Here is a 71472-nt window from a genome sequence, read left to right as displayed (position 1 = left end):
TAAGCATGGAACAACCAAATTATGAATTTAACTAGATGAGATAAATTGAACACGTTTTGTTATTGTTAGAATATACACATGCTTCATATGTTAACTTAAATGCAATTATTGTTCATAGAAATTAGTATTTAGGATGTAGCACACATTTATTCTTAGCCTAGGAAAAGTACTCACTCAGTCTTTATATGTGGATATACCGTATAAGAAACCAATGTTACTCAAGGATGTCCATCCTATGTCTCTCTTTCTCTCTCTCTTTCTCTCTCTCTCTCTCTCTCTCTAAATTCAATAGTTATATCGGAAACCATCTCATATTTCCATCTGAAAAAAAAAAATGCATTTCTCAAAGATTCAACTCAAGTGTAAAAAACATTGGACCTTAAAATACTCTGAAAGTGACATATAAGACTCGGAAAAGATACCTCATCCATTAAAGGAGAATCTTTAGCTAACTGTGATGATGATGTGGAATTTGCCATTTTAGATCCTGTTAGGGAACCATTACCCAAACTAGTGATGAAGTAAGAGGTGGGAGCAGAACCATTGCAAGCCTCAGCTTGAAGTGACATATTTTGTTGGCTTGGAGAATTTTTCTTGATGATTAACTTGGAGTTCAGCTCTTCAATACGATTTGTAAACTCATCCATTCTATCATTGAGAGCAGAAATTTGGTCTGATAACTGACTGATGGCTCCCTACCAAATTTTAGGTAAATGAAGACAAAAGGTAAAAGGTCAATAAAGGAATGGACCAATACAGAAGTGATGATTTGAATGCAATATCTTTACAGGAATTAAAAACTACTGCAATCAACTCATTTTACCTGATTTACTGCCATTGTGGTGGAATCTGAATTCCTATCACCAAAACCATGATTGTTGGCAACATATCCAGTAACCTTGGCTAGATTTTTGTCCCTATGATTGGTATATGACTGTGACATTCCACTGTTGAAAATACAAAATAGTCACATCATTAGGTAACTGCAAAGCAGTTTTCCAAGAAGTACACAAAAGTTTTCTTCAGAAACCTATTCTTGCCCTTCCTAGAATAAGATGATCTCACACACATTCCACACATGTTCCCTCTGTTTGCAAAATCTACTAAAACCTTTCTCAACATTGCAACAAGCATCCAAACGTAGAATAAAGCCATTAAATCTCGGTCAAATGATGTAACTACCCTTAACTCGCTAAAAATCATCTCAGACATCACTAAAATCATCCATGTTGGTTAACTAGTATTGATTTTCTCTCTCAATATAGCACTGATTAATTTCCCCAGTTTAAGTTTCCTTTGAGCTGATCTATCCACATGGGTTGTTATGATATTTTGCAATGACATCAACCAAGCCTTGTCCCAATAGGTAGGGTTGGCTTTGGATTAATCGTTATTGATAAATTTTATCAAAAATCAATTTTTAGTAAAACCTATTAGAGCAAAGTCTTTTAAGTGGCTTCTCCTGATTTATTTAGATGGAAAATGTTTACCTCCTCAGATGTTTATTTCTCATGGCAACTCTGTCAGCAGAGGCTCTAGAAAGTGCTTCTTTGGGGCTTGACACCAAATCCTCATCTAAGCTGAGCTTGGTCTTCAAATCATCTGGTAGGGCCTGTGGAACCATTAGACAGAATATAGGAATACATATTAGCAGATAGTAAGCTGTCATATGGTCATACCATAACCTCATTCACAAGCTTTTCAAGTTGAATTTGCTCAATGTAGGTACGAGGAATGTAGGAACCTTCTAGGCCCAGCTGCTGCCCTATATATTGTACAACTAAGCGATCTCTTCCTTGTACCTGTCTCAAGAAGTACCAAAGTCCAAACAAATCGGTGAAATAGCAATGTTTACTATCAAGATCAACCAAAAAATCACAAATAGAAAACCAATAGAAATATAATAGTACAAAATATTTAACCCGTTGTTCTTAAATGAAAAACAAAACTTTTACCAGAAGCAATCTAAGTCAACATCGAGCAATTTTATTTGAAGTTTGAAACCAAACAGCTTTGCTTTATTTTACAATTTTGTTATAAAAATGTGCCTTAAAAGTATTTATCATTGAGAAATAGATTGATATATGTACAAAAATGAAAAAAAATAAACAAGCAGAGATTGACGGACTCCCATAAGTTCCAAAAATCAAGCTAGTTTGACGTGTGCAATACTGCAATCAAAACATGTGATGGATGAATAGAAATGCATGTGTAAACAAGAAAGCTGAAATACCAAAGAAATTTCAACAAAAACGGAGAATTCCTTACATGCAGTTGACAGTAGTAAGATAGTAAGTATTTTATGCTTAATCTAGCATTACCTGAACATAATGTCGATTAAGTTGCTCAAGCCAATCTAGTTTAACACAAATCCTATCATCAGAAAGGACATGGCTGTTTCTCTTAAGGATAGTAGCTATTGTGTATCCCAAGGCCATTAGTCCACCCAGAAGGCGCACACTGACCTCAAAAGTAATTCTTGGTGATATGACGAATGGATTGTCTGTCACCCATTCCTAAAATGTGTCATGAGATCAATTAGTTAACACTCTAAAAGGTACATTCTCCATGAATCTATGGAGAATCGTAAAAATAGAAATAATAAGTAGAATGAAAAAGATATGAGATCTTAATAGCATATCAAACCAGTGAAATATCTATTATCATGGTCCAAAATAAAAGAAAAAGGAAGTCACTAACCAACATACTAAGAGCCTTTAAAATTCTAAACTAAAATGAAAAACCAATCTTCCATTAAAAGTCCATAAAAGTATTTCTACGACGAACTTGTAGCATAATAATACCAAAATTGGAGAAACAGAAGAATTGAAAATGTTCAAGCTTCATAGCCTAATTCCAAACAACTGTCATTCTTACCACTTGGGGTTTTCGAGAGACACTATTCTCTCCCAATGCCTAAACTCCAAAGGCTCTAATCCTTTCACAAATGGCAAGATATACCACTCTTAATCTCTCATCTTATTTATAGGCAACGTGCCGTATTCAAACCATATCTCCTAACTAACTAATCTATTTTAACTAATTACTAACAGGGATTACCTAACATTCTATCTGCTGGCCTGGGTAGCATTGTGACTATAAACAGAAAGTAGGACCAATTGATGGAAACCAGAGGAAAAATATGGAATATTATTGAATCACACAAGAAAACGGTGAATACAATCACTCCAGAGTTGACAGCTCCTACAGAAGTTCCAATGCAAAGAATTCTGTTCTCTAACAGAAAAACAAACTTCTACCCTCCCCACTACTACCTCTCCCTCTCATCCATCCTAACTTCAAACATGTGTGCCCAATTCCACTTCTGCCCCTGCACTCTATCTTCTCACATATACCCTCCACACTTTGGGCATATCACTTGGATCCAATAACTGATCCATTCCTGCAAGCTTATCACTTGAATCATTAGGACCCACAACCCCATCATATCTTACTAGGTTGGACTTGTATTAGTTGTACTACACTAGTACTTGACCTAATACATGTTATGCAGTTATGATTTCTATCTAAACACAGCATATCCATATCAATTCTCAATCAATTATTCAACGTCCTATTTATCTTTATCCCATATTTTGATTGGACTATGTCCTTATAAGTAAATCTAATATCACATATTGAATAGAAAACCAAGTCACTACAAAATATAACATATAGCAAGGCAGCAAACCTCAAACATGAGACTATATTTCCCATCCTTATTTCGCATCCGTAAATATGATTGGCAAGTTTCTGGATCTTCACCAGGTGGTAGAAGATATATGTCATAAGTTTGCTCTGTTGTTTCCTTAAAATCCTCAGAGAGAACAGCTTTAATTTGATCCGCTGTGACATTCCTTGCTGACTAGAACAGTTATACAATGGATTACATATTTTTATGAAGACATTATCGCATATAAGCATCAGAACAGCAGAACTGTCATTTGACATTTACACAAGTGTAGTCAAAATAATGAGTTATGTTGACACTAACCTTTAGAATGTAAGTAGGGCTCTGGAATCCAGTAAATGGATTAAATTTGTTGATGATTTTTATATGTGCTGTCTGGAGATCTGGCTCAATAAAGGCCTTATACATTGGATACACCTGAAAAAGTTTAAACTTTCTTTAACACTTGAAACAGTTATTTTCCAAATCTGTATACAAACATGAAGGGAACTATAAAAGTATCAACCGTCTCAGATATTTGATGAATAATTTCTTCAGGTTCTTGACCAGCACGCTGTATGTCACGTATAACTCGTTTTACAAGGTCAAGGTGAACTCCTCCCGTGACAGAGACTCGAAGGTCCAGTAAAGGTCGCAACTTCTCACTCAAGGCATAGATGCCTTCTATAATCACTATACGAGAACTTGGGGATTCTACTGTCCTGTAAGCAGGGATATTTATAATATGAAATTGAACGCATACTAACCAAATAAAGTAACAGAGTATTCTAAATAAATTGAACTAACTTTTAATTGATTTAGTTTCAAAGTTTAGATTTACAAGTTTACATTGTAATTGCTGAGATCAGAAGATCAAACAGAAATTGAAAGCCAACAATATGACACACCTGTATGCGGCTCCATCCCTACACCTATAGCTGCTGATTGCAAATTATTACCCAAATATACATATTTTACTGATTTTATCTCTTTTATTTTCTTCAAAATATTCTTCCCTAATCACTGCCCTGAGACAATAATTCGCCAACTCTTCAAAATATGCCAATTTCACAGTTACTCAAGATGGCATAAAACATAACCTGTATCCTGTACGTGAACTGGACTTGAAATCATATATAGGAACCTCAACCGGCTTTCCTTCCTTCAAATCATGTAGATTCTGGAGCAATGTGTCATAGTCTGTTAAGCGTGGATCTGTACAAAGGGATATCAGAGTTGACAAGAGATTGATGTTCTTACTTAAAACTGTTAGCCTATGTTTAAATTTCATCATAACCAAAGTATAAATCTGATACCCCAAACGTTTAATTTTGTGCATCTCTACACATGAGAAGTACAATTTTAGGCATGCATATTAGCTCACCTCCACCAAATGAAATTGCACAAATAATTGGATTTCAAATGAAGCCTTAAGAAATCTCCAGGTACACATACCTCACTGAGGCAGAAAACAGGATGAAGGGTAAAAAGACAAAAAATCAAATTTTCATATTTGGTCTGAACTCAATAACATGCATTATGCCATCTTAATAACACTTCATTTTCTGCTTATTGGGAGCTACTGCAAGAATTCGGTAATTTATTTTAATTTGATTTTCAGTTATCCACCATTGAGTCTTTTGTAAGAAAAAATTCCATCCTTAACATTCTCAGCACCTACTTAGCATAGGGATCTCTTTTACTCAGCGCCTTACCATTGTATAAGTGGAATTAACATCTCAGTAGAATATGACATGATTTAAATTGTGCCAGTATCACCATACAGCCGAGTCAGAGGTCCATAAGCATATATCACAAAATATACATATCATTATTCAGAGGCCATCCAAAATCATTTTATTCCATAACTAAAATGTTTATTAGGGAGAAGCACAGCAGAGATGAGCTATGCCACCCTGCCCTGCCCTCAGGAGAATTGTGTTTAATCATGCCATGCAGCCGACATCCTGATAATGCACCATAGAAAGAATGATAAAAGCATTGCTAAAAAAAGGCCAGATGATGATTTACCATCAAAGTTTCCATCAACAATTCGACTAGCATCATTGTAATTATCCATTGAAATGACTGCAACGCTGGGTATGAAGTTGAGTATCTTTTCAGTAAATACAGTCTTCCCTGCCCCTGAAGGTCCGGCCACCCCTACCAATATTATTCCATCATTCTTTTGGGCTAACAATTGGCATGCACGAATTACTATAAAAAAACCCTTCTCAAACGATAGTTGGTCAAGGATTGGAGCAATCTCATAGCGATTAGAGTCTCTCCTTTTAACCAAGTTAACTTGATCTTTTAAAAGACCAAGACGTCTATTGTGGGAATCGGAATCAGAATTATCTTTTGCCATTGAACAACTCCCGATTTCTGTTCAAGAGGGGTAAAAAAAGAAAATCACTGTCAAATAATACATAAGCAAATAAATGAACATGGCCTAACACCCATGTAAGACCCACAGTCATTTGTTTGTATGGGCACAAACATACAACATAGGATTATAGCTTCTTAAACAGTGTTAGTTTTTCTGACATAAATCAAGAAAGTAGCCTTAGTATTCTTACTATCTTTTTTTCAGTACACATAAATTTAAACACATCTGCAGTTCTCATTTAAGCCATCCTACTGTAAAGACTAAAGAGGTAGAAGTTATCTATGTAATGAATAATTAAAGAAATTATACTTTTGTTTCATTATGTACAACCTATAAACTAGTTATACCCTAGGCAGAACATCAAGTTTGTAAGAAACTGCATATGTAAAAACTTGGAATTAAAAGCACTAATAAGTTGTGTTGACAAATATCCCCAATACAGAATCATTGAAGCCCTTGCTGGTTAACTCACATTAGAGCTAACCAAGAAATCTCAGTTGTGCAGCCAAACACAAAGGAGTTGGCTCCTCTGAAGAAGGGAGGAGAGGGTGCACTTTAGAAAGAAAAGTGCAGTTTTAACTGTTGATTGAAATGAACAGTTATAATTCCACACACATTCTCTCTCTAGAGTGTAACTCTCACTTTAAAGGAGCTAAATTCAACCAGAAAATATCTTGTTTTTAATGGAAGATCTTATGGGCTCAGAGGGTGAAATTTAAATTTCATGTTTAGAACTTGTCACAGAAACAGTAGACACTAATGCACACACGTACATAAATTATTTTTTTTTTATGTGATTGTGAGCGGATAGCTTTCTGGTATCACTATTATCACGCTTCCAACATCACACACAACACTATTTATGTATCCACCTAAAACTGAAATTGTTCCTCAAAAACTAAAAAACAAAACCCTGAACTAAACTTTTAAGAGCGTGAAAGGGATCACCCAGATAACAAAATTAAGAGAGAGTGATATTAAAATGAAAAACAGAAAAAACACAACTCAGAAACAAACATTCCACAAAAGCAAAACCGACAAAAGGCCTTTAAAAACTGTGTTCCCACAAGCACCCCGGATCCAAAATCAACGACGAAATTTCCAAACTTTGACACACAAACAAGAATACCCAGAAGCAAATGCGCATCAAAATTGATCCAATGTGCACACTTGCGGTGATCAGAACACTCACCGAGGGTCCCTCAACGAGCAGTTACAGTGAGTTCAGCAATAAAAACAATCACAACCCGGAAGAGAAGCCATAATCTCAAGGTCGGTTCTGCAATATGAGTATATATAAATATTTGTTAATATTAATTAATATTATTTCTTTCTTGTTGCAACCCTTTTCCCCGAAATCAAAGGAATGTGATTTTTCGGGATATTTTGGGATGTGGGAATTCTAGAGAATCAGGAAACGCTCTAGACAGAACAAAAAAAAATCCAATATAGAGAGAAAGAACCTCTTCAAAACAATAGAGAAAAATAGAAACAGAATAAAAGAAATAAAATTTATGGTATATTATCATATCACATTAATAATATTCAAATGGGGTTTCGCTTTCCTTTCTCAGTCAACAATTCACAGGTGAAGTTTCGGTATCGCTTGCGAACTTTCACACATTTATATTAACATTGCCAAGTGAAGGGAGTGGATGGTACTCCATCCAATTCGAAATATGGATTTAGCCAAATTTGTTTCCCACTATCTTGTTTGTCAATTTTAGATTATTTATTTATTTATTTTGGATGCCCGAGCATTTGAAATAGTCATGCTTGCAATCTGTACTGTATGATTTAGAGGTATTATTTAATGAATTAAAAATAAAGTTTTGTTAAAAATATACTAATATTTTTAAATATATTTCTTAATAATTATTTTTTTAAGTAATTATAAAAGATTGATAATTGGTAATGTGTCATTTCATTATTCAATCATGATACGAGTAATTTTTCACTTTTTGTAATTTTATTCAACCAGTGTTATTAGAAATTAGATTATTTTTCTTGAAAAATCATATATAGCACTAGATGTATTTTCTTAATTTATTTATCGTACAAAATTTATATAGATAAATTGCATGAGACAAAAGTTGACACATGATTATTAAAATATAGAGTAAAATTATATTTAATAAAATTAGTTGTATAATTAGTTAAAAAGAGTTAAATGATTAAAAAATGGTAAGATTATTTTATGTATATGTAAATTGTTTAAAAAGTTAAGCGTGAAAATTAAAGTATATATATATATATATTAAAAATTAACTTTCAATAAGCTGGTATTTACTTGTTTGGTGAAAAATATTATATTACAATAAAACAAGTGTAAAATAAAATTTATGTGTTTGAACGTTTTGTTTTATATGAGTACAAAAATAATATTTTTTATGGGATTCACTAAAACATTTTTTCACATAAAATGGTACGATTGTGTGGAAAAGATTGTGACATATTTTATTAAAAATAATTTTTAAATAATATAAATTTTTTTAAGAATATATTATAATTTTAAAATGTTTTGTTAAAATAAAATTTTTATTTCTATTATAAAATGTTTTTATATAAATAATAATTATTTTTACTCATTTTTTTATTCATCTAAATAAGTAACATTTATTTTCTTTCTTCTTGAAGTAACTTTTCAAAAGTATAAGCTCTTTTTATTTTTATTTTTTATGAAATAAATGTATTAGTTTATTAATAAAAAATAAGCTATGAGATCCTAGATAAGATATAAATTTGTGCTACTAAATATACTCTAAATAAATAAACAAAAATAAAAGGAAAAAACTACAATCTCCAAATTTTTCTACCAAAAAATATATATGCTAAATATAAATTATTTTGAAAGAGAATAAAATTTGACTAATTGTAAGCCTTAATTTGTTCTAATGATCATTTTAAATATGTTTAATTTGTTCTAATAAAAAATTATATATATATATATATATATATATATATATAAAACAATGCATATTAAATATATTTTTATGTTAAATTTGGGTATTAATCATAATGGAACAAACATGTTCTCTTTTATCAATATTTTCTCATGTTCTAAATTTCTTTAGTTAAGGTAGGTGAATCTTTATTTAAATCTTATGTAATCTTCTTTATGCAATCTTAATTCAGTGTTTCAATTACATTTTTTAATTCATTTCTTAACGCTCCTTTGAATTGGTTGTTCAAATGGATGAATTTAAATGTCTCAAGTTATTCGTTGATTAAAGAGACTTGATTATAAATTCAGTGTGTATATATATATATATATATAGTACTCCTCTCCCCTTCTGGGCACATGAATCCATTCTTTTTGGCACCTTCATATTTTCCTTAGTCATGTTTCATGTTGTGAAGCTCTTTTAAGTTACAGATTGATTGTAACCTCAAAGTAATCATAAGATTATGCTGTATGTCCCATCATTTTTTAACTGAATTTCATACTATTCTATATGTTTTAACATATTCCCTAACAGGTAGGGTTTGATCTAAGTATCTTTTTCACCCCTATTCTTACATGAAAGTCATGCAAGGATCCATGGTCTAAGTTTATTTAGTTCTAAATATCTCTGTTTAGGGCCACTCATTATCATCTGAAATAGGTATAGACATCGCAAAGTGCTTTTATTGAACACTTATGTTTAATTGCGAAATTTTCCTATTAAGCTGAAGGTTCCACGTTGAAGCCAAACAAATATAATAGTCATTTACGAAAACACCATATCCCTTCCTTTTTATATTTCTATTGTATGTATATGTTTGTAGATTATTTTAGTTTTGAGTTTTATCTATTACATAGTTAGCTATTGTTTTTATTAGTTGTTTATCTTTCTCATGTTTCTCATTACAGGTGCATAAGCTTTTCAAGCAATTTGAATAAACCCTTTCAAGTCTTTTTTCTTTTTTATCAACATTTCCTTTAATTAGTTCCGGCTTTATCTAATGCTGAATTATAATTAGTATATATATATATATCATCCTTTAATAATCTAATCTTGTTTAACTTAATCTCCAAATTCTTAAGCTAACTATTCCCTTCAAATTTAATAAGACTTCACTATCTAAAAATTATCCTTTTAATTCCCAACTAAAATCTCACAAGTCTCTCTTAAATTGTCCTCTACATATAAAACACTAATTTTATAAATAAATATTTAAAATATTACATTATTACATGCATACAATCCCATAGAGAATTGATTATAAAATATTCAAAGTTTCATTTTTTCATATATCTATATAAAAACAGTAATAACACACTCTTTCTAACTTATAATTAAGTAAATTATATGTTTATTCTATACAATTACAAGTGTCCATTTTCTATGTTGTGATCACTTCATGAAGTCCATCTAATAATACGATACAAGCTGAAAAAAAGTATTTTTTTAAAAAAAGTTTTAATATTAATATTGCACAATGAGAAACTAAATCCATATTAAAGGTTAACCTTTGACTAGGTTTGCATCAATCTCTCTAACGATATTAATGATAAACTTTTGATATTTCTTTGGAGGAGGGATCTTGTTATTGGGCTTCTCGTATTCTAATCTCAATTTCAATGCTCCATTCTCAACCTTCAGGATGGCCTTGTAGCTTTTGTACAAGTCCAATGCACTCCCTCCCACAGCAACGTAAGTTATTGTCTTGTTGGCTTCATCTAGCTCAACCCTTTCCTTAAATATCTCTTCTTTTCCTTCTAAGATGAGTAAACAATGAAGAAAATTATAATCACTTTTAGAATGGAGTAAATATTGATGGGAGTTAAACTGACCTAACATCATGAGCCATTTTATTTTATCCCTATCTAGAAGCTAATGGCTTAAAGGTTTTCTTCATAACTATTTTTATATATAATACAGGAAAAATTCAAATAATTCTTAGTTTGACAAATTCAAATTCACTTGTGAACAAAATATCTAGACATGCATATCCTCTTATGCACAAAACTAAATTTCATGACTATACCAAAAAAAACCTAAATTTCATGAATATTCTTCAAGACATATGACAACATACATAAGTTTCAAATTAATTCATGTTATTTATTTCCTTTAAATTAAAATAAGAAATCTTTTCAATTTTTAAAAAAATGTAAAATAGACCAATTAAAAATAATCGTGTTTTATCAATAAAAAATTGTCATATTCTGAATGGTTTTGTTAATTTATCCACGGAAAAGATTTATTACAAGTTTTTGAAAGTTTTAGGATCCTTTTTATCTCAATTTGGAATTTCTTTTATAGGTTTAATTGTGATAAAAACGTTTTCGTACTTGTGCTTTTTTTTCTTTCACATGTTATCTAACATAAATAAAAGGAAAATGAAATACAGAAGATAAAAAATGCATACGTACGCAGTAATAATAATAATAATAATAATAATACCTATACTATACTTCCAAAGCTTTACAGACCCAGGAGTGTCCCAGTCACCTTGATGAATCTCAACACCATGCAAGTTTTCAGTGTGTACATTCTTTGGAATGTTTTGGTTTTGGCTCTTGAGGAAGCTATAGAACGTTTCAGGACATGATTTGAGTTGCACTCTATCCTCAAGGACACAAATTTGAGCCATGACTTCAAATAAAATTTTTAAAATTTGTGCACAGACTACTCACCAATTCCACTGAAAAATTCTACACGAGCTCAAGTTGTGGAATTCTTTCTAATCTGCCGCATATATATAGAGAAGTTGTTGAGAATATTACTGTTTCTTTTATTATTTATATTTGCGGATGAGCTCTTATACCAACACATGCACACAAGTTGATCTGGAATATATTCTAATATGCACCATGCACTTATAGAAATGACTTTACTAGAATTAAAATATCCCTATGTTAGCAGTTGTATAACCAATGATTATATTACTGCTAATAAAATTTAAGAATGTAAGTTAGCAGTTCCAAAATGAAAATAAATATGACACCTATGCAAGTTTGGGCAGGGTGTTATAATATTTATTCTGGTACTCATGCTAAAAAAAATTAAAGTACCCGTCCGTGGATTCATACCCATATATAGATAGTGACTACAGTGTCCATCCTCATATTCTATGCATATTTAGGTACACATACTCAGACTCATTACTTGCATTTTACTAAAACAAAGATGTTGTTTCATAATTTAATTATAAAGATGAAGCTATAAGATGGTTGATTAGCTATACTCCTGAATTAATGAACTTGAAAAATAACCTTAAAATGGAGGTGTTACATTGTTACAAAGACAAAGATGTTAGATAATGACAATAAGAAATAAAAAGTTTTCGATTTGAAATAAGAATATTATCATTATTACATGTAAAAATTTCTCTACTTTTACACGCGTGTAGTTTCAGTCAATCATATAACATGGATGTACATTGGGCCGTCCCTAGATACCGATTAGTAACACTTAAGAGTTAAATATTTAGTTAGGTAGTTCGGTATATAATGAAAGCACTGGCAAACTCTTGAAAAGGCAATGCAATTTTGCATTTTGATATAATTAGTTGTTAAAGTAGTATGTGCTTGGAGATGTTACATGCATTACCACCACCATCTCAAGCATTTTTCCTTTTCAGATTCGGGTTAGGATAAAGATGTTGCCAATAATATGGTTCTACGGATTCACATAGCAAAAAAGTGGGAATCATGATTTAAATTCTTAGAAAATGCACGGTAGAACCATATTAATGTCAAATCAATCTATAAGGCTGATTTTAAATAATTAAAAATAATAGTTTTTATTAAAAAAATATTTGTTACATCGAGAATACAAGTGTAATCAAATAATTACTAGTAAATGCTTAGAACAATTCTAAGAACTAACATTAACAATACCGTATTTTAAGTTATATAATATAGGATACGATCCCCATGCATCACAGGGAGAAAGAGAGAACAAAATGGAGCATAAAGGTGTAACTATGGTTCAACCTTTAACTTGATTCCAACAGCACAAGCAAGTGGGAAAATTTATGAATTGACAAAAAGTTTATATTTGACATATGCTTTCGCATACCATTTTTAGCTTGGAATCGCTCTTTATTTATTAGGAGTCTAACACATTTATGGGGTATAGAGGAGCTTTGTTCTTTTAATACAGTTTCTTACATACACTTAAAACTCCATCTAAACTTTTAACATTCAACGGGGTGAAACATCTTGACACACACTGATATTAGTCTAATTCTAATTTTTTAATCTTTGTTTTTCCTTTTAAGGAAACAGTAAATAGAGGACTTGAGTTTCCAAATGATCCCCTACAACATAATGATATCAAGTTTTCAGGATGAAGTCTTAAGATAAAACTCAATTTTCCACAATATTAGTACGTTTTACTCGTGTTTTGTCACCCTTGCAAATGTTTATTATACCACCAATTTTTCTCACTCAATTTGTCAATCATAAAATATCTTTACGTCTTTTGAATTTGGATCAAAATTTCATTCTAAATATTAATGTTGTGATGGTCACAGGTACTTTAAATGAGACTTGAACCTTTTTCTTGCTCCAATTAGAATAGTTATTATACTTCAGCATGTATTCTTTTTGGTAGAGATTGTATTTAGATGAATATGGGAATTAGCTTTAAGAGAAGGGATTTGGTTGTATGCCATCCGGAAAGGACCAAAATAAAACAAAATGTTAAAGAATTATGTAAAATTCAAAGACTGAAATACTATTTTTTTTTTATTTAATGACTTCTATATTTATAGAAGCTAACTTCTTTTATATATCTTAAGATTATTTTTTAATCAAGAGTCAAAAGACTAATTTCTTTTAAATGAATAAAGTAAATCAATAGAGATTGGTTGAGTAGCATACAGCTCGATAACCTTTAAATAAAGTCTCAAATTCAAGTATTTGTGTATGCAAAAAATTTCTAGTGATAGACTCAACTACTATATCTAGATACGCGACTTGAGTGGATTAAACTGAATTTTGTGAAACTTATATACAAAAATTATATAATTGACTCCAACCAAAAATACAACAAGAGTTTTGGCTTTAAACAAAGTATTCAACTAAAAACTACAACTGCCTTAAATGAAAGAATGTGGCAGACATTCACAACAAAACAAAAAAATAAGGGTCACGAAACTCTTGTTTTATTACATGCAATATTCGTTTTAGATTGGGTAATATATACATAAATAATGAGATTATATTTTATGAAAACAACTTATAATTTTTATGAAAACTCTTGCTGGTTCATTTTTAATGTCTAATTTAATGAAGGCTTAAATAAACTTTTGATCCTCCAAATCCAAAAATTCATAATTTTCTCAGTTTGCCCTTTTTTTTATAAAAAATTTGGCCCTCCAAAATTTGTTCATCATTCATATCTGATTCCTTTGTTATTAATCCCTTAACTTGCTCTATTATTTGCTTACCTAACAACCTAGTTAACTTTACAATATGACTGCGTGATATAAATCAATTTGTCACTAACATCATCTCCTTCGTATCTCTAAATGAAATCTTTAGGTTATAGGGCTAAGGTTCGTGAAATTGAAATTTAGAAATATGGAAGCGACAGAAATATAACTGTCACATCATTTACATCTATTTTAACTCATATTATGAGTTACGTCAGATGCCACGTAGACCAATAACAAAGAAAATTTACGAATCACTGCCAGAGTGACCATAAGGGAACCAAAAAAGATTTATGGAGGACTTGTTCAGAAAAAAATTAAAAAGGAAGGACCAAATAGGAAAGTTAAGAATTTTTTTAGGACCAGAACCTTAATTAAGCCTTTAACGGATATCTTAATTACCCAACCTGAGTATAATGCTCAAGTCACCGAATTAAAAGGAAGGAGCGAGTACAGGCAGAGAAAAAAATAATGCCTAGCAAGGCTCAAGGACTACAGCATTCTTCAACAAAAGATTGATTTTGAACTAAAACAATAAGAACACCTTATAAAAGTTAATAAGAAATATATACAGGAAGGTTATTAGTGACACAATTACTTGAAAAAGTCAGAAGCATCCTTTCTTGATCTAAGGATTACTGTGGATGTAGACAAATCATTCTTCTTGTCAGAAACCATAAGGTTGTCACCTTTATTACCTCGTAGTTGTTCTTTGTCAGAATCACTCGAGATACCAAATATCTGCACTGTTAAGCTCCCCCCTACAATAATATAATAATATTTAACATAAAACAAAATTAAAATGAAAAAATCAAAATTTGGCATGTTGGAAATTGCCATCCTATGACCATATAGATATAGTTGCAGCAAAAGCATTACAGATTCAATATGTTCTATAGCTTTCAGCATGTGTATTACTAATCTCTGAAGTGTTCGAGCTATATGAAGGTTCATGTGATGTGAGTATATGCAAAAAATGATCGTGAACAGAAGTAAGCATTTTGGCATGAACTTTTCGTACTATATAGTACTACTGCCAAGTCGCATGACAATTCATAATGAACTACGCTCATGTCAAATTTGTAGGCTCTAGAGAAGTGACATTGATCAGTTGAAAAGAAAAACCCAGAGTTGTGTTTGTGCCCACAGAATTGCAGCACTAATATTACTCATTCAAAAAGATGTGACCCAAGGCTCCCACCTGGTAGGGTCATCAGGGGAGGGTAGAAGTAAGCATTCAAAATATCTGGTCAAAGTGTAGGTCAGAATAAAAGGAGCAGAAAGTAGTAAATAATGTGACATGCATGTCTAAACTATCATACCTAGCACAAGGGCAGCACCAATCCATCCTGTGGGACCCCATCTTTCACCAAGAAGAAACCATGCAAAACCAGCACCCCAGACTGGCTCCAGACCATAAATTATAGCAGTTTCTGTGGCTGATATATCACACATTGCAGCCATCTGCATTGAATCCAAGAAATCTCTCAGAAAAATGAATCTTCTAAAATATAAATATGGTTTCAAGGAAACATGGAAAAAGAATTAAAAGCTAAAGGCTATTATGCTAATGTAAAATTTACAATTTTGGAAAAAAAGTTTTCTAAGAGAATGAAGCCAAATACATAGGACAATAAAATAATCTCAAAGAAGATTTCAAGCAACACGGTGAAAAATAATAAATATTAGAACACTTGAAAGCTGGATGATCCATTTGCAAATCCATAATGCTATGCGAAAATTTGAGTGATTAGTAATCAAGGGAAAGGGATGAAGGGGTGGTAAATTTCACCTGTTTAGACCTTTTTTATGTAAGAAAACGAGGGGAATTCTTTCCAATGCTATGTCTAGGAGTTAAAGTTATAGTAGAGGAGATGATGGTTAATTAATGACTACAGTCATCAATCTCAAGTATCTGAACACCTTACAACACTTTAAGACGAGTATAAAAAAAAAAATCAAATACAAACTTAGTTTCTGACTAGTGCAGCTTAAAACAAAGGGCTTTGAAACAAATATATAACCTACGTCTTCCTCTTTTTTCATGAAGTTGGATAATGTGAAACTTGTTCCGGGATGTTTTATTTCAACTAATTCCAACACTAATAAGTCTACTATGTCTGATTAATCTACCCATATTCCTATCTCTTACAGAATTTTTGATAATCCTATAATTACCTTGAAAATAGAAAGAATTATCTTGCCTAGTTAGCATCAATTGAACTTTGGTCTCTTACATGATAAATTTCAGATTATTTGAAAAAATTTGCTAAAAAATTCCCCGCAGAGAATTAATGTTAGTGGGAGAAACTTGATGTGTGATTTGTCATGTAATCAGTTGATTCAACCATTTTGGTAAATTTCAAAACTTTGAAAACATGTCATAAATTTTGGCAGATGTGGCTCTAAGTCTGTGTGGCATCAATATTTAGCCTCAAATATATCATGATATGACCTCTCTTATCACTAAAGGCTAGTGCTATTAAGTATGTTTTTCTTGAATATTCCACATTTCAAAGAAGGATACCAACATTACTCTCCCAATACTAGTTGTTACTATGTCTGCAAATGCCATTTTTTTTATCTTTGAGAAACTTCATTTTTTAATCCTTCAATTGAATCTTTGTTTCATAAGTTTTTCTTGATCCCAATTTTTGTCCTTCAACTTCATTAGAGGAACTTTCACCAGACACTTCAACTGTCTTTGCAGAAGAAATTCCTGATGTTCCTTCATCTAATCAATTTCAACCACCCCTCATTACCAATCAACAATGACCGCAAATTACCATACCTAAATTGGTGGAGAATGAATCTCATGAACCTACCATGGACCTGTCAATGATGATTTTCCCATTAATGGTATTAGGGAATCTAGGAACCCTCATCTGAGCTATTTCGTTAGTTTTCATAACTTATCTCATCATATGTTGCAATTGTTTCTTCACTGTCCTCTATTTTAATTCCCAAAAGTATTATTCAGGCACTTTCATGTGCAAGATAAATACAAGTTGTGACTAATGAGATGTTGGCACTTGAGCAAAGTGGCACATGGGTTGTGGTGGTCCGCCTTCCTCCAAGAAAGTGAATTGTTGGTTATCATTGGGTGTATGTGATCAAAATATGAAAAGAAGACTAAATGGGAAAATTGACATCCTTAAAACACATTTTGTTGCAGTTTTGATTATGGTGATGCTTTTTCTACTCTGACTAAAAACTAGTATAGTATGCATACAATTTATACAAACCACTAACACTAAGCTCGTGATTTTAATCATGAAAACATCTATAAGTCTAAGCTATTTCGAGATCTCCACACATACATAAATATTATCCAATGGACCAATTTATTAATGTATATAACAGGGGCAAAGATAACTTATGACCCAAGAGCTTCAGAAATATGATTCTGCCCTAATATGTTTAGATTATCGACTTATTGTTCTTGTCATGGCATAATATAAAACACATTCTGAAGTTCACCAATGTTGTTCCTTTAGAAAAATGGAATCATGAAATTAGAAACTCTTGTAATTCAATCCTAAATTCAAAATCCAGGCATCAATTACAGATCATGGAGAATGAAGAATTCTTGAAAGGGGGTTTGTTTACTATTTTCATTTTAAGTTGATATGTTTTTTTGATAATTACAAAAATGTCACATGTTTTTCATTCTTGTTTTCAAAATTTTGCAAAGGAAGTGGAGAAAATGAATTTTTTAACACCATTAAAATGAAAACAAAAAAGACACTGAAGTCTAAACATATCCTAACTGTGCCAAGTATGATAACTTTACCTCTACCCACAAGCATAAACCAGTTGAGAATATTCCTGTATAAATGGCAGGCATCCATGGAAAACCAACCAGCCAGTCCCTAAGCATTTTCCATGTCAAAAATGATGGCAAGGGATGTTGAGCACCATTAATGCATTCTCCAAGAAGATACCATATTGCAGAAAACAAAGCAACAATGCAAATCTGCATTTAAAATTTTGATAAATTAAATAATACCAAAGGTTAATTAGAATGGACTTGTTTTGGTAAACAGAAATGTATACATAATGGTGCATGGACAAGTTACTAACCTCATATCCTAGGAGGGGCAGAAACTTCTCTTTACTAATGTTTCTGGATATATGTTCAGTTCTTAACATATGTATGCCAAAAAACACTGCACTTAAAAAGTTCAGAAGATCTCCAACCTGAATTTGGCAAAACATTTAAGCGAGTTATAGGATAACAAAAGATGACTATCAACAAAGGGATAAGCATTCAGCTAGTGTTTATCCATAGTCCTTTGTCACATATCCTATGATAGGTTCTCATAACACAATGAAAAAAGAAGGGAAACAACTAGGAGCAAGCTCTAAATATAGTATTTTTAATTCAAATGTAGAAACAAATGAAAGCAAAAGAAGGAAATATCAGGGAAGCAAAATGCTGTCTCTGCCCTATGGTTTCAGCCACCCAAATCTATCCAAATGATCAAATACCCTCACCCCTCCATCACTCCCCAGTCCATTCCCTCCATATTCATGTTCTCTTCCACGATTCCAACACCCTCTACAACAACTCCCTGATGTCAAGTGTCCATTTGGCTAGAGTCACCTTTCTACAGCATACATGAATTGGAGGCCAATAATTTGGAGGTCCATCCTATCATAAAAATGAGGATCAAACTTACACATGGCGGTGAACCACTGGATTCCAGCATTCCAACTCCAACAATGGACATGAGAGCACCAAACCAGGTTCTAGTGGGAACTACAGCTCCAAACAGGCCATCAAGCAATGGAACCACAATTACCTGTTGTTTCACCCCAATATTCAAGATTGTATTTGTTTCAAATGCTTTCATGAAGGAAAGTCATACAAAATTCAATTATCTTACAGTGAACATAGATAAAAATGATGCACGACCAGCATCAGAGGTTTGTAGTCCAAGTGCTTGCATAAGATACCCCAGACTGACCCAAAAGCCCAACTCTATGCCGGCATTTCTGGTACAAGAATCACCCCATCCTCGCAATACAAATGGGATGAAAGGAATGGCAGAAAGGGCAAAGCGTACAAATGTGAAAGCTGCTGGATTCATAATTGCCTGAACCTCTTTGACAACTGGAATGTTACTAGCTAGACATAAATTGATGAGGAAATAGTAAGATCGTGAAGTATACAGAGGTACATTGGTCATTCCAAAAACAAGTTTCTGCACTCAAAATATCTATTAATAGCAATTGCCAGCAAAGCAAGAAATGTAATTGCAAATATACAAATCTGCATGAAACACTCAGGAACAGAAAATAATTTTTGAAAATACTACTTTACTTATCAGTTCAAGCTTATGTCCTTGTCTGTGTATGATAAAAATAAAAAATCCTACAAGGGATAATAAGCGCAACCAGTCACTTAGCTTGTAATTTGCCTGTTTTATTTAAAGTTTCAGTTGATACTTCTATAATTTTTCATGATTTCCTCTTGTAGAAATTCATACAGCAAGACTAATCCATATATTGTTCAAAATATGACAGTGTTCAGACCACAAAGATAAAAGCTTCCCAAAAACATGAAAAATAACAGTCACAAAACCATGCAAAGCTAGATATAGTTTGTACTGCAATATTTCCTATAAGAGTAAGAGGGATACAAATGTCATAATGTTTATTTTCCCATCCATTATATTTATCAGTCCAGCTCCTGTATGAAGTGTAACCCACAAAGTCAGCAGAAGAATATATTTTCCATTTTTAAAAGTCAAAACTATACAACCTGCACAGCTGATTATTGCAATTGTAATCCAATTACAAACTTCAGAAGTGTATTTGTTCTTTCAGTTATTTCTCATTCACCCTGATGACCCAAGAATGCCCCTGAATAAGTTGAAAGGCCAACATTGACATTAAGACACAGTCAAGGACCAACGCTGCTAAGAGCTTAAGCTAGTAGGTGAATTCTCGTGAATGGCTTTTATATCTAACATGCACTTTCATGGATACATAGAAACTATGATACCATGACAAGGACCAATCTCTTAACAGCTTAAGATATTAACTTAAGGCTCATGAATGGCTTTTGTATCTAATTCACTGTCCAAAGAACTTATGAACTTCAAAATCATATTTAATGGGAAATAAAACCAGTTTCTACGTAAAAGTGGCAAATGCAATGGTTATTAAAAAATAAAAAACTGTGCATAAGAATTGAGAAAGGAGTATAACTCAGAGTGTACGTAATTATAAATTTATTTTAATTTCAAAGCCATATAATTTCCTAACTAATTTTCTTTTACCTTTCCCCTTCTCCAAAAATAAATTAAAAAGAAAAGCAAAGGTAGGTTTGAGGTTACCGAAAATAAAAGTGATCAGGTTCAGTAAAATGATGCTTCTAACTTTCTTCGATGGGAACAGAATCCTCCGCAACAGATATCGCTTTCGGAATCCGAAAACAGTCTTAAAACTTCGGGTTCGGACTTCGTTTAAGCGGGTCAGGTTTTGACCGGAACGGGTCTTTTCATTCTCCGTGGGGGGATCGGGATCCGCGTCTAGTGTTACGGGCTTGTTGGACCCGGGACCCGAACTTGATGCAATTGGTGAACGAGGAGAGGAGTGGCGCTGCAAAGAGCAAGAGGTAAAACGATGGCGTTTGGTGCGGGAGGTGTTAAGTGGGTAGAGAAATGAAGAATTGTGCGAAGAAGAAGGAGAAGGAGAAGAAGGGGTTCTAGAAGGGTCGACGTAGATGGGTGCGGTCCATGAGCACAACCAACAATGCGAGTGAGAAGCCATGGATAGTCACGAAGATACAGAGGAATATCACCAAAGAATGAAGCAGCAGCAGCACCTATGCCACCTTTAAATAATTGATGGTATGTTATTAAGTGGAAAGTTCAAACACAGAAAAACATTGGGGCATGTGAAAGATCTTATGGAAAGTTTAAAATATATTATATTATTTAAAATAACTTAAACAAATTTTGTAAATTTTATTTTCGACGAGAGTTCGGGGAGTAGTGCACAAAAAAATAGAAAATAACATTAAATACTTTATTAATAAAAAAATTAAATTTTAGGATGAATAAACATGCGAAAGTGTATATAAATTTTTTTATTCTAACTAAAAATTATTAACTTTCTACATAATTTAAAATTATGTTTAATGTTCAATTAATTTAAAAGTTATTTTTAATTAAAACTGCAATTTATGAAAATTTTAATTTTTAAAATTACTGTTTATTTATAAAATACATGTGAAATTTATGTGAAAAAAAGTTAAAAATGACTGTTAACATAATTTTATAAGGATATAAAATAAAAAATTTTAAATGATTAAAAAAATTATAAATTTTTAATTTGAAATTAAATTATAAATTTATAAAATTAATATTATTAAGTAAAGTAAAAATTTAATTTGTTAAAAAATATTTTAAACATACTAACTTGTTAACGTATCATTTAATTGCTAATTCATCATAAATATTAATACTAAATATTGTATTATATTAAATAAAAAATTAAATTAAACTAAAATTTAATTTAAAAATGAATACATAATAAAAAAATATTTAGCATAATGAAAAACAAGTAATCCAATAATCATTTCCATTCGAAAATAGTTGTAAATTATAGACAGACAGTGATATATTTCCGTTAGTTCTCACTACTCAGTCCTCTGAAGAACAAAATCTGAAATGGCATTGACTATGAAGGTTCCTTTCCTCACGCCATGCACCAAACTCACCACCGTGTCTTGCTCCTTATCTTCCCAATCCTTAAAGGTTAGGTTCCTTTTCTTCTCTACCTGTCTTCTCCTTTGGCGTCAAATGAAGCAAAAGAATAGAAACGAAAGCAGTTTGTGGTGTGTGTTTGGGAATGCAGTGGAAGAGAGAGTACACGAGCGTGATGATAGTCCCCACCGGAATTGGAGCCGCTATTGGTGGATACGCTGGTGACGCTTTGCCTGTGGCTCGTGCCCTCTCCTCCGTCGTTGATTGCCTCATCACTCACCCCAACGTAAGCACTCCATTTACTTCCCATTCGGATAAGCCTAACGGGTTACTCGGTTCATTCAGATAAACCTGTTGCGGGCAAGCTTTAGCAGGCTGGGCCTAAAAAGCCCGAATCTAAATTGAGTTCGTGAAAATGATGATTAAAGCAGGCAAAGCCTTATACTTTTGTGAGTTTTTGTGCAATTATCCTGCGTTGGTTGGGCTCAAAATTCAAAGTTCCAAGTCCTACGTTTTATCGAATGAGTTCAGTTAAACAAGAGGAAAATATAAGAGAAAGAAACTCTTTCACTTAACTTTATTAAGAGAATTAAACTCTGGCGAGTTAGAAAATTCTGAAATTAAATTAAACAAAATACAGGTAGAGCAAAATATCGATTTTTCCAAGTGTGCTTGAGGGCAAACAATAATGTGCTTGAATCATTTTGAAGAAATATGCATTTAAATTTTGCAGGTGCTTAATGCTGCAATGCTATACTGGCCGATGCCTAATGCATTATATGTTGAAGGTTATGCTCTGGACCGATTTGCAGAAGGGTTATGGGCCTTACAACCTGTTCACCAAAACAGGGTATGACTCAAATATTCTGACTGTGCTGCATCCTTGACTAGTTCATAGTTTATGCCATGTCATGTCATGCACTGTGTGTTACTTGCAAGGTGCTTTCTTAATCATGCTATTTCTTTCCAATTCAAAATATTACTGTGTTCTATTGTGTGAAGCAGGTGGGATTAGTTCTTGATGCTGGAATAGAGGAGGAACTCCGGGTTCGCCATTTACAAGTAGCTGATGCTGCAAGGGCATCTCTTGGATTGCCTGTTGTAGAATATATTGTTACGGATACTCCACTCAAGGTATTGAGCATAGTGAAATGTAAACCATCCTATATTTTCTGCCAATATTCCTTTCACTAGACGTACTTTTGTGAATAAAGGCATACAAGTTGGAGTTTGGAAAGCGTGATGTGTAATTTGGTTCTTCTGCAAAAGGTCAATGGGAAGTTTTACAGTTAGAAATTTGACTGCTGTTCATCTCCCTTCCGGAGCACTTTAAAGTTATATAAAGCATGTGATGTCCCTCAAAAAAAGAAAAAATAATCAGCCATGTTGTTAGATGTTTCAGTTTTATTTTAATTTAGTCAGATTTGTGTATTTTTGCTTGTTTTCATGTTAATAGAATAAATCATTTGCAACTCACAGTTATTGGGATATGCTATGTTGTGCACTAGACAAAACAAAATAAAAATAATTTTAACTGAATGAAACCATGTCAGTTATCATATTGTTGCATGTGTTGTCTTTCTGTATTGGCACAACATTTACTCATTTCTGAATGTCTTGAAGGTATACCTAATTTATTCTCACCTCTTGGACTTATTTCATTTTGAAGCTGGACATAGGAAGTCTTTATTCATGTCTAGTCTATAATTTCTGGCATCTATTATCATGATATGAAGCAATTTAAAATGACTACCCAAAGTTAGAACAAGCCTACCATCCCATGTAATGCCAGAGTTTTACTTGCATCAAACTTTACAGGTAGAGAAGTGGGTGGATCCAGAAACTGGCCAATCAACTGGGAGGATTAAGCACCCGGATTCTTTAGTTAGAGCTGTGCAGAGTTTAGTGCACAGATCAAAAGTGAATGCCATTGCCGTTGTTGGACGTTTTCCAGATGATGACACTGATGATGTGGATGACTATCGGCTGGGAATGGTACTACAATAAATATATAAGAATGTAATTTGATTAATTGTGCTAGTTCTATTAGACTAAAATAAATTATTGGATTATGTTGTTCTTTCTCTTTCTCTGTTCTTCTATCTTTGTTTTCATGTAGAACATAATCAACATATTCATTATATCTTTGATATTTGTTCTTGAAATTTAACTTGATGTTAAAAGATTTTTGATATGCTTCTTACCACTGCCCTCTAAATTCCAACAAAGCTGGCCACTTTTGTTCTTTTTCTCTGTAATTTTATTTTCTTAGTCATACCTTTGCATGGTCACTGGTACAGGATCAAGTCTTATTATATTACTTGGTTACTGACATATGCTTCCCACTTGTTACCTTATTTAGGGAATAGATCTATTGGCAGGAGTTGAGGCAGTTATAAGTCATCTAGTGGTGAAGGAGTTCCAAATTCCTTGTGCACATGCTCCTGCATTGTCTCCACTTCCCATGAGCCTATCTCTTAGTCCAAAATCAGCAGCTGAGGAGGTTGGTAAACTCTAAATAACATTATTTGATATTTGATTCAAATATATTGGAATGAAATAGTGATATGACTTAATTTGAATTATTCAAGAGATTACTTAATTTTGAATTCTAAGTTAGTCCATTGTAAGAGAACAAGTTAAAAGGTTCAAGAAAGCTTTAAATGAACATATTCAAGAAACTTGGACTAAAGATGAAACTATTAAAGCGGATTTTAGCTAGATGCATGAAAATAAGGAGATTGATTTCATTTGGATATGTGATTTATTAGAACCCGTTTTAATTTATTTGAACTAGGAAAAAAAAACTGAACTAGCAAAAGAAAATAAACTCCTAAAAACTAGATCATACAATGCAGCTGTGAAGGCACATTTTCAACAATTTCATCTTTTAATACTTCTTATGCTCTTGTGCCAAGTCCCAGTTTGCACATTTGTTATGTATTTGCAGTTGTAATGACTAAAGAAGTACTCTAGGCCACTAAAGACTGCAACATGCTAGATATTGTTGGTTAGGCTCCACTATCTGATGAGTTGATACTCACTTGTAGCAAGGTTGAGTTAAACTGTCTATATTAGCCTCTCTCTCTCTCTAGTCACAAGTGATAAGAATTCTAGCCTCATTTTTTATAATACTTCCTGTGGTATACTAGGGATATTTAGATAATTGATTCTAATGCTTCCGACCACTGTACCTAACTCCTCATATTTTTCATTGTACTCTACCTTATCAAGTAAACATCACATCACTGTTGTTAATGGGTCGCATATCACTTAATATATATTTCTTGTTCCTAGGCTCTTCAATAACCTGATTTCTATTTAAAAGCTCACTTGAACTTAAGTTATGCAATAACTCTTTTTTAATCTCATTGTGCCTTCTAAGACCTTGCCTTAGGGAGAACGATTGTAGTTGTTAAGGAACATTGAAGGGTTATGTTACTTTCAGTTTGTGGAGAAAGATGATGGTACTAAAAAATGGAAATCAATTCATGCCATCAGTCCCACTCAAAGTCAGTTATTTCTTAAATTTGCTTTCTATAAAAATGTCTAGGTCATCATCCTCCAGTTAGTGTTCTCGTGATTATGTCTCCTAAGTTTTTGTAAGAGTTTGTTGAATATTTAATTTTGATGTGTATCAATTTGCTGAACATCATTGGGCAACTTTTTTAAGTAGTTTTACTGAAAGTATTGAGCCTTTTGATCTCATTCATTTGGATGTGTGGAGACCTCCCATTTCTGATATCGTTGGTGTGAAATTTGTTTATGCTAAACTTTTCCCATTCTTCCCCTTTCCCTTTTTGTTGGAGTTTTTTTGCTTTATTTGTTTTTCATTTTCAAATAATGGATTGTCCATTAAATGAATGAAAATTTAATACTTCTGTAAGATGCTTTTTAATATTTCTTGTATTAAATTCTATAAAAAGATTGTCTCATTATAAATTGAATATTTCTCGTTCTATGTGTTTGAGTGCGTAATAGTACTTATGGATAACTTCCTCTTCTCAAGTAGATTGGGTATACCTTCCTCCCATGCGTGCTTGCTGGCCTAAGCAATGCTCCACAATACTTGGTCATGAACTCCAAATCCATGGAAAAGGGTTGCATATTAGCTAGTGATGTGGATTCTGTAATCCTTCCCAAAGATACTTGTGGAGGGGATGCAGTTCTTGCTTTTGCAAGAAATGAAAAGAAAAAGGTATAGATGCAAACACATTAACTTCTTTTTTCCTTTCTTTTTTTTTTTCCATAATCAGCAAGAACAATAATTGCTTGATGACGTTAGCTTTCTTCCACTCAGCACCCTAAACAGTCAAAGCAAAAAAATTGATAGCACTGTTGATTCATTATGTATGACAGTAAATTTTTTCTTGCAGCCACTTATAATTACCGTAGAAGAAAACGAAACAGTTCTCAATGATACTGCAGATAAACTTGGTCTTGAAGTGGTACGCAATTTTTCATTTTGTACATTTGTCCTTTAAGGAGATGATAATAGATAGGACCTTTATCTATTTGAATCAAAAAATTCGAAGAAATCGGTTGGCAGAGATTCTACTCATTATATTTGCAATTTACGTCCTAAGGAATAAAATGGGTTTAGACAAACACACAAAAGTGATGATAGATAGATAAACCAGTAAAATATTATACCGACCAACTAAACAGTAAACATTGCTTCATTTTTCTTCTATTGCTGTTGAAATGAGAGCACTTTGGTTGATAAAATTACCTATTTTGCAGCTGCATGTATCAAACTATTGGGAGGCCATTGGAGTTGTTGCAGCACACAAGGCAGGGATAGACCCGTTTTCACTTAGAAGGGATAAAATTCTCAGCGTCGGAAGCACTTCTTTTATGCCTGTTAATGGTCACTCCATTTCAAGAGAGATTATTTCCTGATTAACATTTGAGAATTGATGATAAATCATCGGTTATTATTATTATCGTTAACAATTGGAGGGAATAGTGTATAGCCTTTTGATTGTCTTATAGCCATATATGTATTTGATTTTAATATATTTTGTATTCTTATTATGGTTTATTATTTGATTTTAGTTCTATTTTTAGGTTTAGATCCCTATAGTTTCATTTCATTTAAGTTTTGGTCCCAATTACATATTAACATTGGTCTGGATGGTTGTCTCTTGAAGAAATGTTGTGACGAATTGTTAGTGGTAGGGATCTAGGAAAGAAAAAACTAGAAAGACTAAACCAAACCTTTTAAAGTATAGAAATTAGATATCACTATCCAAATTAAAGTAAATTATAGACACAAATTATGTTTGAACCCTTCCCAGAAGGTAGTAAATGTTTTTCCTTCTAACTATCCTTTAACAGACTAACACGGTGGATCAGGTTTGCATTATATACTGAATTGGTTTTAATAGCAGGTTAACACCCAACTCAATCTAGTTACTGACCTAAGTTGACCAAAAAAACCAAAAACTAGTTTCAGACCTCCAAGAGGAAAAACAACGAATTCTAGCTGTTAAGCGATATTTCCCAACCTGAAACAAGTAATCTAGTTGACATGAAGGAAGACTATCTACTATATAGTTATTCTTATCAAAATGCTGAATTTTCTTTTTCTTTCCGGGTGAAGATTGGTTATTTTTAATGAGCAATCACTGCTTCTAAATGGCCAGTAGTGACTCACCATATTTTTACTTCGTAATGATAGAATATTATATTCCTTTTCAGGTGTATATAATAAATTATTGACTTAATTGTACTATTAATTTCTCTAATTTGAATCATGTGTAATTTTGGTCTTTTAATTTTTAAATAAATTCTTTTATTTTTAAAATTGTATAAATTTAGTCTCCCCAAACAACATGAAACTCAATTTTTTAAAAGATTTGTAATGTAATTGGAGCATAAAATTATTTTGAAAGTTAAAAAATAACACAAATTAGATTGATCAAAAAGCCTAGATTATTCTTGTTTCAAATTATACGTAGGAAATGGACTTTTGAAGTCCGGTGGAAATTTGAAGGAAATATTGGAATGACAGTAATCAAAGTATGCAAAATTAAATTATCATTTTGGTCCCACAAAATTAGGTTAACAATTAGTTTTAAGATATATCAATTCAGTCCTAGAAAAATGAAGTAATCTTCTGTTTCGAAAAAAGAAACACTAATTTGATTGTTGAATAAAAAGAAAATAAGGTGAATTTATATTATGATTCTTATTTAAAACTCCAGATTCACTCTGAATTCTAGCTCCCACCAATTTGTTCCATTGAGAATAGCATAACTAGGAATACCATACACAAAGGAAAACATCACTTTTTCTCCAATCACCGCAGCACCGACTCTGCAAATATATGTTTCCTACAAATGCATGATAAACAATAAATTAAGTAACGTCACACATCTAATTTGATTCCCCAATTGATTGAAGTCAATCCAAAATTTATGTATGAGTTGGTGACTTTTTTCATCTCTTCGTTCGGAAATTTCATGTTCTGTTCGAGTTTTTACCTGAGTGATCTCTGTCTAATATGACTTCGAGTTTTGTTTGTGGAGCAGAAATTCATGATCTCTATCTCAAGCAACATGCAAAACATCAGAGACAAACAGGTCAAATGTAAACGGTGAACTAAATGTGGTGAAAACTGAAGCAAAATTCATGGATCTGGATCGCCTGCAGTTCTGGCGGGAACTGCAGACTGCAGTTTTTACCTCGCTTAAGCGAATATTTTTCATTTAAGCGATCCACAAAAGGGCTTAAGCGAGCTAGAAGAGACTTTTAATCGAAATTTGCTTAAGCGACCGAATTTGGTTTAAGTGAATTTAAATTTGCTTAAGCCCTGTCAAGCGAAAAAGAAATATTTGAAGCGAAAATGGACTAGAGACCACATGTTTCAGGCAGTATAATTAGCTTGAGCGAATTTTAAATGGCTTAAGCTAATTTTGGTAGGGCTTAAGCGAGCGAATTTGGCTTAAGCTAATTTAAATTAGTTTAAGCCCTCTCAAGCGAAAAAGAAATATTTGAAGCGAAAATGGACCAAAGAGCACATGTTTTAGGCAGTGTAATTAGCTTGACGAATTTTAAATAGCTTAAGCGAAGTTTGGTAGGGCTTAAGCGACCGAATTTAGCTTAAGCGAATTTAAATTAGCTTAAGCCCTCTCAAGCCAAAAAGAAATATTTGAAGCGAAATTGGACCAGAGAGCACATGTTTTTCAGTCACATATTTCGCTTAAACTAATTATTAATCGTTTAAGGTATTCTTACCTCACTAAAGTCAAGACCAACGAATTTAATTATTGTCAAGCGAATGTAAAACAAAGAGCACATGTTTCAGGCAGTGTGATTAGCTTAAGCGAATTTTAAATGGCTTAAGCGAATTTTTGTGGGGCTTAAGCTAGCGTTTTACAAATCTAGCGAAACTTTTTTAGCTTAAGCAAGTTTTATCTGCTTAAGCGAATTTATCAGAAAATGCATTAACCTGTATAACCTGATATAATCGCTTAAGCGAAAATTTGAAGCTTAAGCGAAATATATACGCACTTGGGCCATGTTCAAAAGAAATCAAGCCAGAATAGATTTAGCTTAAGCTAAATTTGGTCGCTTAAGCGAAAGGTACAGAAAATCCAACATAATCCTAATACAGACAACATTCAAGGGGGTCAAAATACAGTTGATTACATATAAATTTTTTAAACTTACATCTTACACAAAAAGGAGTTGATAAATACATATTTAGCTTTAAAACAAAAGAAGTTTTAGCAATTGCATAATCAAATTTGATCAAGGATTAAAGTATTGGTATCATGAAGTTGTCCCTGCAAAATAAGAAGAGACATTATAAACAATAATGGATGGAAAAGAAATCATGATATTTGGTTTGATTTAAGTTGATAGTCTTACTGTTAACAAATCCGTGAAACTTAATTGATTGACTAATGCTTGAGGGGGATCATAACATGGAGGCGCTGAACAATGAACTTCAAATGAATCTGAAAGCATTGGTTGATATTCCTAAAACATTCAATGACCGCGAAATTTATGATATGGTTATAATAAAAAAAGTTAAAATAAATGTATTGATTGATAATTAAAGTAATCATAAAAAAGTACCTGAGATGTTGATTGACCTAAAGTTGGGGTTTTGTTCTTCTTTCTTTTTGCTTGTAATTCAACCCAACCTTTGAATCTTTTACACTCTTTCCTCTTAATGGTTGGTCGTTACTTGAATCCCTTAGGTTGTGTACCTTGATTAGTGACGTTATTTACACCATCGTTCCTATTCTTGTCATTATCTTGTGTTTGTAAGAGAAGCTTTGCGATGTGGCCCACTAAAGTGTTAATACTGTCATAAACTAATTGACAATATTTTTTTGAACTAGAAACCTCATAGGTTAACCTAATCATTTTATATGCTAGGTGTTGGTATCTCCGTGTAGTAGAAAGTATAGGATCTCCTTCCACTTGTATGCCTTTTACATTGTGAATAATTCCACAACGGCCTTCTGTTGTCCATCTCTTTAGTATGTATTTGTCAGGAATAACCTGTACATCATTGGCTTCAAACACTTTCAAAGCATGACAGCAAAGTAGGCCCATTGTTTCAAACTTTTTACTAGAGCAATTGATAATAGTTGAGGAACTATCAAATGTAACTGTCCATGACCTTTGTTGATTGACTTTAGTAATTACATATTCAATCAAAGAAAGAGTTTCAATCCTTAATGAGATGCAACATGCCAAAAATTGAGCAAACTCTTGTTGAAATAAATTATACATTGTATGTGTGTAAACCTTGACCATTTGTATTAGGATTGGTGACACCTCATATCACAACATGGCTAACTTATGACGGGAGTCATACTCACACTTAAGCTCATGTAACGTTTGTCTTCAACAACCCATTCAAAGTGAGCAAAGAATTACTTGATGTCAACACCATGTTTCATACATGCCTTGAAATCAGAATTTAAGCTTTCACTCAGCTGAGTACTTCGCATTCCAAGGGTTAAACAATTCTTCAGATAACGCGATGCCTATTTCTCCTTTATGGAATACAGTGAAGTAATCCAACTATTTTGTTCAACACTGTATTTTGTAATGAACTTTGTCTAAGCCTCCTCAAAGTCAATTAAACTATCAAAGTGATACATGTATCTTTTCAAATCTCTTAAAAAATGACTTCCTCCTTTCATCAAATTGCCAAGATATTTTATTCCATTTTGCATTAAGTGCCATGTGCATAATGCATAATATGTCTCCGGCATTACATAGACAAGTGCTTTGGCCATAGCTTGATCTTAATCTGTAAAGATTGTTTGAGGTTTTTTGTTGTTGTGTGCTTCCAAAAAAGTTTCAAACAACCATTGAAATGATTCGGCTGTTTCATCGTACAACAAGGCTGCCCCAAAGATAACAACACCTCTGTAATGGTTAAAACCGAAAAATAATGCTAGAGGCCTATTAGCCCGATTTGTACAATATATAGTGTCTAGTGATACAACTTTACCAAAAAACCCATAATTAATTACCATCTTTGCATTCGCCCAAAAAAACATTTGTGATTTGCTCCTCCGCATCCATCTGGTATGCATGAAAAAAAGTTGGGTTGTCTAGTAATTGCCGTTAAAAGTATTGCATTAGACAACCGACCTCACCGTATACCATTCCTCTTTGTCTTTTTGCTCTAAGATAATTTTTTTGCGTCCAGTCAAGTATACCCAACATTAGCTCGATGTCTTGCAAGTGTAGTCATTAGTTGAAATGATGCTTTTTGTCGTGATCCGGAAGCCTCAACCGAATCAATTTCATGAGCTTAGACTTCAGTTATATTACGATGTGAAGTAAGCATGTGTGTTGTTTTGGGAAGTTGTAATTGGTGATTATGCTCTTCAACAAACTCACGAGTGACATATTTGTTGTTGTTTGCCAAAGACAATGATATCCTTGCAAGACATTCAGTTCTAGTTTCTGGTCGATGTTTTGTGACTTGGGGTTTTCTATTATCTTCTTGTCAATGTCTTTCTTTACAACAAACATATCCACAACCCGTAATGACATCATCTACCTTTTGCTTGTTAAAATATTGTTTCCCGACTCCAAATCCTGACAGCTTGCCATATTCACACCAATATCGTCATGCTTGTTCAAGACTCTCAAACTCTTGCCCAACAGTTGTTTTCCTTGTGACATCCATTCTTCAGTCCAATAAAATAACAGTAAACATGATAAGTATTTATTCCAGTAATGTTAAATAACATATGTAATGGTAAAATGTGCACCTTTAGTATGTTTGAAGACTTTCTTTGTCACAATCTCACCTGAAATGGAGTTTAATGCTACAAACTTGTGTTGTTTATCCTCACCGTGAGTGTGAAATAAGTCCTTACTAAACTTCAGCAATGATAATATCCTATACTTGAATATTTCACCAAGAGCAAAAATAGAAGAAATCACTTTCTTCAGAAATAAGTAACCTAATATATCCTTGGTGCCAAAAATCCTGTAAAAATCACTTAAGCCATACAGAAATCGCTTAAGCCTTATTCGCTACACAATCTGCTTAAGCCAAAAATTTCACTTAAGTGACTTTTCGCTTAAGCGATTGAAAATCGCTTAAGCAAAATATGCAACTGTTGGTTTTTAAAAAACTGGAATCACAAACTCTCATTTCCATTCCAAGCCTTTCTATCCTTCTCTCAAAGTTCAGAGCTTTAATCTTCCCCAAACGTCTCTCTTCTCACATTCAGTTCAAGGGCAAGCTTCCATTTTTTAACTCAGGTACATAACGAATGCTTAAGGCATGACTTCAATATTGTTATTGGTTGCTATAAAATCATTTTCTCTGTCGCTTAAGTGTCCAACAATGCTATTATTCTTAGCTTTTGCATGAGATTATAAGGCTTTCATGTGTTGAATACTGTGATATATGAATGAGATTAGCATTATTGTGTTTATGTTGGACTAATTCAGAATATTAAGTTTAGGGTTTAGGGTTAGTTTTATCGCATCTGTTGGAAACCTTTGTTGGAAGCCTCTATATTTTTCGCTTAAGCGGGTTGAGGTCGCTTAAGCGAAAATTGAATCATGGGGAAAGCTAAAGGTTGAAGCTTTCGCTTAAGTGACACAGTCCAGCTTAAGCGAAAAATACAGAGGCTTAAGCGAAAAACAGGGCTTAAGCGATTTTACCTTAATCTTGTAATTTATTTTTTGTTTTCGGATAACACCAAAGAAGTCTATTCCTCAAAGAAAGAGGCAAAGACCTGAAGTTGGGCAAGCTTCACAACATGATGAACCTACTGAACAATATCAACAATCACAAGCTCAAACTGAAATAGAAACCATATCATTTGATAGATTTAGGTTCAAAACTAGGGCCAAGGCTCAGAGATTTCTTGACTTACAATCTAGGGAATTGCTACCTGAGAGGAAGGTCTCTTTAGAAGAAGGACAATATGAAGAGTTTTTGCAAGAGATTATAAAAGGAAATGACAATTCTTGGTAAACCTCCCTAATCGAACTCATGAGGTAATTGTCAAAGAATTTTACGTAAATGCATGGCCATTGATCCCACACAAGTCAGATCGAAAGTCTTGGGTTTGAAGACACACAGTTGCTTATGACAGAGATGCAATTTCAGCCCTATTAGGCAACCCTCTGACCTTAGGGGAAGGGGAGCTATGCCAATACTAACAACATTGAGCATCTTTGTCAGGTTTTTCAGATGACATAATAGCTAACACCTTATGCATCCTTAGAAAATCATATGAAACAAATGCAGCGAAGAAGCCAATGCACTTCAAAAGGCAGTATTTGACTACTTTGGCCCAAATATGGGCATTTTTTCTCTTTGCCAACATAGCCCCAACCACACACACCTCAAATGTCTGGATGCCCCGAGCATATCTGATATACAGCATCATGTAGGGGATGTTTGTTGACATAACAGCCATAATTTTAGATGAGTTGCACCAGTTTGTAATGTCCAGTACCTCCAGTACTGCATCAACAACAAAACCTTTAGGATTTCCATCACTAATCACTGCTTTGTGTGCTTCCCAAGGTGTTACAATTCCAGACACCTCCAATCAAACAATCAACTTGAAGAAACCAATTAATTACTAGTTCAAAAAAAATTATTGCACCAATCCAATGAAACAATTGGTAGGAGATTCTTCTTAACCATCTTCATTTGTACCACCTACATCACAACCAACACAACCACGAACACAACTATCTATGTCTAAAGTGCCACAAACAGATCCAACTCTCATATGCCATCTGACTCATATAGAGCAACAATTGGTAGCAAACAATCGTGCTTACACTCACCTAAACGAGTCCTTCTACAAGTAAATGTTCTCTCATTTATTGTTTTAATTACTCTTGTAATTTTTTATTTTAACATTAACTTCATCATATCTTTCCACAGGTTCACTCTACACCAACATCACGGTTAAGAATCTGCTTTCCCATGGCCCACACCCGAGGCTTTTGCAGAAGCTGTATCATGACCTGGAGATAACCCTACATTCACATTTCAACATGAAACTACACAGGATCCAGATCGACAGCCAGAGGAAGGACCTCACGACGACATTTAGGACATTGAGGAAAATGATTGGGGAGATGTACAAGAAGGTCAACAATTAGAGGAAGAAGAGGGACATGATGAGGGAGATGAGCCACAACCCATGCAAGAGGATGACAATGTTGGACCCACATGATTACAATTACGATTTTAGTGTAATAGATTTTAATGAGTCAACATTTTGTGTTATGTTATGTAATGGAGTTCATTTGTAGTTCTTGAATGCTTATTCCTATAGTTCTCGTTAATGGATTTCCTTTGGAGTTCTTGAATACTTATTTCTATAGTTCTCATTAATAGATTTTAATATTTATCCAAATTGGTAACCTATATTATATTTCATTGTTTTGTGTAAGATGTAAGTTTGAAAAAATTATATGTAATCAAGTGTATTTTGGCCCCCTTGAATGCTGTCTGTATTAGGATTATGTTGGATTTTCTATACCTTTCGCTTAAGCGACCAAATTTCGTTTAAGCTAAATTTATTCTGGCTTGATTTCTTTTGAACGTGCCCCAAGCACATATATATTTCACTTAAGCTACAGATCTTCGCTTAAGCAATTATATCAGGTTGTACAGGTTAATGTATTTTCTGATACATTCGCTTAAGCGGATAAAACTCGCTTTAAGCTAAAAAAGTTTCGCTAGATTTGTAAAACGCTAGCTTAAGCCCTACCAAACTTCGCTTGAACCATTTAAAATTTACTCAAGCTAATTACACTGCCTGAAACATGTGCTCTCTGGCCCATTTTTGCTTCAAATATTTCTTTTTCGCTTGAGAGGGCTTAAGCTAATTTAAATTCGCTTAAGTCAAACTCGGTCGCTTAAGCCCTACCAAAATTAGCTTAAGCCATTTAAAATTCGCTCAAGCTAATTACACTGCCTGAAACATGTGCTCTCTGGTTCATTTTCACTTCAAATATTTCTTTTTCGCTTGAGAGGGCTTAAGCAAATTTAAATTCGCTTAAGCCAAATTCGGTTGCATAAGCGAAAAATATTCACTTAAGCGAGGCAAAAACTGCAGGTGATCCAGATCTAAAAATTATATCCTCAGAATTATACTTTCCTTTTCTTTTCAACAGCGTATTTCACTTTTATCTCTTGGTGTTCAATCCGTTCACTTTGACATTATGAATTTATTAATGGCAAATGTTTACAGGTCCCATTAAGGAACAAAAACAGAATTTCAGAAAACATAATAAATATATCTTCCCGGTGATTTTTAATGCAATTCAACGCAATTTTCAATAAAAATTAAGATTTTTAATTTCTTAACAAATGTTGTAAGAAAACTAATTTGTAAGAGCCTTTATTAATATGCAAAATTGTTTCTATCGAAAGTATTTGTTACGGTACTCTTTGTTTATTAATATGCAAATCTGTATGTTGGTATCATATTGCCGGCCAGGCATAGAGCAAAAGGTATATTTTATTTAGTTATTTATGAGGTTTTTACTACATACCTATCTATAATAGATCTGTGAAACAAAAAGGTTTTGATTTGGTTTTCTCCATTCTTTCTTTCTAAATTGAGAATAAACTTAACATCGAAGCCTCTGGAGTTTCAATTTTAAGTCCAAAGTCACGGAAAGAAAAGGTAAAACATTTGTGTTTGTGAATCTTTCTCTATACCTCTTTCTTGATTTTCTTTTTCTTGTTCTGTTTGCAAATAGTTGCTATATTGTAAGAACTTAATTGCTGAACGAATTCACTAGAACTGCGCTTTGGACATGGAAGTTAAAATCACGGGATGTTGTAGGCTTCATGCATGTCTTTCACTCTGTTCATGGAATAAGTATCATTTGTTCATTTTCCTTTTGGCTTGACTGCCATTGCGGCAAACAAATAACAAATCCTCTAAAATTTTACATTTAAAGTAGAAACCAAATGATTAATAATATTTATAATAAAATTATTAATGTTCTTCGTTAGGTACTCGTGAGGGAACATATCTTATAATTATTCGAAAAAAAAAAAAAAACTCTTATATTTTTATATATTTCTCTTCTCTCCTCCCTAGCGAAAGAGGAAGAATGCATTTCTGTGAAGAAGAATAATAAATACACATAGAGAGAACACATCAGGTGAGGGTAAATTTTCATGAAATGAACTAACATTATTTTAAACATTCATCTATAATCAAAATTTAGCTTCTCTTGTCATCTTAGTAGGCGCTCAAATGTACATCATCCTAAACTCATCTGTATATACAGAGGATGTATCTAAGGAGAGAAACTTTTTTTTTAATGAGAGTGAGATGTGTAAATCTGAACTATATAACTATATATATGAAAGTTCATGATTGGAAAATTTTAAAAATTGTATGATCAATATCATTTTTTGCTTCATATAAATTAAATTAAACCCGAACTTAATAAGACTGGTATATGTTGAAATCATGCACTCAGCTATTTTAATTTGATTTAAAATTCTCTAAAACATTTGAAATTTAATCACTGACAAGTATTACTCTATAGTGCTTTTGTAATAGGAAAAAAAACTCAGATTACATCATATAAAATGGTGTACTAGTAATTAATTTTGTTTCATTGATAGAATTATGTTCCTTATTTACATAGGATTAACATATTAATTTGGAGCAACATTTATAGATGGAGGAAAATGACAATAATAGAGGGACGAGAACATACAATGATGTTGATCCTCATCCACAAAGAAAATTGAAGTCATTTGAGAGTTTGTGGAACTATGGTGAAGCACTGCTGAACACACCATATAGACTAGTGGATCGGGTTATGGGTCGATCGATGGATGAAGCAGAGTTAGTGGAAGTGAAGAAGAGAAGTCAACACGAGATGAAGAAAACGTTGACATGGTGGGACCTAATCTGGTTCGGAATGGGGAGTGTCATAGGTTCGGGCATCTTTGTCCTCACAGGACTCGAAGTTAAGAATGATGTGGGACCCGCTGTTGTTTTGTCTTACGTTATCTCTGGGACCTCTGCCATGCTCTCTGTCTTTTGCTACACTGAGTTTGCTGTGGAAATTCCCGTGGCTGGTTTGTTTTTCTCTTTCTGTATCTAAGCAAACAAGTTTATTTATTAAACTAAAAGAATACTTAATCCCTAATTATTAGGGTGTTGCTAATCAGTTTTTTAAGATATTAGTTAATAATTAAAAAATTGTAATTATGATTTTTTTAACAAATTTTTCACTTTTAGTTTTTTAGTCACTGTTTAACATTTGCCTTATTTCTTTGTAGGGGATGGATTTGAAAATAATGTCTTTTTAATATAAGAATGAGAATGATAAATTTAGACAACACAATTATATCCATACAGATGGTTATAATTGATTTTTTTTTTAAATTATGTCACCAGTTATGTAATTTTTTTAAAAAAATTCCACAACTCATGTGTTTTAATGTTATTCATGATAAGATTCAACAATTAAAATTCATTTTAACTTTCTCTTATGAAAAGACGTTCTCGTTTAATATGTCCCCTTTGATCATGTGCCTAAATGTTTAACTTTTGATTCCTCATGAACTCCAAACTACTTAGCTTGTTATAAAATTCTCTTATCATTTGCAAAAGATAAAGATTAATATATTAAATTGTATTGATAATTTTGTATCATTAAAAACTATTAATTTTTACAACGATTATTTCAAAGTTATACTTAAATATTATTTATTTAATTAATAATATAAAATTATTTATATTCATAGTATATTAAAATTAATTTTATTAAAAGTAGTAAAATTTTAGTTAAAATGTAATTTTTTTGTGTTATTATAACAAGGTGAAATAAATTATAAGTCTAAAGAAAAAGCTTAGTCACAATAATAATCTTACCTTATTCAATCTAGATTAGTTAAATGTTTGGTATAAGATTCAAATATTAATTCTAAACAGAAAAAAAAAGGTGTATTTCATGCAAAATGAGATTATGTACGTGGAAATCTCATTGAATGGCGAATTGATGCACTTAGGTGGTTCCTTTGCTTACCTCAGAGTGGAGCTTGGTGATTTTGTAGCCTACATAGCTGCAGGTAACATTCTTCTTGAGTATGTGATTGGTGGTGCTGCAGTGGCACGTTCATGGACATCCTATTTTGCTACCCTTTGCAACCAAGATTCAGATAAGTTTCTCATCCAAGTCAATGGCCTTGAAAATAACTACAACCAGCTTGATCCCATTGCTGTTGTTGTTCTCATTATCATTGGTATTTTTGCTGTTTTCAGCACAAAGGGTTCCTCACGTTTAAACTACATTGCCTCAATAGTTCATGTAATTGTGTTACTATTCATCGTAGTTGCTGGTCTAACCAAAGCTGAAGCCAAAAATTACTCTGATTTTGTACCCTTTGGTGCTCGAGGGATCTTCCAAGCTGCTGCAGTGTTGTTCTTTGCTTATGTTGGGTTTGATGCGGTTTCAACAATGGCTGAAGAGACAAAGAACCCTGGAAGAGACATACCTATTGGTCTTATAGGTTCAATGACATGTACCACACTTCTATATTGCATGTTGGCAGTGACACTTTGTTTAATGCAAAAGTACACAATGGTTGATGAGAATGCTGCTTTTTCTGTTGCATTTGAAGCTGTTGGAATGAGTTGGGCTAAGTACATTGTTGCATTAGGGGCTTTGAAAGGAATGACTAGTGTTCTCCTTGTTGGGGCAGTGGGTCAAGCAAGGTATCTCACACACATTGCTAGAACTCACTTGTTGCCTTCGTGGCTTGCAAAAGTGAATCAAACAACAGGGACACCAATTTATGCTACAATTGTTATGCTTGGTGCCACTGCTATAGTTGCATTTTTCACAAGCCTTAATATTTTGGCTAACCTCCTTTCAATTTCCACTTTGTTCTTGTTTTCTCTTGTGGCATTGGCCTTGTTGGTTCGCCGATATTGTGTTAGAGGGGTTACTACACGTTTTAACATAGTCAAATTCATTGTGTGCATTGTGCTCATTTTGGGCTCTTCAGTGGCCTCTGCTGTTTATTGGGCCCAAAGTACAAAATGGGTTGGCTATACTATAATGTTACCTATTTGGTTTGTGGGAACAATGGGGATTTGGCTTTTGGTTCCACTTGCAAAGAAGCCTAAGGTTTGGGGTGTGCCACTCGTGCCATTTTTGCCATCAGCATCGATTGGCATCAATATTTTCCTTCTTGGGTCATTGGATAAGGCTTCATTTAAAAGATTTGGAGTGTGGACTGCAATTTTGTTGGTATATTACCTATTTGTAGGATTACATGCATCTTATGACATAGTAGAGGCACAGAAGGAGGAGAAGAAACTAAAGACCGAGGCTCAGCTAAAGTTGGATGAAGAAAATGGTGATCCACCGGTGACAGGGTCAGCTACAAAAAATTAAAATTATGTATAGCAGGATTATTAACACATTGATGGTTATGTGATTGTTGTTATATATGTTCCACTTTGTATGTGATTATTGTTTTGGTGAACAAGTTTGTCAAATAAGGTTTGTTTGTATAAATGGTATTTTGTTTTCATTTTATTTTATTATAGCCTTCTTTAGTTCCTATATGAAACCATCCATACATGGAAGATTTATTAAAAAAGACCACCTTAATTTAGTCACTAAGAAATGATACTTGTGGATAATGTTTAAATGATGTGAAGAATATAAATCATTTTAGCCTTTTGTTTCTACCAGTTCATTGATTTAGTATATAATTGTTGATCCTCTTTCCTTTTTTCCCCAAAAGTATGAGGAATTTTGAAATGCAATATTTTCTACGCTTTCTGAGATCAATTGTTTTAAAATTTAAACTTGATTTGGTGTTACCTAATTAATAGTGTCGTTCTGATAAGCCCAACGATGATATTAAAGAGATATACTAAATATATTATATTAACAAATAATTTTATTATTATAGAATATTAATATATACTATCAATACATAAATATTAATATAGTGCATTATTATCTATAGGTCTTCAAATTCAATTCAATAATAATTAAATTTTTTGTCAGAAAAAAATATATTAAAAAAATGTCATATTAAATCTTAATAATTTTTTATTTGGTAAGAAATAAAAATGATTTCATAATGATTATGGTAGAATTTGATGCGTGATTTGGCAAAAGGTGTTCACATTTGCTACAAAAGGTTTCTGTACTAGCTCTCTTGTTCATTTATATATATTTTTACTTTAAATTAGGAATATAATTAATAAAAAAACTAAAATTTTCTTAAAATTTTAAAAGTAACATAAACATATAAATAAAATAGAATTGTTAAAAATAATAGGTAAAATAAAACAGAAAATATTACTCGTAGTAACTTATATACTCTTCTCTCTATTCACTTGATTTGAATTCACTCCTCCACTAAGAGACACTTATTTAGAGCTTTGTTATTTCAACTACTAAAAGTTGATATCATATATGAGATTGGTATAGTGTTGAATAATTTAAACAAACTGTTACATATAATTATTTTTATTCCACTCTTATTTTTTTATATACAGGTATCCCAAAATTAATTTTTTAAAAAAACAAAAAATTAAAGAATCCCGTGATGTATGTACAAATATTATTTCCCTTCTGTTTTGTCTCTGCCTTTGAAGACCCCCGACGTCACTGTCTCACGCCACACCAAAATGTATGGCTAAAATTGCATGGAAATATATTATGTACACATATGATATATTGTAGTAAACATCCTCAAAAATGTCGATAAAAAAGGACTCATTATTCAATTGTAAATGGATAAATTGAGAGGTGATATCGACGTAGTCAAAATGTTATGCTAATTTATGTGGGTTGTCACTGCTCTCCGTCAACGATTGCCATTATTTTGTGAGAACCGAAGAAGTAAACTTTTGTTATTCAATTTTATATTAATGATAATTATTATTAAAGAATTTATTAAGATATTCTTAATTTGTTCTTTTAGATATGATAATTTGGACAGCTCTCATTAATTAAACTCGATTCCTCCGCATTAAATTGGCCCCATCATTGCCCAATGATGTGTTGACGCCATTAAAAACCCACAACCCAACAACTTAAGCAAGGTGTGTAATTTGGTTGTTGGGTATCTAGAACATTTCATAGAGATGTGTATAGATTCCTTTATTTCTTATTAAAACCATTATGATATAAACACAAGGTAAAACTACCACACTTTGAAGGTGGCAAAATACCATTTTATTTTTTGCCATCACTTCTTTCTGGATATTGTGAGGGAAGTAAGGGTGTTTTAGTCATTTTGGATAATTGGAATGATAGATTTGTTTGAGGTACCATCATTAAACAGGGAAGAAGTAACTTTTTCAAAATGAAGCGAAAAATTCACCCTTGGGTTCAATATCATGTTTGAAAGAGAACTACTTCCACTCAGGTGAAGGGACAATCAATTTGGACTTCAGTTTTGGACTCTAGTGTCTTATCAAACTTTAAATCGTTTGTTTATAACATTTCTTCGTTATTAGTCTCATCTTTCTTCACTTTGACAAACTTTACCCATTACCCAAAATATTCCACATTTACTTTATTTGAACTTTAGATATAGGTTGTTCAATATATTGAATGTTTGATTTGATCTTAAATCACTTTTCAACTACTCACGACAAGTAACCCTTTATCGATGAAATATAATGTGTTTCAAAGATACGTACAAGAAAAAGTCAATCGATTTCTCTTCCCATGCAACAAAATGCCTCACCTTATAGTTCTTGACAAATTTTTGAAGTATTTTTCGTTATCTTTTATTTTTTGAGCACTTTTAAAAAATATGTATATATAAAAAATTAAGGAACAACTAAAAATTTAAAAATAATTATACAAAATATCAAATGCAATAAGAAATTTTAATCATTCAAATGACAGAACTGTCTTAAAAATTTCTTCACCCCTCCGTGATTACCGTTTGTTACACCGTTGAAGAGATCAGAAAACCAAACCGAACACTTGACATTTAAAAATTCAGCAATTGGGGCCTCACGTTGAAGATTAAGCATGGTTGTTGAAAAACAACCAAACCTGAACCAAGACAAGGCCTATCACATGTAGCACTATTAAGCTTGTTTCTACTATTTTTCTCTTTTGAAAGCGATATGCTACATAGTTTAGTGTTTTCCATTTTGGTATATCTTTGGTCAAAAATATTTGTAAGGTTTTCAAACCGTGCCTTCTTTGTTGACCAAGGACACAAAAATCCACACCCACCCACACAACCATGTCCTAGTCTCACAACCACCATTTCATGTGAACGTGACATTGGGGTTTTGTGAGGATCATTATCCACAACAACAAATTGGTTGTTATTATTATTACATCAAACAACATTATTGCTATTGCTCTTAAGTGAAGTGAAAAACCATTCCAAATTTTGGTTATCACCACTTCGGGGGTACATAGTAATCTCTAACAATGGGGAATACCTTGGGAGGGAAAAAAACCACAAAGGTGATGAAAATTGATGGGGAAACGTTCAAGCTTAAGACCCCAGTGAAAGTGGGTGATGTGTTGAAGGACCACCCTGGTCTTGTTTTGTTGGAATCTGAGGCAGTGAAGCATTATGGGATAAGAGCAAAGCCTCTGGAAGCACACAAAGAGTTGCAACCAAAGAGGCTTTATTTTCTTGTGGAGCTTCCAAAAGAGACAGTGCCAAGAAGGGTTCGTTCTGGCATTAACATGAGTGCCAAAGATAGGCTAGAGAGCCTTGTTCTCTCTCGAAGGTCTTCTTCTGACCTCACAATAATGAAGCCTCAAAGCAATGTTGAAGGGTCGTCACCAAATGGTGGAGTGAGGTTGAAAATGAGGCTTCCAAAGGCACAAGTGGAGAAGCTTATGCAAGGCTGCAAAACTGAAGCTGAAGCTGCACAGAGGATTATGGGACTCTACATGGCCACTAATAGCAGCAATGAGAGCGATAGCAAACGTGATATTGGGAGTAGTGAAAGTACGAAGGCACGTGAGGTATGTGCTTCCTACAAACTAGACATAAAGTTCATGGCTGTGGCTTGTGTTTCGTGCTAGTTAGATCTTCATTTTAACAACTTGTTTTTGTTGTACTTTACACTATATCCTTACTTTACATAGTCTCTAATGCTGTTTATTTTAGTATGCATTTGCTTTCATTTAGAAAATAAAAATAAAAATAAAAACTAGGTACAGTAGTTTAAGAGCTGTTTCTGTTTTACTTTAGACTAAAAATCCTTACGTAGTCTCTAATGCTGTGCATTTTAGTATGTACTTGATTTCATTTTTGAGAAAAAAAAATCAAATGGAGTAATTACTTAAATTTTTTAAGCTATTTCTAAATAATACTAGAATTTTACTTTCATATATGTGATATTAAATATTAACTTTTATTGTACATTTTTATTTAAGTAAAATTTTAATTTTGATTAGAAATACTATAAAAATATTTAAAATGTCATGAATTGCTACTTTAAAATCGAACACTTTCTAGCTATTCCACTTTTCAATTCTCCATGGATTACCGATTTTTTTCATTATATGAAAATATTATTTTTGGTGATTATGCTTTTACTTTCAAGAAAATCATTAAATTAATCTTTTAAAATTATGTGTTATTGTATTAACATTTCATGTTTTTACAAAAAAAATTTCAAAATTTAATATTTTATCAAATCAATTCTTTAAAAATATTTTATGTCACCGCATTAGTATTTAATGAGGATAAATATGATGATATTACCAATCTTTCAAAAGTTATTTGGTCATATTTAAAAAAAGAAAATAGTATGATAATATTTGACATTTTAAAGTATTAATATGGTAAGAAAAAGTTTAGACAGAAACTACAGTATTTCATATAATTTTTAAAAGAAAATATTAAATAGTGGGTGAAATGCTTTTTGTAAAAACATACGAAAGCAATCTGTCTTCTCTTCTAACAATTTTCCTATCTCTTCAAACTATTCAGTCTCTCTCTACTTATATATCATTCTCCCTATATTGGTTAAATATCTATTCATAACCCCTTTTAAAAAAAGTCATTTGATTGTTATTTAAAATAAAATAAAAACAAGTTCATAGTTTTTCCTTTACCTTTCACATTTTATTTGGATAGTAACTTTGTAAAGTGTCTGAGTCTTTCATAGGCCAAAGATCAGCTTCTTACTATAACTTTTACTGCAATCAAATTTGCCGTTATATATCACAATGAAGTGCGAATAATATATAATTAAGGAAGTGCATTTCTTTCATTATTCGAGTTCAATTTATTTGATTATTGTCCAAATGCAGTAAGTTAATTACGTAGAGTTTGCAATCGTCATCAATATTATTATTGAACAGAATTTGCTGCTTTAGTTATTCTTTAAATTATTATTATTATTATTATTATTGATTACCTGTCAATGATTTTTGGAAAAATATAAAACGGACAAAACTGTAAATAAATATATTTTCTCATATTGTCTTAATCATTTACATGCATATTTAAAGACAAACATAAAAGGACAAAACTATTAATGTTTGTTTTAACAAATATTAGTGATTTTTAAATAGTTCTTAACATTTTCTACATAAAACTATAACTCACTTTATATTATTATTAAAGTTTATGTACAATTTGATCCTTTAAACTGAATTTTTATTTATCTTTGATAAGCAAAGTTTTATTTTAAATGATTTAATCTCCTAATGCCTTAATTTACTCATATTTTAGTCGTTCTCGCACAAAAGTGTAAGTAAAATATAATAAAATTAACATGTTTAGAGACCGAATTGTATACACCAATACTTTTCGGTATCAATTGGTATTCAAAATAGAAATAAGAAAATTAACATATTTTAAAATCAAATCATATAAAATAAAATTAAAAAAAAACGGATAAAATATTATTTTCATAAACCAATATATATTTACTTTTATTATTAGTATTATCATAATGCGAGTTGACCATCAATATGTTAATTCGATATAAAAGATGTAACAGTGATACAAATCGTGTGGTAATTACAATTATCTATTGAAAACATTTCATTTTTATTAGTAAACAACAATAATCCTGCTACTAATTTATAACATGCATTCAAATTATTACCTTATAAAATGGCACGCATTGTAAGTACTCCAATATAATTAAAGAGTTTTCCTCATAAAATTTTAGCACTGGCAATCATTTCAAGGATTGCATTTTCTCATTAAATATATTAATGAGGATGAGTCTACAATTCTAAACACTATCTAGACACAGCCTGCTTGTGGCTGCCTCATGGTGAATAAGTATTCATCTTAAACCTCTAGTCATTTTTAAAATTCATTTTACATATTTGTAAATTATTATTAATTTAAATTATTATATCATAAACTTATTATGCTATTATTTTGTTAATTTGTGAATAAAATTATGTTATTTAGATATATGTATATAAATATTAATTATTTAAGAGTTTTATTCATTTATACATTTATTAAAAAATGATTTAGTATTTATTTTGAGTATAATAATAATTATAAATATTATCTATTAAAAATAAAAATGTACAATTCTTTAATTATAAAGTTATGCTAAATGAGTTCATGATTCAAAAGGTTAAAAAAAATATAAAAGAAGAATCAATAATTTATGTTATATTAAATTCCTTTAATAGTTATGGTTAAAACCTCAAATTTAGACACGGCCCTGTCTAGATGGACATTTAAATAATAATAATAATAATAATAATAATAATATCATTTAACATTATCGTTCATGACTTATATATATATATTTCTAAGATCATTAGATAACCCACAACCCATTTTCTATAGATATCGATCCCAACCTACTGAAGAATTAAATGAATTTACTTCTCATAAATCAAAAAGCAATGACATAACTAGTAGCCATCTGAACAATTCTAAGAAAATACAAGAACAAATTCCTCCCCACTCCTATTCATATAGCAAACGACAAACAAAGTGCTATTTCATGTACGCAATATATTGATATACAAATGGTTAAACGATCTGTCTATTTCAAGTTGTTGGGTCTACAGAGGAAAATGATTCTTCGACATATATTGTATAATAGTGTATTAAAAACAAATTGTAATAAGGCTTGGTTAGTGCTATTATTTGTGAAGAAAGAGTGGTTGTGCATATAAAATTATTATGCACACAATTGTATGTATTATATATCTATAACATTTGTAGCTATTACATCATATCAACATGATTAGGAGTGTTTGTACTTTGTACCCACTAAATTGTTTGTTCTGGATTGAAAATTATTGCAGAAAAAGGTGAGTTTTATGCCAATCAGTGAAATAGCCGTGGCTACGTAACCATTTGTTTCAGTGTGAACCCTCATTGGTGCTGCTAGCTAGGGAGAGTATCTCACGGAAAGGAATGAGTTTTCTGCAGCTTAGTGTAATATAAGAGTGATGTTACTTGCATAATATATTTATGAATCATAAACGGTTGCAATAATCATATGGGTGTCTGCATGTTAGTTTATTGAACAGTAAAATGTAGTTCATTAATTCAGGCACCTTCTAGGTTGTGAATAATTGTGAACGTATGTGATTTCAATAACATTACTCGTTAAATGGCTGTATATGAATTATAGGGAAAACTACTATAACCCTGTTGAAATGGTGTAGAGAAGAGACATCATGAATGGCTGTACAATTCAATGGTGCTTCTCCGAAGTTAATCGTTGGCCTTTACCTAAAAGTCTTCAACATGGAATCTAGAATTAGATTTTAAAAATTACAAAACATAAAAGATAAAATTTAAGGAATTTTTTAAAAAATATATATTATGCTATTTTTACTTCAAAATTAAATTTTTACTTTAATAATTTACAATAATATTTAATATAAATTTTTTTATTGAGTAAAATTTTAATTTGAATATAATACTAAGAAATTCAATAGTTTTCAATAAAATAGAAAGAAACTTATTTATTATGTATATCTAATAGAATATCCATTTAATATCATTTTTTACTTAATTGTAAATCTATGCTCACAAGTATTAATAAAAATAATATTTAAATAAAATTTCTATAATTTACTTTTGATATATTAAATTAATAATATTCTACTTCTTTTTATATGGATAAAATTACTCTAGGATGAGTCTAAACTCTTGTCAAGTCTTACTAAATATTTTGAATATTTATTTAATTTTTTATATATTTTTTTATAATTCATTATTAATAAACATAAATTTTAGTAAAAACAATTATATTTGAATCGAAGAAGGCCACGTATTAAACTGAAACATCTTCGTGTTAATTAATTCACATGTTTGATGCTCTACAAGATAAATTTTATTAATTTTCTATATAGAATAAATTATCTTTCTAAATCAAACAATAAAAAAAACTTTATGGAATTATAAAATAGAAATTTCTGTGTTAGAAAAACAAATTAAACCAATAATTAAATCCTTTTTTAGGTAATCTAAGAGTTGTTACTTCATAAAGGTCACACCACAGGGCTAAGATTTGTTAAATTTTATTTATTTAAAAATTTTCATCAAATAAATTAACTTTATAAAATTAACATATATGAATACCGACTTCTGAATTGTTAAGCTAAAGTGAATTTTTCAGCAAAATCCCACATTATTTTTTTTAATATTATAAATGTATTTTTTTTCATATATTTACTTACTGCAATATATATAAATACAATAAATGTATGTTAAAATTTGTAGACGTAAATGAAAAAATATCGATCCATGTTAGAGTTTATGTTTTTTTTTTCAATTATTTTTTTCTTTTCATACAAGTATTTGTAGAGATAAAAAAAATATATACAATTTAATATATATAATTACGAAGATAATATTTCATGATTCAATGGTTATATTAATAAATCTTTGATTCTAAAATCAAAACTTATTATCTAGTGTAAGACTTCAAATTTACTGTTAATGGATCCTCATCCGGTATATATATGTCTATAGAAGAACGATAATCAAGCTCTTCCGGTGCGCCTTCCAACTTTGAGTGCCAATTCGGTGTCAATTTTGAGGGAGATGTCTAGTGCTTTTACAGAATGAGTCAACGAACCACTGCCCAAAAGCCAAGTCAGTAGGGTAATATACTAATATTTTCAAGAAATAGTAATATAATCGAGTTTCTTAAGCCAATTCGGTGTCAATTGATTTGAAGCATCGCTACTCAAGACATGAGTTCCAAAAACAGATTCTGTCTCCATGAGGTCTTTTTTATGTCTTGGATCAATCAGTCTCACGATGACAAAAGCAATTCACAATTAAAATCATGAACTTAACGACACAAGCAGACATGGAAGGAAAATGTATTCAGATGCTAAATGTCATGAATTGCTTTGGAATTACCGAATAAAAGGTTTACCTAGAAATGTAGGTTACTCCACTTTGCCCGATTTTATCTGCTGTATCCAGAGTGACATTACCTGATGCCTGACGTTACAAAATGGCACAGGAAATTAATATACTCAACCTTATCCAAATTTAAGCTATCCACATAATATAATATCTAAGATTCTGAAATTATTAAGTGGGCCAAGTTAATAATGAACACAATAATGTACGAAAAGCTAACTACTCTAATGGAAAAAGGTTATGACTTACGACAATAAAAACCATTATAGCACTCTCTTTCACGGAATGCTTCGTGTTTATTACAAAAATAGTCATCACATAAAAATATGATCTGAAGACATAAGGGCCAACATTAGAGTGTAAAGCCAAAATTATATAGCTTACGTTACATTTTGCTGATTGGCAACAAATTGATAGAAACAAACAATGATAGAAATTAAAAAAAAAAAATAGAAAACCATTACCACAAAACACTGCAGTATTTATTCTAACAAATAATCCAAATAATGTTATAAAGATTAAATTAAGCCAATTTAGTTGTATATACCTCAGTCTCAAATCTCCCATTGACCAACTGCACAGCTTCTTTCAGCATAGATATGTCCACGTCTCCATTTGGCATAGGTACGATCATATTATCCAACATTATTCGAGTCAAAGAAGTACTAGCTTGGGATGAATAACGTAATACTTCTTCCACTTCTTCAAGAGTCCTGGTCTCAACCTGGGAAAAACACAAACCTTGAGCTTGAAGAAACATCAATGGGAACCCAGTGAACTTGTGTCTTCAGTTACTGGAGCAGTAGGGACCAAAATTTAAGTTGTGACAACCCTGTACATGTTACAGGTAGGAGACGAAAGAGGGAATAGAGATGTAGAATCTTTTTCAGGGAAATGATAGAAGGGCTGCAAGGGGAAGAGGGGCAGTGAGCAAATCATTCAATAAGGTATTAGGGCCTTAGAGCAGGGAGTAGGCAGACCCTCAAAGATCTGGAGGCGTTTTCATCAATTTTTTATGCTTTTAAGTGAAATCAAGAGGGATTTTCCCTATAATAAGGAATTATACTCCATTATTACTTGTAACATCTGTTCTCATCATCTTGTTGCCGCATCAAAAAATCATTTGTTACACAAATTATTATCATATTGCAAAGTTGACAAGAAACCATTAAACAACTTTAAAACTCACAGCACCTGCTAATATGTCAATTGGATCTTGGCAGGCATTGCAATTTAGATTAACTTTCACAGTTTAGAAAAGACAGTTAAGACCTTAAAAAAGAAAAGGAAAAGAAATGTGTAAAACAATGAAAGAAAACACTACCTCAACCTCCATTTGAAGATTTTTTTGCTTTAGATACAGGTCAACAGCTCTAAGGGCATTGGTAACCCCACCAGCTGTTGATATATGATTATCTTTTATCATCACCATATCAAACAAACCCATCCTATGATTCCGGCCTCCACCAATTAATACCTATAAAAATAGGTGTAAACTAATTTATTGAGCAGATTTTACATTTTACATTTAGAAGTATAAATGGTTAATAATTATAGCAAGGAAGTGATCCAAGGTCCAGACCGCCCACTTATCCACTAAACGTAAACCTGGAGCAGTTTTTCTAGTCTCCAACATATATGCAGGGTAGGCTGCATTTGCCATTGCCTGTGGAAAAACATGAAATCTGTAATGCACCAAGAATTATAAGATAAAAAATGATAATTTCACAAATTATTTCTCCTAATGAGATGTAACAAACTACCATCTTTTACACTCAATATGAATTGATAATATAACTGACAGTAATTTGTGACACTAATTACTTCTCATATTGATGACAAATTTGTTCATTACGTTTACAAAAACAATTGGAAGAAGACTTATTGTCAACAGTTTGTGAAATTGTTAGGCCTCGTGACTACAACCTTCGTGACAATATAACGAGTAGATAAGGAACTTGGGATTTAGAGGATAAAATGGAAGTATGGGAAGGAAAATTATGCAGAGGGACGTTTTGAGTAGGATTGGCCATTCCTAAGGCTAGAATTGTTTCTCTAGGGATCTCTCTATTCTGTTTTTTCTTTTCTTTTGTGGTATCTCTGTATTCCAAGAAATGCCAAATTCCCTTCTTGGGTAAAGAATATTCCACTTCTCTTATTAAAACCAGTTCCCATCAGAATGCAATGAAGACGGCGTCTCATTAGAGATTTGCTTCAACTGTAAATTGCAAAGTTCTTATTAAACTCAGGAAAATTCTACTAGATGACTGTAAGACCAGTAATGTTATATGGTAGTGAATATTGGGTAACAAAGCCAACAAGAGCACAAATCAAGCTTAGCATGTGGAGATGGGGGGATATACAAGAAAAACTAAGATTGAGAAGAATATATACAAGTGTAAGTAGGTGTTGCACTTACTGAGAGAAATTGGGAACGGGCATGCCCAATGTATAGGATCATGCAAGAAAACAATTAAAAAAAAACCTTGCCCTCAATGGTTTTATTGAAAATTTGGTTTTTGATAGGGCTTAAACTGTTTAATGGCATTGATCAAAGCTTATGATATATGAGAAGCCTACACAGTACAGAAAACATCCTAGACCATTCACCATTCACAAATAAAGCACTTGCTGCAATTAAAAATTTGATATTGTAATGCCATTTAAAATGATAATTATGCATCCAAAACAACTAATAGAATTTTTCAGTAATTATTCTTCTGCATCATTTCTACCAGACTGAGTAGAACTCATCTCCAACAAATGAAAAGTTAGAATTGTCTTGAATTGCTCTGGATACTTTTAAAGTCAGTTGTAGTCACCCAAGAGCCACACTATACATGCAGCATACTGCAAGAACCTATGACAAATCACTGAATGCTATAGCAATAGCTATGGCATGATATTAACAACTATGTTCTAGACAAAATGGCTACAAATCCAAGTAAATCATCTTCTAAAATCTAACCAATAGTTCCATTTTGAAATCTTGATGCAATGTTTCGCTCATTGCCAATAATGAACACCAAATCATTTCAATAGCTTTAGAGACCTTTAAAACAGCATGTAATGTTGCTAACTACGTTTAATATGATTTTCATAGCAATCAGTTAACTAGTTGTAATCATATTATTAAAAAATTAGCAAAAGAAAAAGATTTAAGAAAACAAAATATTACCTTAGTTAAAGTGGCAATGCCACTCATTCTCTGCATAAAGTTTAGCACTACCCTTTCAGCTACGACAATGCTATGTGCCCTTCCTGTACACATATTACATATTACTGAGGATCAATAGAAGCAATTCATGAAATTAACTAAATATTAACAATGTGCTTTATTCCGCTTTCTTTTGCAATTATGTTTTCCTAATAATCATCTTACCATGAACTTTTCCAAATTGTAGCCCTTTATGGATAACATCTCCATCATTTACAGACCAGTCCACCTGATATTTTAAAGTAATCGTAAAATGATTTAGCCAAGTACCAAGCACACTTATAGTGATATGACATCTGCGTATTGCTCTCATACCTTTAAAGAAGGATCAACCTCATGAAATATCATCTCTGCAAGTGCTATTCCAGCAACGATGCCATCCTCCTTTGCCAAAAAACAAGCTTCCACTTCCATGTCAAATGGAATGGTGGCCATGCATGTTACATCACCTAAAATTGAAACAACTTTGATACTCAATGCCATATGTACGTAACTACCAAATAACAGAGTATGTATCATTCTCATTGATAGAACTGGATCAGAGTGTGTAGAAAAGGAATCAAAACTTTATTAAACGGCACCCTAATCCGAAGTTCTCACACCATAGCGGTATAGGGTCTTTGATCTCCCTCCTGAACTTTCAAGAGGTCCAAAGCTCTCTTCACCCAACTGCTTTTCAAGTTATTTCCAATCTACTCCTCTTGGGTCACCCACTCCTATTCGCTTGTTCTAATTCACATTAACCGTCTAACTAACCATCAGTTGGTCACTACCAATTATGTTACAATGCTTCGGGTGTCATCCCCTTTTGCCCTTCCTAGTTCTCCTACTGTACATGTGCTTTATGACAGACTTAGCATATCTATCAGTTATTTATTTGGGCACAAGCATAACAACACAAAAGTTTATCTTTATTTATATTTTATAATAAACAATGCAGATAGGAACTCGAGAGCACATATGTGATAGTAAAATTAAAACTCATGAAGCAACATTACATCTAGAGCAAGAACTGAGACGAAAGTTCAGGGATAAACCTCGGTCCCCAGCATCTTCTGCAAGCGCTAACTTGATAATGCCCTTCAAATCATAAGTTGGGTGCATGGGAGGCTTTATTGCAAAGGACTCATAAGAGATCCCAGAGTCTGTGAATCCAGTCGCAGACATTTTTACAATGTTCCTGCACTTATACACAATTTGAAACAAACCAATAAGAAAAGACATGACATCTATCAAGTGAAACAGGAAATATTTTGAGTGAGTTTGGGAAGACAACTTAATTAAACACTTATTCAATAAGCTCTTTTTATACACGGGGGCCTATCGTATAAATTTAACCATAAAATTCTTGAAATAAGTCGAAAAAAACGTAATCTGATAAACTATACTGAAAAGCTTATTGAAATAAACTGAAAAGAGCTTATAGGCAGGATTCGATCGATTGCGTAAGTAATTACTTAATTCAGATGGCCAGGATTCATAAGCTTTTCTCAAAGTAAACAACAGGAAACAAAACACCACCAATTAATTCATACTTAACCTGGAATTTATCTAACCAAGAAAAAGAAGCACCCCTCTATATCACCAAATTTGAAAAGAGCACTTGTTCAGCATTATTTCTGAGTTTTCACCATACCCTATGTCAAAATTATAATAACTAATTGCAACGTCGTTTTCTCAGTTACCTGACTCTTGAATTTGATTGCCTTGGGAGTTGAAGCGAGAAGCTGAAAGATGAAATCAAACGCAGTTTCATCAAGCACTGAAAAATCAAATGAAATGCGGCGTTTCATTGAGGGGTTGTGTTACAGAGTGAAATACAAAGTTGCGTGTTTTACACTATACTAGGGATAAGAATAGGAAGAAGAAGAAGAAGAAGAAGAAAGACCTCAGTGCAGGGGGAAACGGTGCGTTCCGTTCTCTGATGTGAAAAGAAGGTTGTAACAAGTACCCTTGTCTGCAGCTTATAGCCATGTTTTTTAGACTCTTTTCAATGAGGTTTGAGAAAAATGAGTACTGCTTTTGTCACCATTGGTTTCAAGACTGAAGATGGGATTCTATTCTGATTCTTTAGTTAGAAGGTTCATGTTCCTTGTGTGACGTGACGCTAAGTTCCTTTTTTTTTTTTTTTTTTTTCTCGTAAATCCAGAGGATGAAGACCATCTTTGATAACTTGTGTGTTTTCACTCTGTTAATTTGGTTTATAAGCCGTAAAATTGTTTGATGAACAGATATTGTAATTTTTATTTTTTTTAAATTATTTAAAGAAATATTTAATTTTCAATTTTTTATTTACTTTAATTTTATTTCTTTTATTTAAATATATTTTATACTAAATTTTATTTTTATATTAATATTAATTGTTAATTTATTAATATTTTATTTAATTAAATGTGTATTATATACAAAGTAAATTCTTGTTGTTGTTGAAAAGTTATTTATTTCAAAGTGTAAACAAAAACACCTTTTAATATTTTAATTATTTAATTAATTGATTGATAGTAAAATAAATTATATATAATTTTAATATTATATTATATTTTTTAAATCATTTAAAAAATTAATTAATTAATTATATAATTAGTTTGTTAAACAACTTTAATTCAATAAATTACTAATATATATAAATTTTTAACTAAAAATTTATAATTTTCAATTAAATTTACTAAACAAAGTCAAAATATGTAAAGGGTTGATTATGAAATTAATGATGCAACATGTCCCAAAGTTAGATGTAAGAATTTTTTATTTCAAAAGCATAGGTATAGTAATAAATTGTAGATATTTTTAAAAAGAATTGGCTAAATCATTTTGAATATCAGCATGAGAGAAGAGTATTCAATATTATTATTTGTTAACATATAATGGTCATAAAATACTTTTGAAGTAAACTCACTACCGTAGTTTAGACAAAATGTTCTCATTGAATGATTAAGAAAACTTAATCCTAACTTATTATTTGAACTAAGGAATGCATTATTTGGAGTAAATCAAAACAATAAAATAGAAAGAATATTCACAAGGTGGATGAATTGGGCCACAAATTCATACTTGTATTCTTTGTATAAAAGCAAAATGTCCATGAATAATTTAAATACAAATGGTTTCACAATTGATTTCTCTAAAAGTACATATATAATCATTAAGTAAAACAATCTTGTAATTTTCCAATGGATAATATCTCACATCATAGTTAAATTAAGATGACCAAATGATCATGGCAAAATATTAGTGTCTTAACATATGTACACTTCTGGTGCACATAAAAGTATTACTTGTATAACTATAAATATGCTAATTTTCTGAATATTATGAGTATCTAAATGACCAACTTTTACTTTTGTTCCTTTTATAAACAGATAGTAAGCTGAAACTGGAATTGCTTGACACAGTATTTTTTACATATTGTTAGTTAACTTATTGCTTGCTTACAAACTATTTACCCTATTTATCGAATAATAACAAAATTTATTTTAGATTCAATATTTTTTTATCCATTGAAATATTATAAGATCTTTAATCTTAAAAAAATTGTCTTAACTTAAATAAATATAACAATAAATTAATAAACTATATATATATATATATATATATATATATATATATATAATTTTAGTGATTGAAAAGATGTGAATTACTCCAGAAGAAGAAATAAGGAGGTTTATTGATGAGAAGAGGAAAAAAATAAAAATAAAACATTCTTGAATAAAATTTATTAAAAATATATAAAAGATAATTTTGAGATTTTAATTTTATGATATAATATTTTAATCCAAATATTTTGAACATACTTTCAATTTCGTCCCAAACTCCTCTTCCATTTTGGAATAAGCTAAAATTAAATAAAGACTTAAGAGAAAGTTAAGAGCATGTTTATTTTATTTTTTAAAAATAATTTTTATTTTTAAAAACAGGAAAAAAAAGCATGCACTTAGTTCACTTTATTTTTTTTTAAATATGAACCAAATATTCAAAATAATTATAAAAATTATTTCCCTCTTTATGCTTCCTCTCTAAATTCCTTCCACCAAACACTATTCAAAACATTATATGAAAGTGGACTGAATAACTCAATTTCATTAAAATCCAAAAGAATTTACGGCAAATAATGTCAGAATACGAGAACCGATTTCAAATGGCCTTTGGAATGAGGTTGCTTAAAATTAATGGGGAAAATTGCCGTAAAACAAAAAGAAAGCAATTTAATTTTCTTTTGTAACCTTTAGAATTAAAATAATTCAATTGTAAGTTGAAAATAAATTACTGTAATCAAGGTGCGATTAATGGCTCTATTTATTATTTTATAAAAAATCATTACACGGTGTAATGCTTTTCTTAAAACAGATAAATCTCTTTCTTAATTTTTTATTATAATTTTGAATAAAAACAAATTATCACAAGAGTTGTTATGACTAATACTTTTTATATCACGTAAGAATGAAAATGATACGTTTAAACTAATCACAAGATATAAACTAGGCTTAATTAAATGTTTAATTTCAACAAAAGTCACAAATAAAACTTAGTCTTTATAAAAAAATTTATTAGAATATAGTTCTTAATTTTATATAAGTTATTATTTTTAGTCTCTCTAATTAATATGTATCAATATGGTCAAATCAAAAACTAACACTTAATAGTATTTTAATAAATTACACTAATTAGAGGAACTAAAAATAATAATTTGTAGAAAAATAAAAACTATACAGTGACAAAATATTTAAGAAAAAATAAGTTTAAATTATACATTTTTTATAAAAAAAATATTTAATTAAATCTATAAATTATTAAAATTAATTTTTTAAATCACGTGATTACTTAAAAAATTATATAATTTTTTGAAATTAACATATCACTTTTAGTTATAAACATTCATAATAAATTCAAAAAATGGTTGTAATTTATTCCCTATTTCACATAGAAAAAAAACTTTCTCATAATTGGATAACTGTGTAACAAAAATTTACACTTCCTATGTATTTAAATTAAATTTGTATTATTCCGATATTACGTCTCATTATGTGTATGATATATATTTATGTAGGCAGAAGTATTAAATGTCTGTTCTCATTATGTTTTCTAAATAGGCTGCTGCTGTTATTATATTCAACAGACAACAAAGTTTTCAAATTCTTGTTCAAAAGCAGCATTAGATGTTTTAAAATTTGCGTCATGGGCGTTGAAAACCTGCAAGAATTTAATAAATTTCGTGTTCCTTGATGGATCAAAAATTCAATATCCCACTTCCACCGTTTTCTCATCCAACAGTGTATATAATTAGATATTCTCCTCCTCAAGAAATCAAGCAGTGGTAGAAAGAAGCTGGCTATTATCTTATTCAAGGGACGATCAAGCTATGTCGTGTTTTGGAAAATCTGTTTCGGTTGTGTTTCTTGCAGCAGTTTTGGTTTTCTCGGGGTTGGTTTCAACAGGTGAGTGCATCAGAGACTTGAGAAACTTCAAAAGCTTATTTCAAAGCGAATTACCAAAGGGGCCAGTGCCACCATCTGGACCTTCCCTATGTCACAATAAGCTCAATCCTTTCAAAGACAACAAAGTTTCATACCCACAAGATTACTATATCATTTGTCCATAGCATGTCAAGGATGAGAAATATTTGTAGGATTTCATTTTCATTTTCATTTTTTGTACTTTTAGTATGATCCTCAGATTCTTCTATTAATAAGGGGACAAAATCAGCTTAAGCATATGCTGATTTGAGTTGCAATAAAGTTTTTTTTTTCTTTTGGTGTAGTGATTGTGCCGATACATTATAAAATGAAACATTATTTAATACTTGAGCTTGAGCGTTTTTCATGCTTCATTTCATGTTAATTGTTGTTGCTTCTGTTTTAGGAGGTTGAGAAACAAGGTTTTGTGAATGAGGTATGAAGAGAATGGTAAGAAAAGAGCTATGAATTGAAATAACACCATGGCACACAAAACAAAATAAATTTGTCTCCAAAATATACACGTAAAGATTATGGAATCTACTATTGAACATGCAGATCAATTAGTTTTAAAAACCCAAATTTGTGTTAGAACTCTATACAAGGAGCTGCTGCATATTTAGTTGAGTCATGGTTCCTTTAACTGACATTAGAACAATATCTGATGCTAAACTCCATCCTATTGTACTCAAATCATTAAGAGAGATTTAGCATGGAAAATATAAAAAGGTGGAAAGGTTAATTTTATTTTATTTGCCACTGAAGCAAAGTTAGCTTCCATACTTCTGCTTTTATTCTAAATAAATTAAGAGACTGTTTGACTTTAAAAATTATTTTCTCTATTACAAAACTATTATATTTTTTTTAAAAGATTTATACAAAAATTTAAACTAGAGATTACCTGTTAAACTGAAATAATTCAAGCTAAAATGATTCATGTTTTTGCCAAGTTGTTATATTTTTTAACTTGTTTTAAAAAGTTAGAAAAAAAATTATTATTTTTAGAGCTTATGTATTCTGGGTTAGACTTTTCTGTGAGATTCTGGTTATTAAGATTCAATCAGTACTCTATTAAGGTTGCATTTTATCTTGGAGTTCAAAACCAATGCTAAATATTTTAGAATATTAAAAATGACCGATAATTTATTCAAACAATGTCAACGGTGCTCTCGTGTCACTGTTTATGAATATTATTTAAAGAAATAATAAATAATAATTTAAAAAATGAGTATTAGAATTAACTAAAAATTATGAGATTTAAATATTTTTTACCTTTATAAATAAACCTTTGGCTCCTTTCTTCCATGCTGCTCTCATAATATTAGAATTCCATCATGCTTCATTGCCAAGTCGATTGTTACCTTCTTAAACTAGTAACAACAAATTTTATTGAAAGATGGTGATTTAAGTTGCTTTTTGATTAATGTATTTACCTCTTATTCATCTAGCTTGAATTTATAGGATAGTTAAGTTGTGTTGAATTTTAAGTTTGCATGTTGGTCTTCTTTTGTAGAATAATGTATTTATTGTATATTATTATATTTAACATCATTTAATTGCAAGCATTGTTGGCCTTTATACAACTATGAATATTTGACAAAATATATGGTATTATATGATAATAAAAAAATACACCTTAATTCAATATATTTTCACAATTTTTTCACTCTTATATAATATAAATACTTATAAATTAAATACTTAAATTACTTTGATATAAAATTTTCTTTTTGATATAATTATTATTTGTTTAAGCTATTTTCTATTCTTGTAAAACTTTGTATAACCCTTGATTTTAACAATTAATCTACATGGGAAAAAATTACTTTGACCACTTAAAACCTCACAATACAATAAGTCACTGCCAAATAGATGGAATGTACTAATTCTTGTAACCATTGTTAATTTCTTTTTTACTAAATATCCTTTTATAATCAGCCCATAAATGACATGGAAAGAGGACTAGAAGTGCAAGAATAAGTTTGCTTTTGGAGTTTGCTATGGGGTAAAAAAACTCTTCACTTCTGCATAACAGAGTGAGAAAAACTTTAGCTTGTTCAAATTACCATATTTCTTAAGAAAAATCGTATGCTTTACACCTTCAAAAGAGGGGACAATGGAGATCGCTCAAGTCACATGGTTAAAGACATGTTCTATTGGTTCTTATGAAAAATCGTATGCTTTACACTTTTTTTTCAAGTTCCAAGATTTAAAGTTCTTTACATCTCTAAAAATACACGTAATTAAAACTAGAAACTAATCTCAAAACAACAAAAAAATATAAAAAAAGAGAGAATAACGTAACAAAATGTTAAGTAAATTTATTATAATATACATAATTTTTTTATAATATTATATTTTCTTCTCTATCGCATCAATCGTTTTATCTCACTTTTTTATTTATTTATATTGGACAAAATATTGTACAAATTTATAGTCGAAATAAAACTCTTGTTTAATATAACATTCAATGAAAAGGGGGTTTTAGAGGAGACAGAGATCAAATCAACAAAAAAGCACAAAAACATAATAAAATTATAACTTGTGAAGTGTAAAAGAAAAATAGAAAGATAAAAAGAATCAATTGATCTTCTTATCCATGTTCTTCACAAGCTGACCCATTTGAAACCTCCAATACAAGAAATAAGCCAAGCCGAATCCGATCATAACATACATCCAAACATTCTCACCCTCACTTTCCTTGGGAGACTTCACCTCCTCAATCCTAAAACTCTCCCTCTCCAAATTCCCCAAAATACCCTCCTTAACACTTCCATACAGCACATACATCCTATCTCTTTCCCCCACAACAACCGAAGTAGGGTACCCCTCCAAGTCAAGGTCAATTTTGTCAAAAACCGCACCCTGTCCCCATCCATCATTGCTTTTTAGAAACCACAACTTGTTGCTTTCGGGGGATACCACCAAAACGACGCCGTCACTCCTCAAAGCGACGCCGTCAGGACACACCAAATCCTCGCTAAGGAGCACGTGCCTGGCAGTGCCGTCGTCCGCATCAACCTTGAACATCTTGCCCGTATTGGATTGCACCACCAAGAGATACCCGTTGCTGACGTAAGCGATGCCGTTGAGGCCGCAGTAACTATAGGTTGTGTCGCGGTCCACGGGGTGTTCGGTGAACCTCGATGAATTCGAGAAGATCCACGCTTCCCCTTTAGCGTTGACTTTCCAGATGTAGTTGCCGGCCGAATTGGTCACGTAAGCGTTGCCTTTGAAGTCCACTGCGACGTCGTTTGCCACGGGGCGTTCGGAGGGGTCGCCGGAGGAGGGGAGCACGGAGAGGAAGATGCGGTTACCGGAGCGTAGGTCGTAGGCGGCGAGGGCGTTGAACGGAGGGAGGGGTTTCAACGCGTGGAGTGCGGCGACGACGCGGTTGTTGCGGGAATCCACGGCCATGCCTAGAACGGTGACGTTTTCGGGGAGTGAGGGGTCGGAGATTAGGGTTTCCACGACGCCGGCGTCGGAGACGGCGGAGATTGTGCGGTGGGTTAGGGAGCCGACGAGGAAGTGTTGCCCTGTTGGGTCCCACGTGAGGCCTTCGGGATAGAGGTTGGGTGATCGGAAATTGATGACGTGGAGGTTTCCGGCGAGGATCGTTGAGATTTGGACAGCTACGAGGAGGAAGGTGGTAAGGGAGGGAATTGGCATGGTTGAGTTTTGGTGTGTTTGTTTGTGTTACGAGCTTAGCTTAATGCTGCAAACTCAGGATTTATAAAATCGTTTATAAAGAGTATAGGATTACGATTTTCTTCACTTTCTTGTCAAAGGGGTTGTTTTTAGGTGTAGGTCGTTTCTTGTCAAATGGGAAAGGTGTTCAATATATCTTTTCCCCCTTATTTCTTTCAATGATTCTTTAATTTTTTTCTGTCACTAAATCTTCTTTAAATTTGAATTAAAATGAAAATATCATAATTTAAATTGTGAGTAACAAATTTACAGTTGTCGATATATTGAGTTAAAATAATAAAATTTAAATTTTTTTACCTTAATTTAAAATTATAGAAATTGAGTAATATACTGAATTAAAGAAATAAAATGAAAAGTATTGTTATAAGCAATAAAAAAATATAATTTACCTCTTTTTAAGATTTTAATTTTCAGCCTTTAAGTTATTCTGTTGCACATTCATAACATTCATTGGAGCTAGATAAATTTGAAAATTTTAAGAAAAAATTTAATTAAAAAAAGCTAAATATAAAGTGATTGAATTTAAATCACTCATCTGGATCAAAATCTTAATTAGTTCTTCGAGGTAGCCACTGAATTTAAAATTATGTAAAATTAAATTTAAATTAATTGAAATATATAAAAATTAATTTTGATTATATATTTTTATTAAAATATGTATCTTGTATTAAAATTTATTCTTTTATCAAATTGAATTTATTCTTAATATTTATATTCCAAGTTATTTTTAACTCTAAAACATTATTATGAGTTCAATACAGGTAAATATTTTGATAGTATTTAGTGCATGATATCTTAACGTTCAAACTCAATACTCTAGTACCATGTTAACAAATTTTAACTTAATTGAAAGTTAACTTATAAGAGGAGTATTATCCTAACTCTTATAAAAAGTATTTTAGCTTTAATTCTAGTTAATGTAAAATATCTTTAACATTTTTTATGGCAGACTTTGAATGTCTAAGTTCTGTGACATTTGCTTAAAGTTTTTCCGATACATGTTGCGATAGATTTTAATACAAAAATGTAAGTTTTAAGAAGATATTTGAATACAACCGACTTTTGGTCTAACTAGTATTCCTTCAAAATAAATATAACTGATATTAACTTTTGAATTTAACTCTATGTGGTTTTATTACATCCTATTGTAAAAATTTAGTTAACGAGATTGAAATAAAATGATAATCTAATAATGATTCATCACACCATCTAATTATTTTATCAAACCATCTTTAGACCTTTAACTTCATGTATATTTGACGTTAAAAAACATCAAAATATAAATCTAATTAAGAAGTTATGATCCGTAATGTTGAAGTAAATATAAATTGGCAATCTAAATATAAATTAAAAAACACTGTTAAAAGCAGTGATCCCAAATGAAAAGATTATACATTGTTTATCTATAATAGATACTAAAGAAAATTATATAAATTTTCACTTAGAAAATTTGTCTAGATTTTATTTCACATGCTTCTCGAGGTGAAGCCTACTCATTTTTAGTATTTGGAGAAACATGAAACATTTATTACATCGTAGTTAAAACATCTTACAAATGTAATGAATCTTGAATATTGATTTTAATTTATAGAAGGAGGTAAATTCATTTCACTTCTTTATTTTTATCTCGTACAATTACTTATGAAAATTTTATCCAAACTGAACTATAATTCTATTATTCTTGTATCACTTTTCTAGTCTTCCATGCTAATGATACACCTTAGTCCCTCTCCTTTCAACATTAATTCAAATGCCTTGTTGATATCGGAGAAAGGAACTCTATGGGTTATAAACTTGTCCAGTTCCAATTTCTGCAAGCAATCAAGGAATGAAAAGGCTGTCACCAAATATTTCTAACAGTAAATTTAATCCATACTCCACAAGTTTAACAAAATTTCACTTGATATTCCTCTTATCCTGATTCATATAACTGCATAAAAAATCAAGAGTGGTTTGTGTAGTCGATAAGAGTATGCAGTATGTTTTGTTATATAAATTAAGTGAAGTTTGTGTAGGGTTAAGAAAAGGAAGGGTACCAAGTGAAATTTCATTAAACCTCAGGAGTATGAATGTAATTTGTCCTATATCTTATGTTAAAGTGTTTATTGTAAATATGTGGATATAATAGCATTATATTATAATTACCTTATTCATATACATTTCAACAACGTAAGGGAGGTCAGTCCTGGGCTTGTAATTTCCAAAGAAAGTTCCCTTGAGTGTTCTTTCGTTGAGCACATTAATGGGCTTGGTCATGAAAACCGCATCCTTGTTGGGTACTCCAACAAGCACAGCAACACCCCACCCCTATATATAGTACATAAAAACTGATTAGACACTGAATCATCTCCATACCAATGTTACATTCAGCAAATAATCTATAGATGTAATAATTCATTAATTCAAAATAACTGCATTTTCTGATATTGTTAAAACAAGATAAAATGGTGTTTAAAGAGCCAAATGTGTGTTTCTACTATATCAACCAAGTTTCATAAATTATTTGTCATGACTATCTGAACAAAATTAATTGCTTACATCATGAACACATTCGAAAGCGGATATCATGGCATTGATGTTTCCAGTGCACTCTATACTTCTATCAACTCCTCCATTTGTCATATCTGCAATTACCTGCCATTTAAAACAATAATCATATCAGGATCATATCAGCAACATGAAGTTAATAAAGAATTATTTACCTGTTGAACCGGCTTATCGTAGTCCTTGGGATTCACAAACTCAGTTACTCCAAACTTTTTGGCTAGCATCCAGTGTAAGAAACAAGCAAGGTTAATCAAAATCTACATTTTATCATGATCTACTTGAACATAACTTGGCAATATCAATATGTGACTTTGGTACCAAAAACCATATGCTACCTTCCTCAAACCTCTTTGGGTTCAAATCAACTCCAATAATTCTAGATGAACCAGCTATTCTTGCTCCCTCAGCAGCCTATTAGTGCATGATAGCATTACATACAAATCAATACATCATATAGGTTAGGAATTATAATGTGACAAGAAATTAGATGGTGGGAAACATACAGCAAGGCCAACAGCTCCTAGCCCAAAGATTGCTACTGTAGAGCCCTTCTTTGGTTTTGCTACATTTAAAGCGGCTCCTAATCCTGATATTTGAAATTCATTGTCATACAAAATTCAATCACTGAGAACTAAACCTGAAATTGAGATGACTAAATTGACAGCAGAGTTGGATCAAACCCGTTGAGATGCCACAACTGAGGACACAGACTTTATCCATAGGTGCTTGTGGATTGATCTTTGCTAAGCAGCCAGAATGTACCACAGTGTATTCACTAAAAGTTGATGTGCCAACAAAGTGGTTTATTGGGGTACCATTAATGGAGAACCTGCTTTTACCATCACTATGCATGACTCCTCGGTTTGTATCAATTCGCAACAGGTCACACATGTTGCTTTCCTCAGATTTGCAATGTGCACACTCACCACATTCCCCAGTGAATACAGGTAGCACATGATCCCCTACCTGCAGTTCTGAGACCCCTTCTCCAACACTCTCCACAATTCTATCAGAAATAAGGAAACTCAGCAATGAGTAACAAAATCGACCTTGCAGATTTGCTGCTTCCAGATATGGTGCTATTGAAATAATCAAGATTTAAATGGCGCACATTTATGAGAAATAGTTATCATCTTTGGTACAAACCAATTACAACACTGATTGAAAGTATGTCAGCCACAATTTGTTTCTTAAATTCAAATTGATATAATTTTCGATTTCTTAACCATTAATTTGAGGGATCTGAATCTGACTGTTTAGGTTTAACATTCATGCACCTTCCATTTCATAATTACAACTGAGGCTTGGACAGAAATCTGATATATTAAACAAAAGACAAAACTTAGGTGCAGTATCATAAGTACTTTTGGTGTTTTTCAATTAGAATTGGAATTACACCTAGGTGATATGTAACCTTTAATATTAGTGTGATGACCTTTAACGTCAACTTTTATTATGTAGATTATTGAGGTGAAATTCTAAATATGATTGGAGAAAAACACTAAATGTATGTACCTACACTACTACCCCTCAGTTTTGTCCTCAAATAAAACAATTCACAAGTGTACTACTTTTCAAGCATCTTATTGACCCTAGTATTTAATCATCAAGTAACTGAAATTTAAAACAATATAAATAAAATTAGCTCTAGGGTGATATATAATATCTGAAATTACATACCCAGCTGCCTCATGGCCAAAAATCCGGGGAAACAGAGGAGTGTGCCCCTGAAATATCAAAGCATAACAAGAAATGATAAAAACGTCAGAACTCAAGTTAATATCCTTCAAGCTTTTTCAACGTCAAATACATGAATCCATTACAATTCGTGCAGTATGTACATATCGATATATAAAAAAAATTTCATGAAACATAGTAAATATGTGATTACAATTCCATAAATCTAAACTAAGTGCGTACTTCTTGGACATTGCTAAAAATAAAATAGATATTATAAAACAATTTTTTATCAACTTTGAATGACGATTATAAACCATTGTTATCATACCTTATCCAAAAAGAAAGAAAGAAAGAAAGAAGCGTTGTTATCATAAATTACTGCCGACAAAATAAGAACAGTGTCAATATCAACTAGTGACTGGACTTTGGTGATGCAGATAAGGGGAGAAACATGAATAGAAAAATGTTGCTTCATATGTTAATTTTTTCTGACGTGAAAATGTTTAATAAATAAGAACAGACCTTGGCTTCCCAGAAGTAAAGATCAGTGTGGCAAAGTGAGGTATATTTGACTTTGATCCTCACTTCCATCACCTGTGGTGGTGCCACCTCCACACGTTCTATCACCAACGGTTTCCCTGCTTCCCATGAAACAGCAGCTACACATGTTCCAAAGTAAATACTACAACTAATAATAATTAATAAATAAATAAAAGTATTTCAGAAATTAAGGAAGCCTAATAATGTATTATGAATCCTACGTTGAGTTGAATAAAATGTGCTTAAATTAATAATAACATAATGAATAGATACATTACTTGCAACCATTCCATTCCAAAGCCTCATAATTTGAGGCACAAATGGCATTTCTACAAAAGACTAAAAAAAATAAAAAGAAAAATCCAAAGCCCAAGGAACAAAAGACTTTTAAGTAAGAAAAGAAATGGAAAAAATAGCATATGAAACTCGAAATTCTGCAAACAATGGATGTTTGGAAAGTTGTTATTTTTTTTCCTTGTAAATAACAGTAGTTAAAGGCCCTTTAAGTGGAAGAAAAGCATAAGCAAAGGATTCTAACTTGGCTTTTGCAATTATCCACTTTGATTTCATACCTTTGCAGGGGATCACAAGACCAGAAGTGCTGGACATGTTGTTAGTCACAACCGCTGATGAATGAAAAGATGTTGTTCTGTTTACTATGGAATATATATTAGACGAAAATGTATGTGAAAGATAAGTTCTTAACTTCTGTGTAAGATATTTTATATTCATGCCAAGTATTTAATGGCAGTGATAATTTCTTCTTTTTTGGGTCGATAACACTAATAAAGATATATACATGCCAATATTCCAATGGGCTCTTATTGCAAGGGCCCAACAAGGTTAGGACGTACAAATCAAGACAAAACCAGTTGCGGCCCATAGGCTAATCTATCACTTTGGAATGAAGCAAACTAAGAATAAGTAACTTGTGTTGACCAAAAACCAAAGAAACAAAGAGTAAGTAACTTGTTTATGCTTTAGGTGTACAAAGTGTGTGTGAGATGTGTAATAGTACTTGTACTAACACTTTAATATGTACTAATAACTTGTCAAAACCATTGGCTGTTTAGCAACGACCCACTTCTTAGATCAAGATATTTGGGTTTGACACAACAAAAAAAAGGGAAAATATATGGGTAAGTTAGTTTAATCCTTTTTCCATTTCAAATTATTAGATACGTTTAGAGTTTTTTTTTTTTAATAAAGATTAAAGAAAGTAATATATATCTTAATTAATAAAATAATTTTGTTGAATTATTCTTATTGTTTGTTGTGTTTAGTTGCTAAGAGAATTGACTCACATAATTCTTAAAGTTATTATATTTATTAATTATTTGGAAAGGAATAAAATAGAAATTAATATTTCATAGGTAATCTCGAAACATTATTTAGTATGATTTCTTTTACTAAAACACCACTTAATTTGAAATAGAAGAAGTATCTCTAATTAACAACGTCTAATGTGTTAGAAAGAGAGTTACTTTCTGCGTTATTCTTTTTATTATGCACACTATTTTTTTTTATTATCATTTGTAGAGATTTAATTTTAGAATGTATTAAACATTCTTTTAAGAATGAAATTTCAAAAGGGTGTCTAATATATGGCAAAATTTAGATTTAAAAATTATTACAAAATTAAAATTTTAAAAGAATGTTTAAAGAGTTCCCTAAAATTTTAGATTATAGTAAATATTTTTTAAATATAATAATAATAATTTGCTTACAAATTGCAAGAACAAAAGGTGCAAACCAAGATAAAAACAGCTGCGGCCCATAGCTAATAAAAAGAATACCTTACATAATTTAGAATCATGTTCCTCTTATTTGTATATTCTTTGATCTGTTGCTATGAATTTATTTTCTTAACAATAATTACTTGTCCCTTTACTGCATGGTGCTGTTGCTAGATACAATTAAGACATACAATTAATCTGTGGATTAGAATTATTTCATTGAATTAAAGCACAAATGTTTGGGGTAATCGACAAACCTAGGTAAGCACTTCATCCTCTAGTACTCTATTATTCAAGAACTTTTATCTTTATGCAAATTTAATTTCACTATGCAAATCAAGCTTCTATTTCATGCAAGTTTAGTTTCCTAACTTTACTTTCCTGCAATTTAATTTTCAATTAAGTTTCACGCCCTCAATTTCTGTTTTTATTAAAATATATTTATTCTTAGCTCATAACAATTAGATAAATGTAACTGCACACTCAACTTATTAATCCAATGATTAAGTCATCATCCTTTAGGGAAAGCTAAGATTTAGAAACATAAAAATAAGGCTGCAAGGAACGCATGTTTATTGTTTTATACAATATTCGCGATTTTTCTTGATTCTCAAGGCTTTACCTAAAATGATAAAAATAAGAGAACTTCACTAAGATAAATCCTACCAACTCTGATTGTTTTCATTTATATATATATATATATATATATATATTATCTTATTACAATTCTTTTGATACAATCTTTATGTTCAGAAATCCTTAAATCTCTCTCCCATCAAATATCGGTTTTTATAATATAAAATTATCAAAATTATATTATAAATCTTTTATAATTTTTCATTTTATTTAATAAAATTATTGAAAATGAGAATATAATAAAAAAAATCTTTTTAATTTTTAAGATGATGAATTATTTAAAATAAATTAAAACATGAAAGAATAATTTTCAAAAATATATAGAGTTATAAATTTTCAAGTTATGGCCAGGTAACCAAATATGTCATTTTACACGTATTAATTGATTTTATTAAATATTTATAATTTAATTAGCTAGCTTTTTATTTTTTATTTTATTTTATTTTGACCTTTATTTACAGTCTTGTAAAACATTTGTTTTCAGTAAGAACTGCCAAATAATAATAATAATAATAATAACATTAGCAGTTAATAGCTATCAAATGTAGACAATAAGTGACAATTGTTAGGAATTAATAACTAATAACGATTGACAATTATTTTTAGTTTTTGCGTAAAGTCAGTTTCTATAAGATTAGGTTTTGCTTATGTGGTGGGAAAGTACACAAAATTTGTCAAATCGTAGATCAATTGCAATTCCAACTTGTTGCTAAAAATTTTACAAAAGTTGGGAGTCAATCCTATTTTATCGACTTTCTCTCAAATTGTTAAAAAAATTTAATTTATAAATTGCGAAACACCTACATAGATTAATTGATACAATTTCAACTAGTATGCAAACTAATTAATTAAGAAGCATAAATACCTTATATGTAACATTTAAATTAAAACATATACAACAAAAATAATAATCATATTATAATCAACTCCAATAATATAAAAAAATATATTATAATCAACTTTAATTAAAAAAAATTTATTTAAATTATTCTTTAGCAGTATAGAAGTTGATTATAATCAACTTCAATTATAAAGAAGTAAAAAAAACTCATAATTAATATATATCAGTAAAAAAATTAATTATAATCGACTTTAATTATATAATCGTAAATATATATAATTGTTAAATTTAAATATAGTTAACATCCATTAAATTTAAATTTATTTTAATTCACTAAGTTATTGTTTTAATGTTTACTTGCCTAAAATTATAATTGTTTAATTTATTGTAATAAATAGTAAAAATCTTAATATAAAATACACTACTAGTTCTATAACCTACATTTAATTAAATATGTAGCAGACATTTATATAATATATGTAATAACTATTTTAATTTGACAACTAAATATTTAATGATAGATTAAATTAAAAAACTCAAATAAAATTAAATAAATTTTTTAAATATTTACACGACATTTTATTTAATATGATCAATAAATTTAAGTCGATTTAAATTATTATTCATCTCTATTATAGTTATACTGTATTTTTTTCTCTTCCTTTCTTTTTGTCAATTCTTCTCAAATATATTTCTTCCTTCTAGGGTAGTCTTGTACTTTAGAATTTGAATTTTATGAAGTTTAAAATTTAAATTTTATGTCATTTGAAATATTATTTTTACATTAATATTATTTAATAGTTTATAAAATTATTATATAAAAATATTAACATTTTAAATTAAAATTAATTTTTTAATTTGAGTAAGAGATTAGAAGGAATTATATAACTTAAGTTTACATGGATCATAATTCAAACTCAAAAAATGCACTTAAGACATAGTATTTTTTAATTAATGTCGATAATTGACTATTTTGTAACATAGAAGTCAATTTTAATCTTCCTCGTTGCACTGCTGAAAACAGTTATAATCGATTTCTGTACTTATGTCTAAGATTGGTTTTAATTGACTTCTATATAATTCAAATCAAGACTTTTGTGTAAAACTTTTTATTTCGATGTATATACGTAATATTTAATTATTTTTATTTTATTTAAGTAAAAAATTCAGAACATCGACAACGCACTAACAAAAAGAAGTGCATATTTAAAAACATTAAAACTTTAAAAAATAATAATTTTTGCTTAAAAATAAAGTAAATTAAACACACATTAAATCAAATAATATAAATAAATTTTTTGCATCTAATTTAATATGAATTTAACCTAAGCTACATACTTGTACGTAGTAAATTAGTCTACCATGAAAAATTTGAAAGATTTTTTATATATATAAAAACTTGAACTTAAAATTTTTTACATGATACTGAACTGTTTATTATTTGGATCAACTTTTGTTGGTGAAATTAATTTTTTAAAATATAGCTATTAATAAATTTTAATAATTTTTGTTTTCTTTGATTAGAGCAAAGTGAGTTTGTTAATTTTGTTTTTCTTTTATAAAATTTTTGAAGGGAGGAGTTAGATTCTGTTTTGAAACAAAAGAGAAAGTTGAGAATTTACATTTACTTCAACTCAAAGATATTAACAAGAGTTCGAACTTGCAATTTGATAGATATAAAGTTCTATCTTATTCTATTTGATTATTAATTTCTTAAAGTTAAATGAGCTTGTTAATTTGCGGTGATTAAAATATTTTGGGAGAGCAGATATAATAATAATAATAAATGAAATTAGGTATAAAATGTTTGAAAAATAGGGTTTTGAAAAAAAAAATGAAGTTGCTTATTGATTTAGTTTACGCTTCTGCATATTTGTGGTGTCTATTTTAAGGTGGGAAGTGTATAGGAATCCAATGATCTCACGTGTACGGTGTACCCTTTTTATTTGTTGAATGGAACCTACACAGTGTTCTGCAGCTTTAGTTCTCTGGATCTCTGATCTTATGCTTCCATATGAAAAGAAAATAAGTAAAAAATGATAGAAAGATGAGAAAATAGGTATAATTTTAATTATTTCAATTATGCGAAAAATAATGAGTTTTATCTTCATTTGTTTGGATTAAT

At 31.1% G+C, this 71472-nt stretch overlaps 8 protein-coding genes across 12 annotated transcripts in view; 3 read left to right on the top strand and 5 right to left on the bottom strand.

Annotated features, from left to right (window-relative positions):
* The window catches only part of LOC113868720 (inorganic pyrophosphatase TTM2), an 8799-nt gene extending 1305 nt beyond the window's left edge, over window positions 1-7494 (bottom strand). The window contains exons 1-12 of one of the 2 annotated variants that reach the window (XM_027504559.1): window positions 7252-7494; window positions 5702-6055; window positions 4771-4885; window positions 4197-4392; window positions 3995-4108; window positions 3692-3865; window positions 2322-2516; window positions 1680-1802; window positions 1491-1612; window positions 824-947; window positions 542-695; window positions 423-487 (exon numbers count right to left, since the gene is read on the bottom strand). In XM_027504559.1, coding sequence (XP_027360360.1) covers window positions 423-487; window positions 542-695; window positions 824-947; window positions 1491-1612; window positions 1680-1802; window positions 2322-2516; window positions 3692-3865; window positions 3995-4108; window positions 4197-4392; window positions 4771-4885; window positions 5702-6038 — 1719 coding nt within the window. In that variant the 5' untranslated portion in view covers window positions 6039-6055; window positions 7252-7494. Of the gene's footprint in view, window positions 1-422; window positions 696-823; window positions 948-1490; window positions 1613-1679; window positions 1803-2321; window positions 2517-3691; window positions 3866-3994; window positions 4109-4196; window positions 4393-4770; window positions 4886-5701; window positions 6056-7251 lie in introns of both variants that reach the window. The other variant, XM_027504558.1, reaches the window with a different exon arrangement.
* A 7529-nt stretch (window positions 7495-15023) lies between these two features.
* LOC113870361 lies at window positions 15024-21219 on the bottom strand. Its single transcript, XM_027506955.1, has 7 exons — window positions 20774-21219; window positions 19319-19560; window positions 19112-19234; window positions 18513-18629; window positions 18223-18405; window positions 15752-15893; window positions 15024-15190 (listed from the first exon to the last, which is right to left on the bottom strand). The coding sequence occupies exons 1-7, from the start codon at window positions 21207-21209 to the stop codon at window positions 15024-15026; spliced, it is 1410 nt and encodes a 469-aa protein (XP_027362756.1). The 5' UTR covers window positions 21210-21219.
* An 881-nt stretch (window positions 21220-22100) lies between these two features.
* LOC113869870 (uncharacterized lipoprotein syc1174_c-like) lies at window positions 22101-27223 on the top strand. 2 transcript variants are annotated; one of them, XM_027506372.1, is made up of 9 exons: window positions 22101-22198; window positions 22299-22433; window positions 22881-22997; window positions 23153-23281; window positions 23966-24142; window positions 24510-24650; window positions 26160-26345; window positions 26524-26595; window positions 26891-27219. In XM_027506372.1, the coding sequence occupies exons 1-9, from the start codon at window positions 22112-22114 to the stop codon at window positions 27047-27049; spliced, it is 1203 nt and encodes a 400-aa protein (XP_027362173.1). In that variant the 5' UTR covers window positions 22101-22111; the 3' UTR covers window positions 27050-27219. The 2 variants fall into 2 exon arrangements, with proteins under 2 accessions (XP_027362173.1, XP_027362175.1); XM_027506374.1 differs by lacking the exon at window positions 22101-22198 and having other exon boundaries at window positions 22229-22596; window positions 26891-27223.
* Window positions 27224-37402: 10179 nt separating this feature from the next.
* LOC113870360 (cationic amino acid transporter 1-like) lies at window positions 37403-40057 on the top strand. Its single transcript, XM_027506954.1, has 2 exons — window positions 37403-37730; window positions 38667-40057. The coding sequence occupies exons 1-2, from the start codon at window positions 37469-37471 to the stop codon at window positions 40055-40057; spliced, it is 1653 nt and encodes a 550-aa protein (XP_027362755.1). The 5' UTR covers window positions 37403-37468.
* Window positions 40058-43084: 3027 nt separating this feature from the next.
* LOC113869877 (uncharacterized protein At1g66480) lies at window positions 43085-46957 on the top strand. Its single transcript, XM_027506382.1, has 2 exons — window positions 43085-43633; window positions 46910-46957. The coding sequence occupies exons 1-2, from the start codon at window positions 43085-43087 to the stop codon at window positions 46955-46957; spliced, it is 597 nt and encodes a 198-aa protein (XP_027362183.1).
* Window positions 46958-48420: 1463 nt separating this feature from the next.
* LOC113868672 (nicotinate-nucleotide pyrophosphorylase [carboxylating], chloroplastic) lies at window positions 48421-54256 on the bottom strand. 3 transcript variants are annotated; one of them, XM_027504477.1, is made up of 11 exons: window positions 54098-54256; window positions 53895-53936; window positions 53247-53389; window positions 52525-52658; window positions 52375-52438; window positions 52171-52253; window positions 50575-50658; window positions 50317-50469; window positions 49540-49716; window positions 49003-49070; window positions 48421-48698 (listed from the first exon to the last, which is right to left on the bottom strand). In XM_027504477.1, exons 1-11 carry the CDS (start codon window positions 54181-54183, stop codon window positions 48602-48604), a joined length of 1131 nt encoding a protein of 376 aa, XP_027360278.1. In that variant the 5' UTR covers window positions 54184-54256; the 3' UTR covers window positions 48421-48601. The 3 variants fall into 3 exon arrangements, with proteins under 3 accessions (XP_027360278.1, XP_027360279.1, XP_027360280.1); XM_027504478.1 differs by having other exon boundaries at window positions 48428-48698; window positions 53895-53971; window positions 54098-54198; XM_027504479.1 differs by having other exon boundaries at window positions 48428-48698; window positions 53247-53394; window positions 54098-54195.
* Window positions 54257-60103: 5847 nt separating this feature from the next.
* LOC113869562 lies at window positions 60104-61384 on the bottom strand. The gene has a single exon (XM_027505945.1). It carries the CDS (start codon window positions 61326-61328, stop codon window positions 60240-60242), a length of 1089 nt encoding a protein of 362 aa, XP_027361746.1. The 5' UTR covers window positions 61329-61384; the 3' UTR covers window positions 60104-60239.
* Window positions 61385-62697: 1313 nt separating this feature from the next.
* On the bottom strand, window positions 62698-66889 carry LOC113868731 (alcohol dehydrogenase 2-like). The gene is made up of 10 exons (XM_027504577.1): window positions 66707-66889; window positions 66117-66253; window positions 65595-65641; window positions 64595-64920; window positions 64418-64500; window positions 64250-64325; window positions 64070-64131; window positions 63906-64001; window positions 63513-63674; window positions 62698-63178 (listed from the first exon to the last, which is right to left on the bottom strand). Exons 1-10 carry the CDS (start codon window positions 66864-66866, stop codon window positions 63062-63064), a joined length of 1266 nt encoding a protein of 421 aa, XP_027360378.1. The 5' UTR covers window positions 66867-66889; the 3' UTR covers window positions 62698-63061.
* Between the last annotated feature and the right edge of the window lie 4583 nt (window positions 66890-71472).

Source organism: Abrus precatorius, unplaced genomic scaffold (genome assembly GCF_003935025.1).
Source record: "Abrus precatorius isolate BTA unplaced genomic scaffold, Abrus_2018 Scaffold6, whole genome shotgun sequence".
NCBI classification, from domain to species: domain Eukaryota; kingdom Viridiplantae; phylum Streptophyta; class Magnoliopsida; order Fabales; family Fabaceae; genus Abrus; species Abrus precatorius.
This window is presented reverse-complemented; position numbering and strand designations above follow the sequence as displayed.

Coding starts and splice junctions, on each gene's coding strand:
- LOC113870361 (XM_027506955.1), bottom strand. CDS start 21,209: ATGGCTTCTCACTCGCATTGTTGGTTGTGCTCATGGACCGCACCCATC. Junction 18,406..18,512: donor TGCCCCTCCTAGGATATGAG/GTTAGTAACTTG, acceptor TTTTAAATGCAG/ATTTGCATTGTTGCTTTGTT. Junction 15,191..15,751: donor TGGTGCTGCCCTTGTGCTAG/GTATGATAGTTT, acceptor ATATTATTGTAG/GGGGGAGCTTAACAGTGCAG.
- LOC113869870 (XM_027506372.1), top strand. CDS start 22,112: ATGGCATTGACTATGAAGGTTCCTTTCCTCACGCCATGCACCAAACTC. Junction 22,434..22,880: donor GCCTCATCACTCACCCCAAC/GTAAGCACTCCA, acceptor TAAATTTTGCAG/GTGCTTAATGCTGCAATGCT. Junction 23,282..23,965: donor TTACGGATACTCCACTCAAG/GTATTGAGCATA, acceptor CAAACTTTACAG/GTAGAGAAGTGGGTGGATCC.
- LOC113870360 (XM_027506954.1), top strand. CDS start 37,469: ATGGGTCGATCGATGGATGAAGCAGAGTTAGTGGAAGTGAAGAAGAGA. Junction 37,731..38,666: donor TGTGGAAATTCCCGTGGCTG/GTTTGTTTTTCT, acceptor TGATGCACTTAG/GTGGTTCCTTTGCTTACCTC.
- LOC113869877 (XM_027506382.1), top strand. CDS start 43,085: ATGGGGAATACCTTGGGAGGGAAAAAAACCACAAAGGTGATGAAAATT. Junction 43,634..46,909: donor AAAGTACGAAGGCACGTGAG/GTATGTGCTTCC, acceptor AAATTATTGCAG/AAAAAGGTGAGTTTTATGCC.
- LOC113868672 (XM_027504477.1), bottom strand. CDS start 54,183: ATGGCTATAAGCTGCAGACAAGGGTACTTGTTACAACCTTCTTTTCAC. Junction 52,659..53,246: donor AGAAGATGCTGGGGACCGAG/GTTTATCCCTGA, acceptor TTTCAATTTTAG/GTGATGTAACATGCATGGCC. Junction 50,470..50,574: donor GTTTAGTGGATAAGTGGGCG/GTCTGGACCTTG, acceptor CTATTTTTATAG/GTATTAATTGGTGGAGGCCG.
- LOC113869562 (XM_027505945.1), bottom strand. CDS start 61,328: ATGCCAATTCCCTCCCTTACCACCTTCCTCCTCGTAGCTGTCCAAATC.
- LOC113868731 (XM_027504577.1), bottom strand. CDS start 66,866: ATGAATATAAAATATCTTACACAGAAGTTAAGAACTTATCTTTCACAT. Junction 64,132..64,249: donor CCCAAAGAGGTTTGAGGAAG/GTAGCATATGGT, acceptor ACTGGATGCTAG/CCAAAAAGTTTGGAGTAACT. Junction 63,179..63,512: donor TTGAAATGTATATGAATAAG/GTAATTATAATA, acceptor GATTGCTTGCAG/AAATTGGAACTGGACAAGTT.